Here is a 72,089-nt window from a genome sequence, read left to right as displayed (position 1 = left end):
TGAAAGCGTATTTCATATTATGAGGATAAATGATCAAATTCATCTCTAATATACACGTTAGAGAGTCATTTATAGCTGCAATCCTGTTTACCGCTCATATTCCTGGAACTCGATAATTCACTAGGCGATTGCTTTAACCGTGCAGAATACATCCATAAATAATTAATCGCCATTAATATTCCATCGACTTTTGAAAATCCCTGATGTGATCTATTTCACGTGATGAGAATACGTGTAAAGTGAGGTTATTGCTTGATTATCTTTAGTCGAATAAATCGAGTGATTCAAATTATAATGCGGAAGAAAGTCAAAACTATGTATATTATTTTTTTCAATTTTTATGTATCATTTGACGGAAGGAAATTTCGTAAGTAAGGTTCACCTTCTTTAATGTCAATGATTTTGACATATGTTATTAAGCTCCAAATTCTAAGCAATCTTCTATATATATATATATATATATGTAGTATCTTAATGGGTCTTAGAGGAAAGGACAAGTAATGATGTTTTGATTTAATAAATAATGTTCGAAGCAACGAAATGATTACGATGCTGTCGTACGTCTTATTCTCATAGACGGCTTCCGACTTCCCGATTCACACTCTTCCGCTTCTACACTCGCTCGCTCTCGCTTCTCAAGTCACACTCTGCACACCTTTTGCATCCGTCTTCTCCGGCTTCTCAACTAACACTGCCTTTAGCGTCTCTTTGTCTTTTCCCGTCCTATCGGACACGTGTCCCGAAACGCCCGTGGCCAGAGTCACGCAGGCCCTTTCCACGAAACTATCCACTTAAAAAGAACCGACGACACATTGATGTACCCGACGATGCCGCGGCTCTCGCGGCATTGTTTATGGTTCGGCAGATATCTTAGGCCTTTTGTCCACGATACTACATATATAACATACGTATAATAGCCAAAGTTCAACTGCCAAGTATACGCAAAGCTTTTATTTTCAATTTATGCGACACCACTATGTTTCATGAATTTATTTGCTAACGGTATTGAAACAAATAACAAGCAGAGGACGAACTATCCGTGAACTGTTTTGCCAACGAATACGCTTCCAATATTTTCTGTTTGAGAAAACACACTTGTTGCTGTTGCAACTCCAAATATTTTTACAGCCGACGTTTTTGCCATGAATCATCGGCTAACATATAAAATAGAGAAAAGCCATAGTTGATTGTAATGGAAATTTAGAAAACCTGAAACTCGATATAGAAGGGAAAAATAAAGGAAAGGAAGGGAGAGATAATTGGAAGCTTGGGGCCAGGTTTAATTCACTGAAACCGGGCTGCTTGTGTCATCACGAAACAGAATTGCCAGTACGTCATTTCTGTGCTCCCGTCCTCGTAAAAACGGTTTCACTCGTTAAGAAAAAACGAATAGGCGGTGAAGAGAGAAAAAAGCAGACAGAGAGCGCTTTTAAAAAGCTGACGAAGCGTGCGTTGCCACAACGAGACACACGGTGCTATTTGTCGTTTTAAATTGCGCCGCAACTTGTTTTTCAGATCTTTGCTAGAGACACGTGAAAACACGTTGGAAGTATATTTCTTGTTTTTGTGGAATTTAGCTGGAAAATAAAAAATAACGTAAAACATGTACTTACGACTTACAGAGTAATTGAATGTATACACTATAATAACCAGCGATTTAAGGCTTTAAAAGATCGAAAAAAAAGAAAAGAAAAGAAGAAAGATAATATGTTGTGGCAGTCTAACTCGATCTAAGGAAATAGAGAGGGAGGGGGTTGGGGGGGGGGCAAAGCTTGTTAATCTGGAAAGAATACAAGCATCAATTTCAAGCACTTATAGAGAATCAAGCGGGCTTGTTAAGGTCGTAAGTTGGACAATTATCCCGTGTTAGGTTCAATCAGCTTAGTCCTACACAAAATTGATCGAATCATGTGAAAACAAATGTATTCTGATTTTTGTCGCAGATATTTCTGGTCTACGCACTCCAGTGCCCACAAAGCAGTTATTGAAACAGCTGATTTTCGCCTATTCTAGAGCGACAACATCCCCTGATCTTTTACAACCATGAAGGACCTGTACTCGAAAATACTTGCAATTCTCATCTGCTTGCAGGTTATTTTCGTCACTTTCTTCCCGTCAGGGGCTGGTAAGTTGATACTGATTAATTATACCATCGAAATTCTATATAATGGCTACAAAAAATATTTGCATCATTACCCTCATTTCCTAACGAAGCGCGTTTTTTTACCAAGTTTTATATTTCATTTCATAGTATCAAATCTCTGTAGTTACACGAAAGTATTAAATGATAGGAAACTTGATATACACGAATTTAATTAATTAATAAGTTAGTCGATATACAGCCATTATTATTTCATGTGAAATATTACAACGTCAAAAACTTAACGTTCTTGTACGTACAGTATTAATCACAAATTGTAAGAATGTTTACTGATAAGCAAAATAGATAATATGGAAAACGCAGACCTATGGAAAGAGAATTCCTGACATTAGACAGGAATACGCGATTGCACGAAATATTTTATGGTATGTCTGACATGGAGAATATATGCGGCGAAGTACGAAAAATTCATCCTGAGATATGTATACGACCTACGCGGTACGGGACGTGTTATAAATGGTTTTCGCCACTCAGCCGTATTTGAATTTGTGAACACGATCGAACAAATGACGCGACAATTATTAATTGCCGTCTCTGCCTTAGTAACGATTCGCGTTGGAACGAGGTCGAATCGTTCCGATTCCACGCGCGATTAACAAATAATTACAGTGGACATCAATTACTTGGATGACCTTCGTCATTTCAGCTTAAAACGATTAATTTGATCAAACCAACCAATTATTTCAATTAATACAATCTGCACTTTAAATTCGCACGTCTTGTGTATACACACCGGGCCAGAGAAAAGTTTTCATTCGTTCGAGTAGAACCTTCGTAGTCCTTGAGGACGCGTGTCGCTTCTCGTGCACCTAAAGTTTCGCTCAAATTAACCGATTTATTTGAATTCGAGCGAGTGAAAACCTCTTTGTCACCGTGAGTTTGTTACTTAATTGATACTCTTAGATGCCCTTTGCTTTCAATCTCTTACATCCATTCTTAATTAGTCAAGTCGTTTGACTTTTGACAAGTATTTTGAAACCATTTTACTAACACGAACCTACTTTTTTACTTGAGATTATCCGCTATTTTTATTCAAATGTATATGTACGTATATACACTTTTGAATTTTAAACGAACCTTCTATTATACCTATATCCTTTAAGTGCCGTTTTAAGTTTCAAGAGACTTTAACTCGGATAGCTCGACTTGGAGTTCTAACGTATACTGTAAAGCACACTTGCGAAGTAAAACAGCAAACACGATATAAAAACTTTTTGCCCATGTAAGAAATCGAATAACCTATTTCAACGGTGCTTTAATCTCATCGATGAAGCATCGATGCAACGAAGGAGCATCGTGATAGCCGCAATGCGGATCCGTTGAACAAAAATTTCCTGGTACGGTCGTTTTCGTAATGTTATTAACCGTTTTAGTGTCGGATGTTTCAAGACTCCGTATCGGTTTGTGCTGTGCAGCGCGATAGCGCTTCGTTTATTTATTTGCGAGTAGTACCGATCGACGCGATCGCGCTGCCCTTTTTCATCCTGTTTTTTTCATCGAAATATACCGTTCGACGTGCTCGCGCTTCATTTCATCGGTTATACTGGAAGCGTTACAACAAACACTCAAAAGTTTGCGAAATATTTATGCTCTGCGTTTCGTTTGTGTGATAACATTCTATAATGCAGGATTTGGTTTTCCGATTCAAGAGGTAATTTTTTATATTGGTTTTTTTTTTTATTTGGTTTATGATTATTTGAAAAACGAGTAATTACGAGAGGAAACTCTGATATGACTCGCGACGAGCACGCTTGAGCGCGTTGCGAATTAATGATCGTGACCATACATCGTGGCACAATTTACCACGGTACGCGAATAGAGTGATCACGCTGCGTGGCGTTAAAACGGTTAGCGTAACTGCGCGTACGATTGTCGAGTGACAAAGATATTGACGCTGGTAATCGTTTTCAGTGCATTTAGGAGGAAACTGTACTGATTTCGAAGGACGATCTGTCTTACATGGACAGATGTATGTGCCGGGACCTTGGATTTGCATACACTGCATATGTTACAATTCGAAGTCAACATCTTGCGGGCGTCTCCGCTGTTCAATTCCTGCGGTAAGTATATGCTCATTCTAAGAGCAACCAGCTTAACACAACCATGAGAAACTAAAGTACACCGTTAACGCTTGCATGCTGGTCGTTAAAACACATGCTGCGCGAATAGGGTACACAGCGATTCATTTAACTCGCCTTGAATTAGTTTTAGAAAGACAAACATGGACAGGGATAATTTTTGTCACGAATCGTTTAATTTATTCGTTCATTAGAACGAATTAATTTACACCTGCTGAGATCGCGATTGACGCGACAAATTCGAAATCTTGTTCCATATAAATATTTTTAAACAAGCACGTCGTAAGCTTTGTATATTTTTTAATCGCAACGAAACTGTTCAGAGAAATGCTGAAATTATTAATTATAAAAGGAGATTTCTACGCATCGTTGTAAAAGTGTCAGGGAAAATATTCGTGAAACAGTTACGTTGTTACAAGTTCTACAAGAAGAAATATCGAAAATCACGTTCCACTTATTCAGTTGCACGTGTAAAAGGTATCTTGCGTTCGCGCAAAAAATCTCTGAAGGATACATGCTTTATAATAATTGGAGTGTCGAAGTTGTTACACGGATCGGCGTACACGTACCTTTTAATGAAACTAGGTTACTCATTCGTTATTCGTTCCTAATTTTCAGCTTCACGATTTTTACGCAATAAAATTTTATACACCTGTTCGGTTTATAAATGATTCAATTCAAATTTAACAGAATTAAAGTTGAAATAATCATTTGTACTTCATTAAAAGGTTCTTTCAGCATCTCGTTTCAATATTTTTATTGGTAATATTTTGTTGATCGTTATATTTAAATGGAGTTTTTCAAAGGAGAGACATTTTAAGGTAGGAAATGGACATACATTTATAATAAGAATTCAGAAGAAAGAATATTTCATACAGAAAGAAATATTCCGTATGTATAAATAACTACGCTATGAATTTTATATGTATCGGATATTCCTTCTGGTTAATGTATCTGATGTTTTTTCACGCGAGATAGCGTATATTTGCATCTATATGTCTCTTCGTTTCTCAGTAGTAAAACTTAGCATTCATGCGGCTGATAAGTAGTTACGCACTGACAACGAGAAACATAAAATGAGTAAGAAGCATGAGACATTCTATAGGAAAAATAAACTTGTTTTTATCTTTCATTGCATATTCGTCAGAATATTGTTAATAAATATTTAAGTTAAGATTTCAGTTGAAATAAATACATAGGATTAGACATTTATTTATATATATATCTATGAACGCATTTGACATAAAATTTTGATAACGACTAAAATTATATATTCTGATATTAAATTAATTTAGTGAGAATAAAAAACTAATTTTTTTAAACAAGATTTTGTATAAAGTTATATTTATTAGGAAAAGTTCGTTCATCCCTTTATAATATGATAGGATTAGACTCATAGCTGTGTAAATCATTTCATGGAATAGTATATGTGTGCGTGTGTGTTCTAAGTTTTTACTATAAAAATGCTAAATGTACTAGGAGACGTTTTTAAAAATTCATACATTTTTCTTCATCAAACATATCAATCGTTATATTGAAAAGTTAATTATCTATTATTTGTTTCGAGCTGCACATTGATTGAGACATTCCTGTTGGTTATAATTGCGAATTTAACGCAACGAAGTTGTTTGAATCCCTTGCGAGCATGTAAATATATCGTCGAATTAATAGGTCAATTACTTGAGGTTGGAATTGAAAGAAAGAGAAAGGTGGAGGAGAAGTCTTGCGTTTGAATGCGGGACACTTTTAAAGCCCACAGTTCGCTGAAATTGCCAGAGAATTCAATTAAATGGCAAATTAAACCATTGAACTGAATCTGTTTCCAATCGCGAGCTTAGAAGTTCTATCCTTTGAATTTTTATATCAGTCAACTTTCTTTTTGTACGTACGGTAACGAATACAATTCATGAATTAATGAAGTATGTAATTGGATGAAAGTTCTTCTTCCTGGATTCAGTTTAGACTAAGAAAAATTATATAATAACGAAATTATCAACTTAAAATTGATAGAGTGTATAGTTTTTTTTCTTTTTTTTTTTTTTTGCGTGAGGAGGGGAAAATGCTGTTACGCATACCCAGTGATCCGCATCACTGGGTTATGTGGGACTCGGGCGGATGTTGTTGCCATACCCACTAAAAACCCCTCCTCCTTTTTCCTTTGCTTTGAGGACAGACAACCCCGGTAAAACCTGTCGGCAGTCATCAGGGTTGTCCTTTCATGCCCCGTTGTATCTTCTTCGTCGGGCAGCTATTCTGTATATTCAGTATTGCTCTCGTCATCTTCTCAGCTAGTTCAGAATACTGGGCTGATCTCCTTCTGTGGTTCTTTGTTGTCTTGTATCTCTGCCTTCACTGCTCCGCGTAGTTGTTGTTGCTCTCGTTCTCCTCCTTGCCTCCTTCAAGGCCTTCGCTGTCACCCTCCTGTGAGACATGACGGTCTTGCGAAATTGCCTGAATTTATCCCAGCTCTCGTTCTTGGCGGTCACCGTGGCGATCAGATTGTCCACGTCTATCTTCTCGCCAAGAGCGTTCTCCAGCTCAATCCTTCTGTCCGTTCACCTCGGGCACGTGAAGAGGGCGTGCTCTGCATCGTCGTTAGGGTCTCCACAGTCGAGACAGTTGCTGTCGCTGCTCTTGCCAATCCTCTTTCTATAGACACCGAAACTCCTGTAGAGGTGGCCGTGTGTGCGTTATATATTTATTGGACGTGCGTGATAGCTGTGGTAGTTGGGCCTGGTCCGCTGTAATTGTCACTGGGGGCTGTAGATGTCGCTGCCGTCGTCCGACACTAGTTAGTGTCGAGTGCCGCCACACTCCCATGCCCGGTTAACAGCTGCATGCTGTGATGATCGATGTCCATCTTCTTTTTGGTAAATAGCAGCGCACTCGGTATTAATTTCCTTGCGCCTCCAGTTCCCCCTTCAGCTCGTTGCCGTCATCCGCGCCGATCTTGGTCTTATGGATCTTGTTCCACTCGTAAGTCTCTCCGAGCATCTTTATCTTTATGTAGATCGGGAGATTTCCGGTCAACACGCAAAGTGCCGCGTGGGAGACGGTACGATATGCCGTCGTTGTTATGCACAGGGCCGTTCGTTGTACCCGTTTCAGCTTCTTCCTGTTCTTATCGGTATTCGCTAAGCTAATTCTTCTTTCTGAACCCATACTGCCTCCGATGGAACGGGTCCGTTCCGATGCATCTCTCGATGATCTTCTTAAAGCATTTTTCCCAGATCTTGCTCATGGCTGGGAGTATGCTTATCGGTCGGTACGCGTTAGGGAGACTGGGATCCTTTCCCGGCTTCCTTAGCAGTATTACTCTGGCCGTCTTCCAGCAGTCTGGTTCCAGCTTGCTTCCAGCTCCTGCTTCCAGCAGTCCAGGAGTCTTCCATCGACTCCTGCAGCCTTCTTGGTGTTCATTCTTCCGGCGGCATCGACGACATCGCCTTCGCCGATGACGACGCTGAAGCTGATGTCTCCTTCTTCTTCGGTCTCTGCCTCTTCGCGGCCCTCGTAATGGGAGGGTCCGTGTCCCATGGTGAATAGCCTCTGTAGGACTGCTTCCACCATGTCGATCGGCATGTCGTTGGTTGGTTTCTTGCTTTTGCATCTCTTCATGACTGTGCGATAGGGTTTGCCTTCTTGCTTTCCTGTATGGATGGAAACGCGTTCGAAAAGTAGAACGGAGTAATTAGCGATGCACGATCCCAGGCTGGTGAATATTTTTCCATCGGGAAAAGTCAGGTCGAGCGATACAAGATTTATATGCTCGTTATTTCAACGTCTGTTACGCGATAGAAAATGAACATAAATGAATAATAAATGTATTACAGCCATAAAGATTGCTTGATGTACGCCACCGTTTTTCCCCTATTTCTCCGATACAATTTTCCTTTTTTTTTCTTTGCCAAACACTTTACTAATCGGTACGTATTCGAATTATCCTCAATTATTCTCGGTTGTTTCCGTTTCCTTTGGATTTACATAAGTACTCGTTTGATGTACGTGCAGAGTGAGATAATAACTATTAACAGCTATAAAATAAGAAGCGAAAATACGTTGAAACTCGACTTCTAGATTCGCGAGACTTTGCAGAGCTTCGAAACTCTCGTGTTTCAAACCTAATAAAAAGTTGTAGAGGGAGAATTACATTGCGAGATCTGTTAAGGAAAATCGTATCGTTGTAATAGGATTATTTCAGCGAGGGAAATTCCGTGTTGCGTGTAACGCGTTGCAAAGCCATGAGCTTTCTTTCGGGTTAATATACATAATCGCCTTATCGAACTTTCCATCTAAATCGTTGCGCTCACACGTGAATTTTGCATTTCAATCTTCTTACTTGCAGTCCAGTCCAGTTTAGTGTGACTAAGCTAAATGTTTCAGCCCTTCCAGGTAGAATATGTTTTATAGAGAGACGTACAACTCTATGAAGGGGAGATCAATAAATTGGGTTATCTTTAAATCACTGACAATTATTTCATCGACACGATTTCACCGACAGCGAATCCACCGGCAATGTCTATCAAAGTTTATGTACCGATACACCGAGTGAAATCACCCACAATCATTTCACCAATATTCTCCTTTGTCGATAATTATCATGTTTGCCACTACATGTTATCGTTGATTATATGTCTTTATTTACACATTCGTTTACGCGCATAACGAGATAAACGAAGAAACGAAAATGATATGTTGTCATGATGTATTGTTAAATTACTAATTAACACGAGTTATATATCTACCTACATGAAAGCTTCTAAATATCAATTATAATTCATGAAAGCACACAAGCTATTTTGCTATACACAAATGGAATTATAAGGAAATGTTACGTGCTAATGATTTAACGAAATTTATTCTTCTGTACATTTGACATTTCTGTATTATTACTTGTGTACTTTCTGCTCTTGTTTACGTCATCGGAAGTAAAATTACGTTAAGCGAATCAGCTAATCTATTTGAGCGATTCAATGGCTCGGTCTTCTCTTATGCGACTACCAAGTAGAAGATAAGTTCTTGGTTATATAACATTTTATAACATCCAAATTAACTTTTTTTTTCTTTTTCGTTTTCTTTTTCTTTCTCTTTTTCTTTTTTTTCCTTTTTCTTTTTCTTTTTCTTCCTTTCTCTTTTTCTTTTTTTTTCCTTTTTCTTTTTCTTTTTTTCTTTACGTGGGGGAAATCCGCTCGGACACGAAACCACTTCTTAAGTGGCGTGGTAGTGAACATCGAAATTAACTGGGGCACTAATTAGCTGAATTACATTGGTAATTTTCTATAATTTATTACTCGAATATGGTAATTTTTTCTTAAAAAGTTTGCTTTTTCTACAATTATTTTACTACAAAACCCATCAAAAACATGATGTATGTATATATACCCTCAAATATTATCGGTTTATTCTCAAGCTATAGTTCAATTTCGGAAATTGCCAATTAAAATCATAGAAAAAAAAAAAAAAAAACACAGAAAGTTCGTTAAAATATGCGATTTTCCAATCAAGATATAGAATTTATTCGAGTAATATAGATTACAGTAGCGATGGTGACGGCAACGATGAATGGACTGATTCTTCGTGCGAAAATAAATTGGAAGCGCAGAACGATGCATTGTTTCAGGGAATATCGATTTTCAAGCATGGTTTTAAAGTACGTGTGCGCGTGACTAGGTTTGTTAATTAATGCCGCTCCCAGGTTTTCAATATATAAATGTGACACCTACATATCTTTAAGCTTAAAACAATTGGACTAACAATTTCATTAAATTTAAATGAATATTTATCTTTTTAAACGCAACAATATTTTTAATGACAACTTCACGTGTAAATCAAGTGCATACATATTCGATCGTTCTTGAAAACCTGATTCTCTGCGAAGAGAAAAAATCCTTGAATAAAGATTTGATCTACGTTTTATATGCTACGTTTTACATCCACCTCTTTTCAGATATACCTCTCTATTTAAAATCATAGATCGTCACACTCTATAGGTATTTCCTTGAAAAGGTTAAAGTCGTTCTGTATAAAAGCTAATTCAAAGGGGAAGGAAATTCTGCGAAAAATTCTTTCAGATTTCCCTATGTTTGAGCTCGAATCAAAGCAATCCTGTATAATAGGATAGGATGATAGGATGATTCTGTATTATTCCTTGTGTACTTTCTGTTCCTGTTATTTACAATAGGATGATTATGCGTTTAACTTCTCATAGAATCTCTCTGATTCCGTATGATATCGTCAGTGTTTTTGAAATATGTTATTGATGTCGTAACGTCAACCGTTTCCAGTGCAAATTCAATTTCGAATCGCAATTTCCATGTTTGCGTGGCAAAAGCGTAAAATCGATAACGCACGCAAACATGTCTTCTTTGCTAATGGCGTACTATAAATATAAATATTTGAATAAATATTGCGAATTTCATATTGCTAAAAGATTTATACTATTTGTTCGTAAATAATCGTCGGATCTATATTTAAGTGGAAACTGCTGCATTAGATCTCTTTTCTTACTTAAAATTATTTGGATTGGTAACTTGGATGTAACATGTAATTTATTCTTCTTTTATAAATAGTGTACAGAAGATACCAATTCAGAGAAATGGAAGGAAAGTCTAAAAGCAAAGAAAATCTACAGGAAGATGAAACGTTCGAGCCTTGCCAGGCTATATAAGATGCTAAGTAATCTTCCTAGTCCTGCAGTTCTTTCTATTTCGATCAATAATTATTGGTATATGTTAGGAATGCAATTAGAATTTTTGTCCTCAAGCAAAGTATAATTTCAATTTTGTATGTAAACCAAAATATTAAATATCAAATAACCATCAAATAAAATTATATTGTATGGACTACTGTTTCTTTAAATATTTGAATATTTGGTAAATATTGTTTATTTAAATATTTTAAATTGCATGGAAAAAAAATGATGCAAATAAATCATAGGGCATTTTAACTAAAGAGACCAATATCTATTTAACTGTGATTAAATCGTCACCGTTTAACGCTCTATCTCTTTTATTAACTGTGCCTTGTTAAACTACAGAAGATTACAGAGGATGCGTTTTTTTGATAAACAAACGTTCTGACAAATACGGCAGCAAAATCAGATATATAGATTCTTACAACAGCAGTTATATTCTATGAATTCCGTTTTTCAGAAGCTTTATTTGTGAAACGACAATTCGCCAGAGTACGGATTCACTGTAGTTATAGCTGTAGGATCTCTATCTAGTTGACAGATCTGCTTTACGTAAAGAATTCCTGTCTCTTGTTCTACCTTATCGCGATTCTTTCCTCACCTTATACGCTTTGTCGAGGAAAGTAATATCGCTACATATCTCGGCTCCGGTTACAATAATTAGTTTCCGCCTAAACTGTTAGAACCACGTAGCACGCACTCTACTCTCGTTTTTTAAACATTCAGGCCATCTGATCGCATGCGACGAGTTTTATGTTAATCCCGACCAATTACAATATCTTTCTCTCGTTTACAAGGGACGACGAGACTGGCAGTTGCGTGCTTTCCAAAGCAAAAGCCGCGATATCTGCATGATAACCTAACGTCAACCGATTTTGTTGTACTATTCTTAAGTGGACTTCGTTTGTACCACTTTCGTAACAAAAATAGAATATCTAGAACACAGCATTCCGTTATGCGATATTGTCAATTTCTAACATCTGAAACATCAGAGATAATTTTTTCCCTACAGTTGTAAATTTGTGTGAAAAATTACGAACGTAAAGGTGTTTGGCGCATGTACAGTTCCCCCCTCCCCCTCCCCCCTCCAACCTTCATTTGCGTAGACATGCTAGAAAGATCCACTTTTCGACGGTGAAACCGTTAGTATTAGTATTAGTGTTATAATATATTTGACTAATGGTTCTCAAATACTAGTTTTGCTAAAGCAATGGTGGAATTGGAGCAATTCCTTCTTCTTTCATTCTTTGAATAACCTGAATTTTCAAATAGTCTAGTGACGATTGATCCGTACAATTAATCGATTTCTTTTTATTACAGAAGTGCAAGAAGTTCCGCTTTGAACGCAGATGTTGCAACATCGAATGCCTAAACCCCACAGAAGATCCGATCGAATTTAATGTCACTACCGTCGATGACTCACCCAGAAATGGTTCACTTCAGAACCATAGTCCCATATCTGGAAGCGTCAATCACTATGTGTCACATAGTCATATGTGGACGCTGAGCTTATTGATGGTAATTGTAATATTTTAATTTTTTTTATTCTATATTTTGAAATACTTTGAAATTACTTACTTGCGAATTACTTTGAAAAGTAATTCGCAACGTAATATAAAATAATACTACTGATTTGTGTCTCTTTCAGAATTTTTTCTTAATCTCTTGTTTTTTTCCAGTGCAATCCCTTTTATCGGAAGTTACTTGATTGCTTTATTTCCTATTAGGTGGTGACCTGCTGCTTTCTTGGGGTTTAGGCGACTGATTGCTTCTATGATCTCTGCACAAGTGAAGGGTTCAATAGGAGGGGACATTTATGTTACTATCACGGGGGAATGATCAGAGGAGAGATCAGCCGAGGAATCCAGCTATGAATCTATTGCCCAGGGTGTCCAGGAAGTTGTCAAAGTTGTTAATTGTTATCTGTGTTAGCGTAGTGAATAAACACATTGATGTTCGGTGTTTCAATTATCAGAATTATAATCGATGTTAAATGTATAGAGTGTGAAAAAATTATTTGTTATAGCTGTGGAAGATGGAGATCTGTTAGAGAAAATGGATCATGAAATTGATCTTGAGTATAATTTTCAGACAAAATTTTTTATTGCATCATAAAGTACTCATCACGAGAAACGAAAGTTTCAGAAAACCCATTTTTTTTTTCTTTTTTTTTTTTTTGGTTCTATGTATCCAAGGTCGAGAATAAACTATGTGCACGTTTCTTGTATTCGTTTCTTGTATTTTTATGAGGAATTCAGTCTTTTTACGCCACAAGAGTCTCAACGTTTTCGTTTTCACGCCTACGTTACGCTCGTTAAACACGTTCCAACAAGACCATGAATAAGGGTAACAGCTTTAATGTTTTCACATGTGTTAATTTATTATTTTAGACCTTAAATATTTTATTTATAAAATCTTTATTTAAACAAGTTACCATTGTCGCTACAATAAATCAATGAATGAAATCAGTTTAAATTTAAAATATCATTTCATAATTTCTCGTCACTTGTATCTAAAAACAACAAAAAAACGGTGTACCCACATCGTGCGTAGACGGGAAATTAAAACAGTGGAGCTTAATTGAAACACTGATCATATTCCGCGATTGTAAAACAATAATAGAAAATCGTGTTTCTTTCGAAGGGTATGAAATTGTCAGGAGATTATGCCATAAATGAAATTGGAAACTGGCTGGTCAAAGGTATTAAACTCAATTAAACTGAACTGTGTTATATTGTACAAAGGCTAGAGAACTGCTACCAAATATCTGCTAGTTTAAAGGTGTCCCTTATAAATTATAATTATATTTCAAATTCAATCTCCTAATAATAAGTAAATTAATATTTTACCTAAAATCTGTGATATAGATAACAAAAATAAATTCTTTACATTATTCGTTAGTTTGCAATATAATTAGAATATTCTTTATTTTTATTTTCTGGTGTCTTTGTTATTCTTAAAAGATAAACTGCTTATTTACAAATTTAACACTGCATATGCTATTAATAAATCATTTTATATTTAATTTTGCAACCTTCAGTCATTGTTAAAACTTGTTGACAATACTGTCGGTTAATAGAAATTTCTAAAATCCCCTTGTTTCTATTCGATTAAAGGGTATATTGCAGAAACTATGTTAGCTACAGTGTTAGCTACAAATCACCTGTGTCACTCCGTTAAACTTATACACAATAGTATTGTTTCTTGTTTTCATTTAAAATAAAATATGTTATTGTAGGAATGAAGCAGAATGTTCAAATAATTGAAACAACTTTTTGTCCTATAACTAGTGCCTTTCATTTTAAAAATTAAAAAATTTTTAATCAACGATATTTGGAAGTTTCGATCTAAAATGACCAGGAATTGAAACAGAAAATATTTTGATGCCAATAAATACATATTCTTCACACATAAAACAAATATGAAAACAAAAATCGATGTATATGAATGAATTTTGAAATGGGGAGGAATTATATGATTATACCCATTCTCTGTTGCGTTTAATTGTTTCAATTGATGTCTCATGAGAATTTTCATCGAATTTTTTAGAGATCCTGGCTGTAAGGTCTTTTTAAAATTATAAGAACAGATTCAAACTATAACATTTGAAAACTTGTGCTTACAAAACTTACTTGTTTCTCATAATTATTTAAATGAATCTATTCGGCATTTTGAGTGACCGTCCCTTTATGGCTCGGACGGCACCTCTCCTTCCTTTGGGAAATTCCGAATTATCTGTCCTCCCCGAGCTGCAAACCTGATGACTTAGACAGTAGGGAAAAACATCAGGGAAAACCTCTGGCTAGAAAAGTACGATAGACGAACAAAATTTAACGGCTGATGGGGAGTATCAACAACATACAAGGACAATCATCAACAAAGTGTCGTACCGTGCGGGTGAAATACTGGAGTTTCAATAAGATCTTATAACCATCGAGTTCAGAACATCAAACTTTGTTTGCATAAAGCAAGTGTAAACAAAGTGTCAAATTACACTAACACTCGATCTATTAAATCCGTTCCACCTTGAGCGTTAATTCATTCGAGGTTCGTGGTATCGATCGATCGGTCGGACGTGCCCGCTGGCTCTTTAGTTGATGATTTGTAACAGAATCCTTGCATTAACACAGATTCTCAGAACACACAACTTCACCCAGCAGATATCGATTACAGTCAGTTGTCACTAACAATGCTTTTATCAACAATTTCTTTACCTGTTGATCCTCTGGAAGTTTTAACTATATTATATTCTCTAGGAACAGTAAGATTTTAATGATATAACTTTACTAATGAGATCTTAATGTCATAAACGGTATCGAAACTTCTTAATTAATGTCGTTATCGAAGAAGAGACTCGTAATCTTCTCAAACGAAGAGCACTTGATGTTTACAAGTAGAACTCGATATCTTAGTTTCTTAAAATGTGTTTCTGTGTTTACTTTCTAAATGTAAACTTTATTCAAAACGAGCCGTTCATTCGTTACAGGCCGTTAATAAAATTGCACTTTGCACAAAGGAATTGCCGTTAATAATTTAAGATTCTCTGCTCGTCGTACAGGGTATATATCGTAATTATTCACGACGATCGTAACGTTTAAGTCCAATTCGAGCTTAAAATCCCACGTGAGCTATACTACCACAATAGCCTGAATTTCTATTTGTTCGTTTACTGCCTGTTCGTACTCGGAGCATCCGTTGTAAATTACAGCAAAATCTTCTAATGTGTTCCAGAATATGTCTTCATGGAATTTTAATAATTTATTAAATCTATAGATAACAAATGTAAAACTTACTAATTTATAATTAATATAAAATAAGAGAGCACGAAACTTCCTATTTTATGGACATATTAAATATTTGTAAAAAATTCTGTATCATTAGTATCACTTTAATTACTTTAAAGGATATAATCCCATAAAGCCGTGACCCCTGACAGAATCGATGTTCACGCGTGACAAATTGGCGTCGTATGAAAGTTCCGGTATGAACGTTACTAGAGCTGATACCAGCTAGGGGCACAGGTATATGTTCTGGGTTCATTATATATTTATAAAGGGCTGCCGACTCAACGAGTGGTCCGGGTAAATTTAAATTGTAAATAGACAGAGATTTCAAGTAAAAGCCTGGATAAGAGCGGATATGGTATGAGAGTCTGTGGTGGAAAGAGGAACAGGCTGCTTTTATTTGTAAAGTTTGAATTTCCTCGATATCGAAGGTGTTTAAGCCGCAAGTGTGTTTCATGTTAATCGTTCGTGTTAATTCATTCGAGACCGAGATTTTATTGTAATACGATTCCTGGGTGTCAGTACGATCTGAATGTTTTGTTAGAATGATACTGTGCTTTTCTCTCTCTGGAATATTCTTTTCATATTTTAATTTTAAGTCGATGACAATCTTAAATTTTATGCCTCATGTTTTTAAAATATAAAATTATATACTATGTTATACTATAATATATTATGTACAGTTATATATATTATGCCTACTGATTGATATGAATTTCTTTCGGTCTCGAATGCGTTAAAACGGAGCGCAAAGAAGTCGAAATTACTTATTGTAATTGGTAAAACATCGTGAAAGGCAGACAGATACAAGAAAGAAGTTAAACTATAAATTATATTTGCGACATTGTTATGTTTTTGCTTTCTTTAAGCCTTTCATCAAGACAGCCGATCTATAAATATTAATCGACCAATTTCTCTAAGCTTGTAACTTCAAATTAATGTTTATATATATAAAGAGTTACGTATTAATCTATCTAAATATTTAAAAAGATGTTTAATGTTATAAATGATGGATATTAAAGATGTTCAAAAGAACGTAGTCTTCGCGTGTTCTTTATCATATCCCTGATCAAAGACATTCCAATATTATTACAATATCCAATTACATATTGATACACAAGATATACAGATTATTATTTATAACATTTTGGTTTTCTTAATTGAGTTATTCATTTAGTACAAATGATAAGTAATTAGTAATAAGTCATAAAAAAAAAAAAAAAAAAAAAAAAACGGTATTGTAGTAGAAATATTATAAGAAAACATTTTCTGTTTCAGTGTAGAGTTACTCCTTTTTATAGACAGTGTCGTACAAATCCGTACGTCTTTGAGAAAATGTAGGTATCTGAGCCCTTACTTCCTCAACAACTTTCAAATCTGAGAGAAAAGAAAAACATACGAAGTAATAAGTAATGCTTGCTAATAAATTCAGCAAATACAGAGGGAGCTGGCAAAATCGATGAACCAACGAGACTAAAAGTTAATTACATCATGGATTTCTCGCTTTTAATGTTAAGCTGGAAATTACCGATATCGGTGACCACCATATTTTCCTGAGTTTCCAAATCATAAAGGATTTTCCCCCAGGGATTTGTCAACTGTGTATGTCCCCATGCGACATAACTTGCTGAAGGAACACGAGCCGGTGATATACAGGCGACGTATAATTGATTGTCATTCGCTCTGGAACGCTGAAGTAATGACCAGTGCAGTGGTCCAGTGGTCATATTGAATGCCGCCGGCTATATCAGCATTTGGCAACCTAACACAGAGAAACGGGAAATACGAGACCACTGAATTTTAGTTAACTTTGTAGCTGCACAGTCCATATTCCATAATTTATGAATATGCGAGAACAGTCCTCTTGTCGTGCTTCTAATTCTTTTATTTATTTCATTTTCAGCGAATATACTGGTTTTTTAAATTAAGCTCCTTTTTATACAGAGTTACAGATTATATTGATTATATTTTATATAGAATATATTTAAGAAAGATAGTTACTTTCATGCTAGTTAAGTATTGTTCGATTAAGCTACTGTACCTTTGTTCCGATAAATGCGTGCCATTTCCTCGAATCTGATATCATAGCAAATGCCAATACCTATTTTGCAGCCCTTCACATCAAACATTGTTAGGGAATTACCAGGACTGAGTGAATCACTCTCTCGGAAAGTAATCTTGTTGGGAATGTCGATGTCGAATAGATGTACCTAATAACATAAAAATATAGTTGCTAACTCTATTGCTGTAACTTTTGTAATTTAACATCAATGTTACGAACTTCTAAACTTTAATTGTTTTTTATTTAATAACTGACAGCGTTTTTATCACTTTCTTTTATTAAAAAGTTTTATCATTTAATAATATTTGAGAAGGAATATTTTTTAAGAAAAAATAAGTTTTTTCCTATGTGAAAAATTTATATTACAAAACAAATATATTGTACAAAAATTTATATATTATATTACGACAAAAATGTATGTTTCTCGTATCAAAACGTATTTTATAAACCTATAACATATTTTTTAAATTATAGAATTGGTTATAGTACACGTATGTACATATGCATATTCCTAAATTATTCCTAGATAGAGTCACTTTCTCCACCCCAATATTTTCAATTTCAAAGCCACATGGAGGTATATTATTTACCTTCCGGTGTTTTGCTATCAAAGTTCCATCGGGACCCCAAATAGTACAGGTATTGTACAATTTATCGCCCTCTATTTCAGGTATCGTACCACCAACTACATAAATGCTGTTTTCCTTAGCTGCCTTCGATAAAGCAACGCTCGTTTCACCGTTTCATCAGGAATACTCTCGGCGTATTTTGGAAACTATTCTGCATTGCAATATTTCAATTAATGAAAAATAACTGTCCTTTGTTCCAACCATAAATTAGGTTGAAATGTTTGTCAATTTTTTATTTTTTAAATTATTAAAATAACTAAATTTTATATTTAGATTTACTTAAATATATAATTACTTAGATAATAGTACATATAATAAATTGTTTCTACAGGTTCAAGATGAAAAATGAATATTTAGAAATGTTTAATTACAATCATGCTATTTGGGTCAGTACCAGTGACTTGTTACTTAACGACTTTGCTAGTACTTTTTGAAACATAAAGTTAGATTTTAACTAACTTTAATTTTTAACTATTATAGGTGGAATTATAAATACAAAATAATTGATAATACTAGTTTATAAGTACCTAATTATTAGTATCTTAAAAAATATATTTATACAAAAATCACGATAATCATAAAAATGGGGAAATTCTATATTCTCGAGTCAATTCACAATCTTTATGGAAGTATGAACGTTAAGGTAATTTGTCTACTTTTACTTTTTTCTATATAGTTGTTATACATATAATAAATTATTAGAAAAAGAAACAAATTATTACGTATTCCATATGGTGAATTAAAGCATTCAGGAAGAGCGATAATATCAGCATTATGCTCTTTCGCGCTTGAAATGTAGGAAACTGCCCGCTCTACATTTTTGCTTTTTACTTCATTTACTTGAAGTTGTACCAACGCCAAGCGAAATGCTAAAATGTTGGAAAAGTTAAATACACTCGGTTATATATTTCCCATACTTTTTATTTATAAATACTTTATACATAGTGAATACTTACTCGACATCGTTCGCACTACTTGTTTAACGATGTTCGTAAGTATCATAATGTTCTTTGAGGTTATGTATGGTATTACTCGATATCAACATTACGTAAGCAATACGCGGGGATTTTTAATAATTATTGATAAAGTTTAGGACATTAACTTTGATGTAATTGTAAACATTATTACATATTATAATTAAATGTAATTTTCAGTTAAGGGTAAGAAAAGAAATATACTTTTGTAAAAATACACTTTATTATAAAATCTGTATAAATAAAATTGTACAATTTATCTTGAAAGTAAAATGACCGAATACGTTCCTGGAAAATATTACTGCCTACTAAATGATCGAGATCTTGATCTTTCTCGTCGTCTCGTTTTTTACTTGATCTTTCAGACGAGCAATCGTACTTCTTACGTTTCTTTGACTTCTTCAATCTTTTTAATTTATAAGAATCATTACTATTAGAGTTACTTCTTTCTCTCCGTCTCTTCTTTTCAGAATCACTATCGCTGTCATCATTAGATTCGGAGCGCCTTTTTCGTCTTTCTGATTTTTTATCCCCCACTTTATCATACTTGTTCTTATTGTGCATCGTACTTCCGATTTTCTTTCTTTTATTACTACTTTTGTTCTTCACCGTCTTCGGGGTCAGGGGACATTGATCTTTTTCTATCCATCTTTTGCTTGAGTCCCTTGGATTCCTTGTCCTTATATTCCTCATACTTTTTTGTATCTGAAATTAACCCCATAAAATACTGAAATCTAAAACCTCTACATTTATCATATTTTATATAAAGATAGAAGGGACCTTTAAAAAATTGCATGCAACAACACACTTACAGATACTCTTGAATTAGTTTTTCTACATGTCCGATTATGTCTTTATATGTATATGTCAATTCAAATTTATTTTCTTAAATGTCCCTTAATGAAAAACTAACACTTCATATTAACTTTGAACTTTTGAGTTCTTAGAATATTCTGATTTAGTCACTGGCTGTACCATAAATTCATTTACAGATATTATATTTCCACCAAGAGCTAGTTTTATTATGAGCCTTCCTGCATCATCATCGAATCCTTCTATTTGACCATAATTATTACTTTGTTCTCCAGCTATAATTTTCACAAATGTTCCTTTCTCGATTTTAACTTCTTCCTCTTCTTTTTTGAAATCTGTATTTTTCTTCTGCAATGCTACTTTGTCTGCTCCAAGACCCATACCTTTTGGTCGTAATTCTGGTATGACAGCTGCTACTAATCTGTAATAGTTAGAATAAACGATTGTGAAATAAAAAATGATGTTCTCTGTTTACTTTCCAATAAGTGATGTATTAAATACATATAATTAATTTAATCCAGAGTAAAATTCATACTTTTCATTTCAACCAATTCCCTTTCCTGGTTGCCATCCCATTCCCCTTAACATTGCTACACCAAAAGCATCAATAGGAATTTTTTCATAATCTTCTAACGTAGACTGAAAAATACAAAACGATATTTATAATATGCAAATGTAATACATCTGTGCATTGCACATCAATATGTTGATAACGTACCTGTTCTTTGCCTCTTAATGATTCATCTTCTACTAAAGGTAAAGTTAAATCATTTGTTTTAGTTTCATATTTATTCTTTGACTTAAGTTCCCCAATGATTTCTTTAGTCGCTTGCTCTTCTAAAGTAACAACTTTATTTTCACTATCTTCAACTGGCTCTTTCTTTATTGATATTATTGGCGATGTTTTTCCATTAGATAGCTTTGATTTTGCCTCGTTAACACTAGCGTCTCCTACCTTTTCCTTATCTGCCTTCGGAAGGAAAATGTCTGCATCTATTTTATTAAGAATTCTATCATGCCAGGTTTTTGAACCTAGTAATGGAATAATTAGAGGTTCATCTTTTTTTTCTTCCTCATTGAAATAAAAAAATTGTTTTCAAATATATATATTCCGCTATTGGTGATTTTTATAGGTTAGGTTGAGGTTATATGTTTCTTGATTATAAATTTTACTTTTTGAACTCACCCTATTACTTTAATACCTTTCTCATCAAGGCATTCAATGTAATCAACTTTCTTTTTTTCTTGTGGAATAGCATTTTTTAACACAGGTTTCTTAATAGATTTCGCAAAACCGAAGGAAATCTTCTTTCCTTCTTCTGCCATTTATTTGTTATTTTAACACTGACTTATAGATCAATACACATGTATATACTAGACATAAAGATTGATGTCACTTGAATCTACGTACATGAATCTGATATCTTATTATACTTTATTAATCTACTCAAAATTACTTGCACATTACTAAAATTTCATTCCGACAATGTATCAAGCGTCTGAATAAGTGACATTAAAGTAAACATATATCAAAGAGGAAATAAGAAGAACTGACGCCTATGGTTTTCTATGTTACAGAGCTAGTGCTGCATCATACGGCCAAATGCCGAAGGTGGCTTATGCTAGTATATACCTGCCTATACGTTTCAATGAGAAAATCGATATTATGTGTTCATGTGAAAATTCACATTTCCCTAGGAGCTGTATTTTGATAGATTTAAGCTTCTAATGGAGCATTTTAAACGTATAGAGTATACTATGAAGTAGATAGTAGTGCGGATCATTTTATATTCATAGAAAGTTTGAATGTATAGAAATGTACAAAATGCTCATGATATGCAAAAATATGCAAAATATTCAAAGTAAACCAATCATCAAAAAGTTTAGAAGGTGAAACAAATTTCTTTAATAACACCTAGATTAATTTTTATTTGTTAACAATCCCATATATAACCATAGCTTTCGCCCGGCGCATATACGCGCCCATACATGCGTTAATAAGATAAGAGGAAATAAAAGACAGATTATCGATAAAATACATTAACACATATGTAATACGTGGATATATTACCACTCAGATTACACATATTATATATTATAAGGGAATATGTATACCACGTATATATGTAGAACGAACATTTCAAACTTGTTTATAGCCCGTGCGAACACATAAATGCACGCACACGAACAATTTTTCGAACGATAATTATATTAATAATTTATAACCATTTATATTTTTATATTTTTATATTTTTATATTTTTATATTTTTATATTTTTATATGATAAGCATTTATATTTTTTAAAATATGTTCTTATGGCATACATATTTATTCCACGCTTCATATCTATCCACATCCGTAACTGTAGGTGACATTGTTTTTTAACAATTTTGCTATTATTTCATAATTCTTTAATTCATATTTCAAAGTCGTAACAGATGTTTCTTTTTTTTTTTTTTTTTTTTCAAGTTTTTCCCATATTGGACTTATTTCGAGCAGCCATGCTTGCTTACAAAGCAATTTTATATCCACGCAAGAATATTTTTCAGTAGATTTTATTATGTGGTTTACAACATCCATATTCTCTAATAACTGGTTGCTAAGGTATAATTTGAACATACCAAGTCGAGTAACTTCATTTGGTAATGATACGTATATTTTCTTTTCAAGGCATCTGCGTAAAGCTGCATCAATGTCCCTAATAATATATTTACAATAAATATTATTGTTCTGTTATATTAATAATAACAAAGGAATATTCCGCACAACACAATAATTAAGATTAAGATAATGAATAATTATGATATTAAGATATTTTCTACTTAGAAAACATTGAAATAGCGTGATATACATAGCAAGGGCAATTAGTTGCAGCCAAAAGAACTACATTAGAATTTTCGTTAGATACTAATCCATCCAATCTAGAAAGAAGTTCTGATCTGAATCTCTTTGCAGGTTCAGACAATGTACAGTTTACTCCTTTATTTGTGCCTATCCAGTCAATCTCGTCGATAAAAATAATTGTAGGCGAAAAATTATAGGCAAGTTCAAATAAAACCTGTTCAGTTTAACAAATGTATTAATGTAACTATTCTATTTATATATGATTATTATTATATATGATATATTCCAGAATCTCTTCTTCATAGACAAAGGAAATCAACTTACACGGATATACTTCTCGGAATCACCTCTCCATTTGCTCACCAATGAGCTGGCCGTTATGTTAAAAAAGGTGCATTGACATTCCAGGGAGAAAATGGGCCTTTAAAAAAGATAAGGTACTTGAGGAGATACACAATGGCCTCCTTAATAGCAGATTTACATTCCTCTAGGCCTACGATGTTGTCCCAATATACATTTAATTTTGTCAGTATGATTTCCTACGACAATACAAAGATGAAATGGCGCATAATCTCCGTATTAATTTCCGTAAGTGTTATGTAATTCGTTATTTAAAGCTTTACTGAAATCAGTATTTACAATACGTATATTAATCGAAAATAACTTACGCATGAAATGTCTTCAATAATCTTCCATAATTCCAGATTGTCTATATAAAGCTTCTGAGCCTATTTTGATATCTTTGATTGCGTGGATTGTTCCATTAAGATGTTAAATAGCTCTCCTCTTCTGATGAAGATTCATCGCTTTCATTGGCGAAAATTGATGTCACTGTCATTGCGAGATTAATATCATCCGTAGCATCACCCCTCATCTTCTGTTGTGCATTCCTCCCTTTCACAGACCCAGATACAGACTCACTTCTCGTTTGTTTGCTAACAGATTTGACACGTTTTACTACTTCTTCAAAGATTGAATGATATTGTAATCGATACGTTGAATACGTTGAGAACGTTGAATAGTGTTAAATAATTTAAATTCTTACACTTTGTTCGCATTTGTCATTTCCCTCGTCTTTATTTCCTTTTCAGTTATTTTCTTGCACAATATAGGATATTTTTGGAATTTCATCTTGTAATAATTTTCATATTCTGTAAGAATAATTTCCAAATCGACGTTGTCGCAGACTCGATATTTCCGAGGTAGACGAGCTTCCCGGATTAATACATCGCTAATGTCTACATATCTAAAAAATATAATTTTTAATTCATTGAACAAATTTTATGCTATGAGTACACACTATACGATAATCATCAATTAACTGTTTTATTTCTAGGTAAGACAGACAAAAAGAATGTACTGTCTATTTATTATTATATAAATCCTCGGCGATAATTTTTTGCCTTCTGCCTTTTAATTTCTAATTTTTAAAGTTTGAATTTAAATATATTTTCATTTATAACTAGTTAATCTACGTTATCGATTGAGTTACTCTATAACTACTGAGTTACCGATGTCGATTTTCAAATTTTGGTTCCTTCCCCTCTTTCCGCACTAATTTCTATTTCGATTGGTCGCCGATATTATTCGAAAAAATTGCAACTAAGAAGATATCTAAATATATACACATAATATAAATATATAAACATAATTTTGTTATCTACTATCTTGATACGTGCAAAGATAAATCTTAATGATATATAATACAGCGTAAATGGTTATAAATAATTAATTATTGACAATAATTATAAGAATTATCGAAAGAAAAAATCATAGATACTATGTGCGAGTGTAAAATATCACAAAAAATGAACAACAATTGTGAAAAACGCAATATGGCAAATCAATGACAAAACACACTCATGACTGTCATGGAAGTTCCAAAGTCTTTTCGCAAATTATGAGATATCTTATTTGTGGTACCTTGCAGCGATAAATCACCGTTCATTGTAATAGTTTTAAATGTGATAATGATATCCTTGTATTGACTATCGTTTTTCGATAGTTACGAGAATTTTCGTTTATTACTTTGAGACAATCCGTCACTTCCTTTCTCTTATAAAGTTTCCCTTCAACTCCGTTGAAAACTGAGCATCAAACAGGAGACGAACGATTTGTTGTCATGGCAATGTTAGTTCACACGTAAGCAGGGTGCGAATATAATGATGGAATAGTCGAATCCTGTCTACTGTATAGTAAGATGGATGCGACATGGAAATAGAAAGAGAAGGCTGTATATAAGCATTTTCTGTCCTTGTTTAATCAGGCATGCACACTAGTGGACACTGACGGCGCTCGTTTACCGTTGTTACACATTTCCGGTACAAGTACGCGGGCATTAGAGAAGGACGGAACGGTCTCTCTCTTTACCCCTATATCGCGTTTTTAGTTCGCTCACGCGCTCTGTACTTATATCTATTACATTTCCACCATAAGCAGCGGCCGTGCAGTGACTTACAAAAGTTTCGAACTCGCGGACGTTTAATCACGTTCCCTACTCCGAAGGGGTAAGTACAAAGTTGCTCGTCTCAGTACTCTTGTTAGAAGTTTTATCATCTTTTTCATTTCGTGGCTACAAGTTTTTCCAGGAAATTCTTATCGTTTTACAAGGGCTGTGGGACACAGTGACGTCAGCTATCGATCATATACGCGAATTTGTTGTAAATTAATTAGGAGAATATCTGGAGTTGTTTATCGTTGCCAGCTGTAAAATATTAGAATTTTTCATTCATAATTGTCATATTTTCGACTCTTCCGTTGCCAAGACCATCTTGAAAGATTTTTGGTATGTTCCATCACCCTTGTTAAAAGTGTGCCCATTGGTTAGCTATATTGATTTTAAAAACCAATACGTATATCAAGTTTATTATTTAACAGAAACAAAGAAATTCGTTTTATTAACGAATTTTCGATGTTTCTTCTCAATTTCCTTTAGCATCGAACGAAGAACATTATTTGATCAAACGTTTCATCGTTCAGATTATATTTCGTTTAAAAAGATTGAAATTGATATTGAGATAAAATCAAAAAGTATCCGTTGTTCTCGAACATTCTAGTATTCCTTCGCCGCCCGGGAGAAAGACAGGTATGAAGAAAGAGGATATTTTTTTTTATTAACTTTTTAATATTGATATTTCGACAAATATTGACGTGTGCAGTGAGAAAATCGAGTGAAATTTTCAATAATATCGTTTTAATAATTTGTGAAACGAATTAGTTTGGTTTTTTCCATTTTTATTAGTTTCCGTCAGTGCTGATTGACGCGCCACTCCAGTTTCCATTTCCGTTTCTCGAAATTTCCTACGTCCTTGGTCTTTGGGACTCTTTGCCCAGGTAACTGCATTGCTTCTGGGTACGTCTCACCGTTCGGGTCTCTCGAGCTTTCGGTGTCAGTTGTTACCGTTGAAGGAAGAGAAGCTAGTGACGGATATTATCGGATAAATCGTTTATTCTGGAAAAGTTCGAGTAAGTTCGTTCTGTTTGAATAAATCAAGACATAGATCAATTTTTATCGTATCATCGTGATTCGCCATGTCGTACGTTTGGTTTCGGGATACCATATGTTTTTAATTTGGTACTTTTAATTTGACATTTTACGCCTATAATCGTGACAGGAAGATACTTTCAGTGAATTATAAATATTTTAAATTATAAATTATAAATATTTGTTATAAATTACAATCATACTACGGGGAAAAGTGAAACATATGTTTTCTTGTGGAACGATTCATGTGATAGTAAATTATTCGAAGCATAATAATGCAATTATTTCTGTGTTATTGCTTTATCGAAGCATAATAAAGCATTAAACATCTATACGGTAACATTTACGGACGAATATTGGGGTAATATTATCGCGTCGCTTTAATCTGGCATTTAATGCTTTGATTGCGGTCTTTGAAATGGCATCACAGATGCTGGTATAATATCACACGAAAAAGGAAGGACCACCAAGTGCACCAGTGCGTTGCAGCCATCGGGGGTGGCTTTGACGCCGGTGCCGAGGAGAGGCGCAGAACGTGTTCGATCGACCCGCGAACGCAGCCCGTGCTCGTACTGCGACAGAGTTCGTTTCAGTTAGTCTCAGTCGCTGTTTGCCCGTCGACAGCGTATAGTCGCGCCGGCCAACGATTATTTTTTTCTTTTTTTGTTTCTCGATAATTCTCTCGCAACGTTCTATACGTACACGTTCTATACGTACACCATCAGTTTATCGCGTGATCATTGTTCCCGCTTCCCCTACCTTTTGTCACGTCCTTCAAAGAAGATTTCCCTTCAGTTTTTTGTTGTTTGGGGAAAATTCATCGCTCGGACACATGGATTTATCGACACGACGGTTTATCGAGGCATCAGCGTGATGTACTTTTCAAGTTTCATATTTTCTCTATGATACTTTCTAAGGAGAATTTAGAATTCGAAAGATATCAATTTCCAGGAAATATAGGTCTTTATGAGACCATCGATAGGTTTGAATTTAATTAACTCTCTTATAATTGGTATTTCAATTTTTTAATTCCTTAAATTTAGCTTTCTTTAGACGATATAACGCGGGCATTTTATGATATATCCAATATATTCGTATATATTTTACTTTATACATTCGATAAATTTCCTTGGTTGGCCGGCCTGCAACCCACATACGGCACTTAATAAAAATTTGTTTCGTTAGAGGTCGGTGTTTGTTCATCTTCGTCATAAAAATGTCATGACGTCATATCATATCACAAGGGTTCTTCTGAAAGCTAGATATTCGATAACAAGATTAATGGTCTTCGGTAGCTTGCAATGTCAAGCTTTGAACTGGCGGGATCGCCTTGCTGTCAAATCGCCATTCAGCAGCGACCATATTCTTTAACTACGTTCAAGACGTATATCACGCTACAGGAACCATCAAAGGAGGATAATTGCAAGTTAGTTGCCCCTTAGAAACGAGACAGTTGGTTGTTACTTGTTATCCGTAGTTGGTAGTTGTTCTCCTTAGTCGCCACATATTATAAAGACGACATTCATAGTCACCAGTTGCCTTCGCTAATAGTTTCTTGTTGTCTGTAGTTAGTTCTCGTCATCGCTATGTATTCCATCAACCACGTAAAATTTAACATATAGGATTTTATTCTTTTTTATTCTTTCTGTAGGAAGATTCTTTAAGTAATATGAATTTAAGTAACTATTTTATGATACAATAAAGTGGAAAAACGATTATTTTACGTAACGTAATGTTTTAAAGAACATTGAATTTAAAGGATTCAGATAGATATCTTAAACGTAATTAAACCCTCCATATCGTAACAAATTAAAAGAAATTGCGCAAGAAAGTACAAATACATTTAATGCATAAAACATATATTTAAAATCCAAATGTAGGCGTTGACGCGTGCGTGCTACATGTTCGAAACGTTCGTTACATCCGCGATAAAATTTGTAACGACGAAGAAGCTTAACATATGGTGTGCTTCAAGACGACAGTAAAAAGTGTTGGCGGATTTTTCGAAATTTCTTCCATTCTTAATAAAAATATATTGTATAAATATAGTAAGATTTTTCAAATTTAAATAGTTATAATGATTTGAAACTTTACAATCGTACGGTTCTGTTTTATCCTTTGAATATACCTGTCATTTTCATATCTCCTTTTAACTAAACTAAATATTTGGAAATCCTATAATTTGTACACTTCTATTTGTGAATAAGATCGATGAAATTAACGCGTAACTATGCTTTCAATAATGGCTTCGATGTATTGCTCACCATTATGGCGGATTAACGTCTCTAAGTGATCGACCTTAATCACTAAATGGCAGCCGCGATTCAGTGGTAGAGCCTTACACATGACGGACATTGCAAGCGCTTGTAAGACGTCTATCGTGAAACGTTTCCAATAGCATCGATTACGACGACGGTGAAATCCGAATAGAAATATATATCGCGTATCGCTTCAGTCTGACATGTCTTAAAATAGAATCACAATTTTTCGTTCTTAAATAAAAAAAAAAAAAAAAAATAAGAAAAAAGAAAAAAAAGTCTATAAAAATTATATGCAAATAAAATAGATAAATGGATAAATGGTTGTACAAATTTATAAAACAGATATTACAAATATACGTAAATAAATTATATATTTATAAGTTGTTTGTTTAAATATCTGTTTGTTTAAATAAATAAAAGGGATATTTACGACTTACAATGAACGTAGTCCTGTTTTTAGTTTTAAACAAAGCAAAAACGGATAACAACTTTTTAAAATGTAAAACTCAACGCAACAGTGGTTTGTTTTAATTAATCAATAACGTTCAAAGTTAATTAATTTAGAGTGGTTTGTACATTTTGTATGCTCGCCGTATTTTAACGTTTGATGTGTAACGTTTGATGTAGTACTTGATGCCCGAAAAATCGAAAAATAATTAAATTTGATCGTTTCGTCGAATTTACAAGTGTGTATATTCGTGTGAAATCCTATGTGCTTGTGTATGCTGATGTGAAAGGCGGTAATATATTTTTCTTTTTTCGATTATTGTTGTCAACTTTTGTGTGGAATAAATCAATTCCGTGAATAGAAGTGCAATCAATACAGCTTACTATGAAATGATAGCACAACAACAGTACATATCGCCATTGACGTCAGCTTCACAAAATTTCTCGAGTATCGAGGTCGTCCATTTGGGTTATGAATTTATTTCCAAAATGCCACAAGCACGAATATCTTATGGAAATCCACTGTATTTCCACTGTAATTTTTAATAATCAGATTCCATATTGTATGCTACGATTCGAGGAAAATCCGCAGCTAATTATTATCTTTGCTGCCTTTAAATACCATAAATAGTCGTCCGTAAATTTTAAAAGATTTTCTGTGCCATACTTATATTGTGTATTTTAGTCTTAAGGTGCGGGTCGTGTTCAATTAATCGAAAGTGATGAAACTGTAATGGGTCACGATAGTCAAATATTAAAAATGGTCTCGTTGGCTACATTTAAAATCTTTACGAGATATATATGCATAGTACGTTGCTACTAGCAACGGGTAGCGATGAGAAATAGAGAACAGTACCTTCCTTATCTCGTCGTGATTATGTACATACCAGTAATGCACAGTACTCGTACTGAATATCTTACAACATCTACATAGATTTTCAGATTTGTTTCGAATATTACCAGCATAACCATGATAGTAGAATTCTGTTACAGTATTAATTCTATAGTGCCGTTATGCATAATACAGCCCTAAAATGTTTCTACAAATATACGAATATTTTCGTCAGCTACTATATTCCAACCATGGCTTATTATGAAAGGAAATATATAACGAAATTACTTGTTTTTTTAGACTAAATTAGTTTAATTTGAATAATTTTAGTAATTGTGTAGGATCGAACAACAACTTATCATTAGCTTCACTCGAGACTTGATTGCACGTAGCAACGTAATTGCGTTGGAACTGAGGGTAGAAAACAATGTCAACCGTTAGACGCGTCTGTCTGGCGAATGTGTAACGCGTGAATAATAGATGGCGGCAATCACGTGAACCCTACTTATAGCTGTTTCGGCTTATATCGTAGCATTCAACCTAGGGTAAAACGATAGGGATCATTAGAAGTTGAAAGGCCGGCTGATCAGCCTCATTTTGTTCCATTTTTTAATCAAGCGATGAATCGACAAATTGTACAGATTTCGATGGTTATCACAGTTCTCTGGGAATTTTCAAGCGCGGTTCGTCGAATTTAGTCGGATTGGCTACAGACTCTTTTACGAGCAGCTTGAAACTCGATCTAGTTTCGAGAAAATGAAAAATTCGTTTTATCTCTTTGCTTCCCTGTTCCTTCCTTCCTCTTTTTTTTTGCTTTTTACATTGCGTTAAGACCGGCTAAATAATATTGATTGCCATGGACGTTGGCTGGTTCAAAATCACTGACATCGACGATAACAAAAGTAAGTTTGATGATCATTTATCTGAGCCGGTGTTATTCGACTTGAGCTCTGCACATTTGTTAATATTATTCTAGTAGGGATGAGATACTACAAATTTTAAATAACTTCGATTAAAATTATATTATAAAAATTATATTACATTAACGTTTAGAAGTCAATAAAGTGGAAAGAATTACGCGAGATAATGTAAATATAAATTACATTACAAGGAAACAATACGGCTAGGTAATTTGAAACATTCTGGCTAAAATTGCATTCTTTCAAAGTTAGGACGTACAGTATTTACAAAGCAGATTAAGTATCAAATGGGGTACTTAAGAAAATTCATGTTATCATTCTTTAGTAAACATTTTCAGGTTATAGCCTTCTGCAAAAGCTGCTTTTCGTTACGTTAACGTATTCATTATTAATATTAATCATATTGTTCTTATCTCCTAGGGGCATAACAATCCATTTTTATATTGTGTTAAAGCTAAATTTCTATTATATTTTCGCAAAATTTTCTTTCGTTTTATAGAGAAATGATAGATACACAGCATTTTTTGTTTTATGTTATTTTATATTAAATTGGAGAAAGGTGGATCGCACATAATTGAATAAAATAATATAATGCAAAAAATATCGTACATCTATCATTTCTTTATAAACCGAAAGAAACTTTTGGAACAACCTAATATTTCTCTCCAACGACACTTCTACGATGTTAAAATATTTGATAAAAATATTTGATAAAAATATTAAGAAATTCTAATATTGATTTAAACGTATCGATTTATTTACTTTTCGCTGCCAGAAATTGTTAATTATGATTTCCACTTGAAAGCGTATTTCATATTATGAGGATAAATGATCAAATTCATCTCTAATATACACGTTAGAGAGTCATTTATAGCTGCAATCCTGTTTACCGCTCATATTCCTGGAACTCGATAATTCACTAGGCGATTGCTTTAACCGTGCAGAATACATCCATAAATAATTAATCGCCATTAATATTCCATCGACTTTTGAAAATCCCTGATGTGATCTATTTCACGTGATGAGAATACGTGTAAAGTGAGGTTATTGCTTGATTATCTTTAGTCGAATAAATCGAGTGATTCAAATTATAATGCGGAAGAAAGTCAAAACTATGTATATTATTTTTTTCAATTTTTATGTATCATTTGACGGAAGGAAATTTCGTAAGTAAGGTTCACCTTCTTTAATGTCAATGATTTTGACATATGTTATTAAGCTCCAAATTCTAAGCAATCTTCTATATATATATATATATATATATATGTAGTATCTTAATGGGTCTTAGAGGAAAGGACAAGTAATGATGTTTTGATTTAATAAATAATGTTCGAAGCAACGAAATGATTACGATGCTGTCGTACGTCTTATTCTCATAGACGGCTTCCGACTTCCCGATTCACACTCTTCCGCTTCTACACTCGCTCGCTCTCGCTTCTCAAGTCACACTCTGCACACCTTTTGCATCCGTCTTCTCCGGCTTCTCAACTAACACTGCCTTTAGCGTCTCTTTGTCTTTTCCCGTCCTATCGGACACGTGTCCCGAAACGCCCGTGGCCAGAGTCACGCAGGCCCTTTCCACGAAACTATCCACTTAAAAAGAACCGACGACACATTGATGTACCCGACGATGCCGCGGCTCTCGCGGCATTGTTTATGGTTCGGCAGATATCTTAGGCCTTTTGTCCACGATACTACATATATAACATACGTATAATAGCCAAAGTTCAACTGCCAAGTATACGCAAAGCTTTTATTTTCAATTTATGCGACACCACTATGTTTCATGAATTTATTTGCTAACGGTATTGAAACAAATAACAAGCAGAGGACGAACTATCCGTGAACTGTTTTGCCAACGAGTACGCTTCCAATATTTTCTGTTTGAGAAAACACACTTGTTGCTGTTGCAACTCCAAATATTTTTACAGCCGACGTTTTTGCCATGAATCATCGGCTAACATATAAAATAGAGAAAAGCCATAGTTGATTGTAATGGAAATTTAGAAAACCTGAAACTCGATATAGAAGGGAAAAATAAAGGAAAGGAAGGGAGAGATAATTGGAAGCTTGGGGCCAGGTTTAATTCACTGAAACCGGGCTGCTTGTGTCATCACGAAACAGAATTGCCAGTACGTCATTTCTGTGCTCCCGTCCTCGTAAAAACGGTTTCACTCGTTAAGAAAAAACGAATAGGCGGTGAAGAGAGAAAAAAGCAGACAGAGAGCGCTTTTAAAAAGCTGACGAAGCGTGCGTTGCCACAACGAGACACACGGTGCTATTTGTCGTTTTAAATTGCGCCGCAACTTGTTTTTCAGATCTTTGCTAGAGACACGTGAAAACACGTTGGAAGTATATTTCTTGTTTTTGTGGAATTTAGCTGGAAAATAAAAAATAACGTAAAACATGTACTTACGACTTACAGAGTAATTGAATGTATACACTATAATAACCAGCGATTTAAGGCTTTAAAAGATCGAAAAAAAAGAAAAGAAAAGAAGAAAGATAATATTTTGTGGCAGTCTAACTCGATCTAAGGAAATAGAGAGGGAGGGGGTTGGGGGGGGGGCAAAGCTTGTTAATCTGGAAAGAATACAAGCATCAATTTCAAGCACTTATAGAGAATCAAGCGGGCTTGTTAAGGTCGTAAGTTGGACAATTATCCCGTGTTAGGTTCAATCAGCTTAGTCCTACACAAAATTGATCGAATCATGTGAAAACAAATGTATTCTGATTTTTGTCGCAGATATTTCTGGTCTACGCACTCCAGTGCCCACAAAGCAGTTATTGAAACAGCTGATTTTCGCCTATTCTAGAGCGACAACATCCCCTGATCTTTTACAACCATGAAGGACCTGTACTCGAAAATACTTGCAATTCTCATCTGCTTGCAGGTTATTTTCGTCACTTTCTTCCCGTCAGGGGCTGGTAAGTTGATACTGATTAATTATACCATCGAAATTCTATATAATGGCTACAAAAAATATTTGCATCATTACCCTCATTTCCTAACGAAGCGCGTTTTTTTACCAAGTTTTATATTTCATTTCATAGTATCAAATCTCTGTAGTTACACGAAAGTATTAAATGATAGGAAACTTGATATACACGAATTTAATTAATTAATAAGTTAGTCGATATACAGCCATTATTATTTCATGTGAAATATTACAACGTCAAAAACTTAACGTTCTTGTACGTACAGTATTAATCACAAATTGTAAGAATGTTTACTGATAAGCAAAATAGATAATATGGAAAACGCAGACCTATGGAAAGAGAATTCCTGACATTAGACAGGAATACGCGATTGCACGAAATATTTTATGGTATGTCTGACATGGAGAATATATGCGGCGAAGTACGAAAAATTCATCCTGAGATATGTATACGACCTACGCGGTACGGGACGTGTTATAAATGGTTTTCGCCACTCAGCCGTATTTGAATTTGTGAACACGATCGAACAAATGACGCGACAATTATTAATTGCCGTCTCTGCCTTAGTAACGATTCGCGTTGGAACGAGGTCGAATCGTTCCGATTCCACGCGCGATTAACAAATAATTACAGTGGACATCAATTACTTGGATGACCTTCGTCATTTCAGCTTAAAACGATTAATTTGATCAAACCAACCAATTATTTCAATTAATACAATCTGCACTTTAAATTCGCACGTCTTGTGTATACACACCGGGCCAGAGAAAAGTTTTCATTCGTTCGAGTAGAACCTTCGTAGTCCTTGAGGACGCGTGTCGCTTCTCGTGCACCTAAAGTTTCGCTCAAATTAACCGATTTATTTGAATTCGAGCGAGTGAAAACCTCTTTGTCACCGTGAGTTTGTTACTTAATTGATACTCTTAGATGCCCTTTGCTTTCAATCTCTTACATCCATTCTTAATTAGTCAAGTCGTTTGACTTTTGACAAGTATTTTGAAACCATTTTACTAACACGAACCTACTTTTTTACTTGAGATTATCCGCTATTTTTATTCAAATGTATATGTACGTATATACACTTTTGAATTTTAAACGAACCTTCTATTATACCTATATCCTTTAAGTGCCGTTTTAAGTTTCAAGAGACTTTAACTCGGATAGCTCGACTTGGAGTTCTAACGTATACTGTAAAGCACACTTGCGAAGTAAAACAGCAAACACGATATAAAAACTTTTTGCCCATGTAAGAAATCGAATAACCTATTTCAACGGTGCTTTAATCTCATCGATGAAGCATCGATGCAACGAAGGAGCATCGTGATAGCCGCAATGCGGATCCGTTGAACAAAAATTTCCTGGTACGGTCGTTTTCGTAATGTTATTAACCGTTTTAGTGTCGGATGTTTCAAGACTCCGTATCGGTTTGTGCTGTGCAGCGCGATAGCGCTTCGTTTATTTATTTGCGAGTAGTACCGATCGACGCGATCGCGCTGCCCTTTTTCATCCTGTTTTTTTCATCGAAATATACCGTTCGACGTGCTCGCGCTTCATTTCATCGGTTATACTGGAAGCGTTACAACAAACACTCAAAAGTTTGCGAAATATTTATGCTCTGCGTTTCGTTTGTGTGATAACATTCTATAATGCAGGATTTGGTTTTCCGATTCAAGAGGTAATTTTTTATATTGGTTTTTTTTTTTATTTGGTTTATGATTATTTGAAAAACGAGTAATTACGAGAGGAAACTCTGATATGACTCGCGACGAGCACGCTTGAGCGCGTTGCGAATTAATGATCGTGACCATACATCGTGGCACAATTTACCACGGTACGCGAATAGAGTGATCACGCTGCGTGGCGTTAAAACGGTTAGCGTAACTGCGCGTACGATTGTCGAGTGACAAAGATATTGACGCTGGTAATCGTTTTCAGTGCATTTAGGAGGAAACTGTACTGATTTCGAAGGACGATCTGTCTTACATGGACAGATGTATGTGCCGGGACCTTGGATTTGCATACACTGCATATGTTACAATTCGAAGTCAACATCTTGCGGGCGTCTCCGCTGTTCAATTCCTGCGGTAAGTATATGCTCATTCTAAGAGCAACCAGCTTAACACAACCATGAGAAACTAAAGTACACCGTTAACGCTTGCATGCTGGTCGTTAAAACACATGCTGCGCGAATAGGGTACACAGCGATTCATTTAACTCGCCTTGAATTAGTTTTAGAAAGACAAACATGGACAGGGATAATTTTTGTCACGAATCGTTTAATTTATTCGTTCATTAGAACGAATTAATTTACACCTGCTGAGATCGCGATTGACGCGACAAATTCGAAATCTTGTTCCATATAAATATTTTTAAACAAGCACGTCGTAAGCTTTGTATATTTTTTAATCGCAACGAAACTGTTCAGAGAAATGCTGAAATTATTAATTATAAAAGGAGATTTCTACGCATCGTTGTAAAAGTGTCAGGGAAAATATTCGTGAAACAGTTACGTTGTTACAAGTTCTACAAGAAGAAATATCGAAAATCACGTTCCACTTATTCAGTTGCACGTGTAAAAGGTATCTTGCGTTCGCGCAAAAAATCTCTGAAGGATACATGCTTTATAATAATTGGAGTGTCGAAGTTGTTACACGGATCGGCGTACACGTACCTTTTAATGAAACTAGGTTACTCATTCGTTATTCGTTCCTAATTTTCAGCTTCACGATTTTTACGCAATAAAATTTTATACACCTGTTCGGTTTATAAATGATTCAATTCAAATTTAACAGAATTAAAGTTGAAATAATCATTTGTACTTCATTAAAAGGTTCTTTCAGCATCTCGTTTCAATATTTTTATTGGTAATATTTTGTTGATCGTTATATTTAAATGGAGTTTTTCAAAGGAGAGACATTTTAAGGTAGGAAATGGACATACATTTATAATAAGAATTCAGAAGAAAGAATATTTCATACAGAAAGAAATATTCCGTATGTATAAATAACTACGCTATGAATTTTATATGTATCGGATATTCCTTCTGGTTAATGTATCTGATGTTTTTTCACGCGAGATAGCGTATATTTGCATCTATATGTCTCTTCGTTTCTCAGTAGTAAAACTTAGCATTCATGCGGCTGATAAGTAGTTACGCACTGACAACGAGAAACATAAAATGAGTAAGAAGCATAAGACATTCTATAGGAAAAATAAACTTGTTTTTATCTTTCATTGCATATTCGTCAGAATATTGTTAATAAATATTTAAGTTAAGATTTCAGTTGAAATAAATACATAGGATTAGACATTTATTTATATATATATCTATGAACGCATTTGACATAAAATTTTGATAACGACTAAAATTATATATTCTGATATTAAATTAATTTAGTGAGAATAAAAAACTAATTTTTTTAAACAAGATTTTGTATAAAGTTATATTTATTAGGAAAAGTTCGTTCATCCCTTTATAATATGATAGGATTAGACTCATAGCTGTGTAAATCATTTCATGGAATAGTATATGTGTGCGTGTGTGTTCTAAGTTTTTACTATAAAAATGCTAAATGTACTAGGAGACGTTTTTAAAAATTCATACATTTTTCTTCATCAAACATATCAATCGTTATATTGAAAAGTTAATTATCTATTATTTGTTTCGAGCTGCACATTGATTGAGACATTCCTGTTGGTTATAATTGCGAATTTAACGCAACGAAGTTGTTTGAATCCCTTGCGAGCATGTAAATATATCGTCGAATTAATAGGTCAATTACTTGAGGTTGGAATTGAAAGAAAGAGAAAGGTGGAGGAGAAGTCTTGCGTTTGAATGCGGGACACTTTTAAAGCCCACAGTTCGCTGAAATTGCCAGAGAATTCAATTAAATGGCAAATTAAACCATTGAACTGAATCTGTTTCCAATCGCGAGCTTAGAAGTTCTATCCTTTGAATTTTTATATCAGTCAACTTTCTTTTTGTACGTACGGTAACGAATACAATTCATGAATTAATGAAGTATGTAATTGGATGAAAGTTCTTCTTCCTGGATTCAGTTTAGACTAAGAAAAATTATATAATAACGAAATTATCAACTTAAAATTGATAGAGTGTATAGTTTTTTTTCTTTTTTTTTTTTTTTGCGTGAGGAGGGGAAAATGCTGTTACGCATACCCAGTGATCCGCATCACTGGGTTATGTGGGACTCGGGCGGATGTTGTTGCCATACCCACTAAAAACCCCTCCTCCTTTTTCCTTTGCTTTGAGGACAGACAACCCCGGTAAAACCTGTCGGCAGTCATCAGGGTTGTCCTTTCATGCCCCGTTGTATCTTCTTCGTCGGGCAGCTATTCTGTATATTCAGTATTGCTCTCGTCATCTTCTCAGCTAGTTCAGAATACTGGGCTGATCTCCTTCTGTGGTTCTTTGTTGTCTTGTATCTCTGCCTTCACTGCTCCGCGTAGTTGTTGTTGCTCTCGTTCTCCTCCTTGCCTCCTTCAAGGCCTTCGCTGTCACCCTCCTGTGAGACATGACGGTCTTGCGAAATTGCCTGAATTTATCCCAGCTCTCGTTCTTGGCGGTCACCGTGGCGATCAGATTGTCCACGTCTATCTTCTCGCCAAGAGCGTTCTCCAGCTCAATCCTTCTGTCCGTTCACCTCGGGCACGTGAAGAGGGCGTGCTCTGCATCGTCGTTAGGGTCTCCACAGTCGAGACAGTTGCTGTCGCTGCTCTTGCCAATCCTCTTTCTATAGACACCGAAACTCCTGTAGAGGTGGCCGTGTGTGCGTTATATATTTATTGGACGTGCGTGATAGCTGTGGTAGTTGGGCCTGGTCCGCTGTAATTGTCACTGGGGGCTGTAGATGTCGCTGCCGTCGTCCGACACTAGTTAGTGTCGAGTGCCGCCACACTCCCATGCCCGGTTAACAGCTGCATGCTGTGATGATCGATGTCCATCTTCTTTTTGGTAAATAGCAGCGCACTCGGTATTAATTTCCTTGCGCCTCCAGTTCCCCCTTCAGCTCGTTGCCGTCATCCGCGCCGATCTTGGTCTTATGGATCTTGTTCCACTCGTAAGTCTCTCCGAGCATCTTTATCTTTATGTAGATCGGGAGATTTCCGGTCAACACGCAAAGTGCCGCGTGGGAGACGGTACGATATGCCGTCGTTGTTATGCACAGGGCCGTTCGTTGTACCCGTTTCAGCTTCTTCCTGTTCTTATCGGTATTCGCTAAGCTAATTCTTCTTTCTGAACCCATACTGCCTCCGATGGAACGGGTCCGTTCCGATGCATCTCTCGATGATCTTCTTAAAGCATTTTTCCCAGATCTTGCTCATGGCTGGGAGTATGCTTATCGGTCGGTACGCGTTAGGGAGACTGGGATCCTTTCCCGGCTTCCTTAGCAGTATTACTCTGGCCGTCTTCCAGCAGTCTGGTTCCAGCTTGCTTCCAGCTCCTGCTTCCAGCAGTCCAGGAGTCTTCCATCGACTCCTGCAGCCTTCTTGGTGTTCATTCTTCCGGCGGCATCGACGACATCGCCTTCGCCGATGACGACGCTGAAGCTGATGTCTCCTTCTTCTTCGGTCTCTGCCTCTTCGCGGCCCTCGTAATGGGAGGGTCCGTGTCCCATGGTGAATAGCCTCTGTAGGACTGCTTCCACCATGTCGATCGGCATGTCGTTGGTTGGTTTCTTGCTTTTGCATCTCTTCATGACTGTGCGATAGGGTTTGCCTTCTTGCTTTCCTGTATGGATGGAAACGCGTTCGAAAAGTAGAACGGAGTAATTAGCGATGCACGATCCCAGGCTGGTGAATATTTTTCCATCGGGAAAAGTCAGGTCGAGCGATACAAGATTTATATGCTCGTTATTTCAACGTCTGTTACGCGATAGAAAATGAACATAAATGAATAATAAATGTATTACAGCCATAAAGATTGCTTGATGTACGCCACCGTTTTTCCCCTATTTCTCCGATACAATTTTCCTTTTTTTTTCTTTGCCAAACACTTTACTAATCGGTACGTATTCGAATTATCCTCAATTATTCTCGGTTGTTTCCGTTTCCTTTGGATTTACATAAGTACTCGTTTGATGTACGTGCAGAGTGAGATAATAACTATTAACAGCTATAAAATAAGAAGCGAAAATACGTTGAAACTCGACTTCTAGATTCGCGAGACTTTGCAGAGCTTCGAAACTCTCGTGTTTCAAACCTAATAAAAAGTTGTAGAGGGAGAATTACATTGCGAGATCTGTTAAGGAAAATCGTATCGTTGTAATAGGATTATTTCAGCGAGGGAAATTCCGTGTTGCGTGTAACGCGTTGCAAAGCCATGAGCTTTCTTTCGGGTTAATATACATAATCGCCTTATCGAACTTTCCATCTAAATCGTTGCGCTCACACGTGAATTTTGCATTTCAATCTTCTTACTTGCAGTCCAGTCCAGTTTAGTGTGACTAAGCTAAATGTTTCAGCCCTTCCAGGTAGAATATGTTTTATAGAGAGACGTACAACTCTATGAAGGGGAGATCAATAAATTGGGTTATCTTTAAATCACTGACAATTATTTCATCGACACGATTTCACCGACAGCGAATCCACCGGCAATGTCTATCAAAGTTTATGTACCGATACACCGAGTGAAATCACCCACAATCATTTCACCAATATTCTCCTTTGTCGATAATTATCATGTTTGCCACTACATGTTATCGTTGATTATATGTCTTTATTTACACATTCGTTTACGCGCATAACGAGATAAACGAAGAAACGAAAATGATATGTTGTCATGATGTATTGTTAAATTACTAATTAACACGAGTTATATATCTACCTACATGAAAGCTTCTAAATATCAATTATAATTCATGAAAGCACACAAGCTATTTTGCTATACACAAATGGAATTATAAGGAAATGTTACGTGCTAATGATTTAACGAAATTTATTCTTCTGTACATTTGACATTTCTGTATTATTACTTGTGTACTTTCTGCTCTTGTTTACGTCATCGGAAGTAAAATTACGTTAAGCGAATCAGCTAATCTATTTGAGCGATTCAATGGCTCGGTCTTCTCTTATGCGACTACCAAGTAGAAGATAAGTTCTTGGTTATATAACATTTTATAACATCCAAATTAACTTTTTTTTCTTTTTCGTTTTCTTTTTCTTTCTCTTTTTCTTTTTTTTCCTTTTTCTTTTTCTTTTTCTTCCTTTCTCTTTTTCTTTTTTTTTCCTTTTTCTTTTTCTTTTTTTCTTTACGTGGGGGAAATCCGCTCGGACACGAAACCACTTCTTAAGTGGCGTGGTAGTGAACATCGAAATTAACTGGGGCACTAATTAGCTGAATTACATTGGTAATTTTCTATAATTTATTACTCGAATATGGTAATTTTTTCTTAAAAAGTTTGCTTTTTCTACAATTATTTTACTACAAAACCCATCAAAAACATGATGTATGTATATATACCCTCAAATATTATCGGTTTATTCTCAAGCTATAGTTCAATTTCGGAAATTGCCAATTAAAATCATAGAAAAAAAAAAAAAAAAAACACAGAAAGTTCGTTAAAATATGCGATTTTCCAATCAAGATATAGAATTTATTCGAGTAATATAGATTACAGTAGCGATGGTGACGGCAACGATGAATGGACTGATTCTTCGTGCGAAAATAAATTGGAAGCGCAGAACGATGCATTGTTTCAGGGAATATCGATTTTCAAGCATGGTTTTAAAGTACGTGTGCGCGTGACTAGGTTTGTTAATTAATGCCGCTCCCAGGTTTTCAATATATAAATGTGACACCTACATATCTTTAAGCTTAAAACAATTGGACTAACAATTTCATTAAATTTAAATGAATATTTATCTTTTTAAACGCAACAATATTTTTAATGACAACTTCACGTGTAAATCAAGTGCATACATATTCGATCGTTCTTGAAAACCTGATTCTCTGCGAAGAGAAAAAATCCTTGAATAAAGATTTGATCTACGTTTTATATGCTACGTTTTACATCCACCTCTTTTCAGATATACCTCTCTATTTAAAATCATAGATCGTCACACTCTATAGGTATTTCCTTGAAAAGGTTAAAGTCGTTCTGTATAAAAGCTAATTCAAAGGGGAAGGAAATTCTGCGAAAAATTCTTTCAGATTTCCCTATGTTTGAGCTCGAATCAAAGCAATCCTGTATAATAGGATAGGATGATAGGATGATTCTGTATTATTCCTTGTGTACTTTCTGTTCCTGTTATTTACAATAGGATGATTATGCGTTTAACTTCTCATAGAATCTCTCTGATTCCGTATGATATCGTCAGTGTTTTTGAAATATGTTATTGATGTCGTAACGTCAACCGTTTCCAGTGCAAATTCAATTTCGAATCGCAATTTCCATGTTTGCGTGGCAAAAGCGTAAAATCGATAACGCACGCAAACATGTCTTCTTTGCTAATGGCGTACTATAAATATAAATATTTGAATAAATATTGCGAATTTCATATTGCTAAAAGATTTATACTATTTGTTCGTAAATAATCGTCGGATCTATATTTAAGTGGAAACTGCTGCATTAGATCTCTTTTCTTACTTAAAATTATTTGGATTGGTAACTTGGATGTAACATGTAATTTATTCTTCTTTTATAAATAGTGTACAGAAGATACCAATTCAGAGAAATGGAAGGAAAGTCTAAAAGCAAAGAAAATCTACAGGAAGATAAAACGTTCGAGCCTTGCCAGGCTATATAAGATGCTAAGTAATCTTCCTAGTCCTGCAGTTCTTTCTATTTCGATCAATAATTATTGGTATATGTTAGGAATGCAATTAGAATTTTTGTCCTCAAGCAAAGTATAATTTCAATTTTGTATGTAAACCAAAATATTAAATATCAAATAACCATCAAATAAAATTATATTGTATGGACTACTGTTTCTTTAAATATTTGAATATTTGGTAAATATTGTTTATTTAAATATTTTAAATTGCATGGAAAAAAAATGATGCAAATAAATCATAGGGCATTTTAACTAAAGAGACCAATATCTATTTAACTGTGATTAAATCGTCACCGTTTAACGCTCTATCTCTTTTATTAACTGTGCCTTGTTAAACTACAGAAGATTACAGAGGATGCGTTTTTTTGATAAACAAACGTTCTGACAAATACGGCAGCAAAATCAGATATATAGATTCTTACAACAGCAGTTATATTCTATGAATTCCGTTTTTCAGAAGCTTTATTTGTGAAACGACAATTCGCCAGAGTACGGATTCACTGTAGTTATAGCTGTAGGATCTCTATCTAGTTGACAGATCTGCTTTACGTAAAGAATTCCTGTCTCTTGTTCTACCTTATCGCGATTCTTTCCTCACCTTATACGCTTTGTCGAGGAAAGTAATATCGCTACATATCTCGGCTCCGGTTACAATAATTAGTTTCCGCCTAAACTGTTAGAACCACGTAGCACGCACTCTACTCTCGTTTTTTAAACATTCAGGCCATCTGATCGCATGCGACGAGTTTTATGTTAATCCCGACCAATTACAATATCTTTCTCTCGTTTACAAGGGACGACGAGACTGGCAGTTGCGTGCTTTCCAAAGCAAAAGCCGCGATATCTGCATGATAACCTAACGTCAACCGATTTTGTTGTACTATTCTTAAGTGGACTTCGTTTGTACCACTTTCGTAACAAAAATAGAATATCTAGAACACAGCATTCCGTTATGCGATATTGTCAATTTCTAACATCTGAAACATCAGAGATAATTTTTTCCCTACAGTTGTAAATTTGTGTGAAAAATTACGAACGTAAAGGTGTTTGGCGCATGTACAGTTCCCCCCTCCCCCTCCCCCCTCCAACCTTCATTTGCGTAGACATGCTAGAAAGATCCACTTTTCGACGGTGAAACCGTTAGTATTAGTATTAGTGTTATAATATATTTGACTAATGGTTCTCAAATACTAGTTTTGCTAAAGCAATGGTGGAATTGGAGCAATTCCTTCTTCTTTCATTCTTTGAATAACCTGAATTTTCAAATAGTCTAGTGACGATTGATCCGTACAATTAATCGATTTCTTTTTATTACAGAAGTGCAAGAAGTTCCGCTTTGAACGCAGATGTTGCAACATCGAATGCCTAAACCCCACAGAAGATCCGATCGAATTTAATGTCACTACCGTCGATGACTCACCCAGAAATGGTTCACTTCAGAACCATAGTCCCATATCTGGAAGCGTCAATCACTATGTGTCACATAGTCATATGTGGACGCTGAGCTTATTGATGGTAATTGTAATATTTTAATTTTTTTTATTCTATATTTTGAAATACTTTGAAATTACTTACTTGCGAATTACTTTGAAAAGTAATTCGCAACGTAATATAAAATAATACTACTGATTTGTGTCTCTTTCAGAATTTTTTCTTAATCTCTTGTTTTTTTCCAGTGCAATCCCTTTTATCGGAAGTTACTTGATTGCTTTATTTCCTATTAGGTGGTGACCTGCTGCTTTCTTGGGGTTTAGGCGACTGATTGCTTCTATGATCTCTGCACAAGTGAAGGGTTCAATAGGAGGGGACATTTATGTTACTATCACGGGGGAATGATCAGAGGAGAGATCAGCCGAGGAATCCAGCTATGAATCTATTGCCCAGGGTGTCCAGGAAGTTGTCAAAGTTGTTAATTGTTATCTGTGTTAGCGTAGTGAATAAACACATTGATGTTCGGTGTTTCAATTATCAGAATTATAATCGATGTTAAATGTATAGAGTGTGAAAAAATTATTTGTTATAGCTGTGGAAGATGGAGATCTGTTAGAGAAAATGGATCATGAAATTGATCTTGAGTATAATTTTCAGACAAAATTTTTTATTGCATCATAAAGTACTCATCACGAGAAACGAAAGTTTCAGAAAACCCATTTTTTTTTTCTTTTTTTTTTTTTTGGTTCTATGTATCCAAGGTCGAGAATAAACTATGTGCACGTTTCTTGTATTCGTTTCTTGTATTTTTATGAGGAATTCAGTCTTTTTACGCCACAAGAGTCTCAACGTTTTCGTTTTCACGCCTACGTTACGCTCGTTAAACACGTTCCAACAAGACCATGAATAAGGGTAACAGCTTTAATGTTTTCACATGTGTTAATTTATTATTTTAGACCTTAAATATTTTATTTATAAAATCTTTATTTAAACAAGTTACCATTGTCGCTACAATAAATCAATGAATGAAATCAGTTTAAATTTAAAATATCATTTCATAATTTCTCGTCACTTGTATCTAAAAACAACAAAAAAACGGTGTACCCACATCGTGCGTAGACGGGAAATTAAAACAGTGGAGCTTAATTGAAACACTGATCATATTCCGCGATTGTAAAACAATAATAGAAAATCGTGTTTCTTTCGAAGGGTATGAAATTGTCAGGAGATTATGCCATAAATGAAATTGGAAACTGGCTGGTCAAAGGTATTAAACTCAATTAAACTGAACTGTGTTATATTGTACAAAGGCTAGAGAACTGCTACCAAATATCTGCTAGTTTAAAGGTGTCCCTTATAAATTATAATTATATTTCAAATTCAATCTCCTAATAATAAGTAAATTAATATTTTACCTAAAATCTGTGATATAGATAACAAAAATAAATTCTTTACATTATTCGTTAGTTTGCAATATAATTAGAATATTCTTTATTTTTATTTTCTGGTGTCTTTGTTATTCTTAAAAGATAAACTGCTTATTTACAAATTTAACACTGCATATGCTATTAATAAATCATTTTATATTTAATTTTGCAACCTTCAGTCATTGTTAAAACTTGTTGACAATACTGTCGGTTAATAGAAATTTCTAAAATCCCCTTGTTTCTATTCGATTAAAGGGTATATTGCAGAAACTATGTTAGCTACAGTGTTAGCTACAAATCACCTGTGTCACTCCGTTAAACTTATACACAATAGTATTGTTTCTTGTTTTCATTTAAAATAAAATATGTTATTGTAGGAATGAAGCAGAATGTTCAAATAATTGAAACAACTTTTTGTCCTATAACTAGTGCCTTTCATTTTAAAAATTAAAAAATTTTTAATCAACGATATTTGGAAGTTTCGATCTAAAATGACCAGGAATTGAAACAGAAAATATTTTGATGCCAATAAATACATATTCTTCACACATAAAACAAATATGAAAACAAAAATCGATGTATATGAATGAATTTTGAAATGGGGAGGAATTATATGATTATACCCATTCTCTGTTGCGTTTAATTGTTTCAATTGATGTCTCATGAGAATTTTCATCGAATTTTTTAGAGATCCTGGCTGTAAGGTCTTTTTAAAATTATAAGAACAGATTCAAACTATAACATTTGAAAACTTGTGCTTACAAAACTTACTTGTTTCTCATAATTATTTAAATGAATCTATTCGGCATTTTGAGTGACCGTCCCTTTATGGCTCGGACGGCACCTCTCCTTCCTTTGGGAAATTCCGAATTATCTGTCCTCCCCGAGCTGCAAACCTGATGACTTAGACAGTAGGGAAAAACATCAGGGAAAACCTCTGGCTAGAAAAGTACGATAGACGAACAAAATTTAACGGCTGATGGGGAGTATCAACAACATACAAGGACAATCATCAACAAAGTGTCGTACCGTGCGGGTGAAATACTGGAGTTTCAATAAGATCTTATAACCATCGAGTTCAGAACATCAAACTTTGTTTGCATAAAGCAAGTGTAAACAAAGTGTCAAATTACACTAACACTCGATCTATTAAATCCGTTCCACCTTGAGCGTTAATTCATTCGAGGTTCGTGGTATCGATCGATCGGTCGGACGTGCCCGCTGGCTCTTTAGTTGATGATTTGTAACAGAATCCTTGCATTAACACAGATTCTCAGAACACACAACTTCACCCAGCAGATATCGATTACAGTCAGTTGTCACTAACAATGCTTTTATCAACAATTTCTTTACCTGTTGATCCTCTGGAAGTTTTAACTATATTATATTCTCTAGGAACAGTAAGATTTTAATGATATAACTTTACTAATGAGATCTTAATGTCATAAACGGTATCGAAACTTCTTAATTAATGTCGTTATCGAAGAAGAGACTCGTAATCTTCTCAAACGAAGAGCACTTGATGTTTACAAGTAGAACTCGATATCTTAGTTTCTTAAAATGTGTTTCTGTGTTTACTTTCTAAATGTAAACTTTATTCAAAACGAGCCGTTCATTCGTTACAGGCCGTTAATAAAATTGCACTTTGCACAAAGGAATTGCCGTTAATAATTTAAGATTCTCTGCTCGTCGTACAGGGTATATATCGTAATTATTCACGACGATCGTAACGTTTAAGTCCAATTCGAGCTTAAAATCCCACGTGAGCTATACTACCACAATAGCCTGAATTTCTATTTGTTCGTTTACTGCCTGTTCGTACTCGGAGCATCCGTTGTAAATTACAGCAAAATCTTCTAATGTGTTCCAGAATATGTCTTCATGGAATTTTAATAATTTATTAAATCTATAGATAACAAATGTAAAACTTACTAATTTATAATTAATATAAAATAAGAGAGCACGAAACTTCCTATTTTATGGACATATTAAATATTTGTAAAAAATTCTGTATCATTAGTATCACTTTAATTACTTTAAAGGATATAATCCCATAAAGCCGTGACCCCTGACAGAATCGATGTTCACGCGTGACAAATTGGCGTCGTATGAAAGTTCCGGTATGAACGTTACTAGAGCTGATACCAGCTAGGGGCACAGGTATATGTTCTGGGTTCATTATATATTTATAAAGGGCTGCCGACTCAACGAGTGGTCCGGGTAAATTTAAATTGTAAATAGACAGAGATTTCAAGTAAAAGCCTGGATAAGAGCGGATATGGTATGAGAGTCTGTGGTGGAAAGAGGAACAGGCTGCTTTTATTTGTAAAGTTTGAATTTCCTCGATATCGAAGGTGTTTAAGCCGCAAGTGTGTTTCATGTTAATCGTTCGTGTTAATTCATTCGAGACCGAGATTTTATTGTAATACGATTCCTGGGTGTCAGTACGATCTGAATGTTTTGTTAGAATGATACTGTGCTTTTCTCTCTCTGGAATATTCTTTTCATATTTTAATTTTAAGTCGATGACAATCTTAAATTTTATGCCTCATGTTTTTAAAATATAAAATTATATACTATGTTATACTATAATATATTATGTACAGTTATATATATTATGCCTACTGATTGATATGAATTTCTTTCGGTCTCGAATGCGTTAAAACGGAGCGCAAAGAAGTCGAAATTACTTATTGTAATTGGTAAAACATCGTGAAAGGCAGACAGATACAAGAAAGAAGTTAAACTATAAATTATATTTGCGACATTGTTATGTTTTTGCTTTCTTTAAGCCTTTCATCAAGACAGCCGATCTATAAATATTAATCGACCAATTTCTCTAAGCTTGTAACTTCAAATTAATGTTTATATATATAAAGAGTTACGTATTAATCTATCTAAATATTTAAAAAGATGTTTAATGTTATAAATGATGGATATTAAAGATGTTCAAAAGAACGTAGTCTTCGCGTGTTCTTTATCATATCCCTGATCAAAGACATTCCAATATTATTACAATATCCAATTACATATTGATACACAAGATATACAGATTATTATTTATAACATTTTGGTTTTCTTAATTGAGTTATTCATTTAGTACAAATGATAAGTAATTAGTAATAAGTCATAAAAAAAAAAAAAAAAAAAACGGTATTGTAGTAGAAATATTATAAGAAAACATTTTCTGTTTCAGTGTAGAGTTACTCCTTTTTATAGACAGTGTCGTACAAATCCGTACGTCTTTGAGAAAATGTAGGTATCTGAGCCCTTACTTCCTCAACAACTTTCAAATCTGAGAGAAAAGAAAAACATACGAAGTAATAAGTAATGCTTGCTAATAAATTCAACAAATACAGAGGGAGCCGGCAAAATCGATGAACCAACGAGACTAAAAGTTAATTACATCATGGATTTCTCGCTTTTAATGTTAAGCTGGAAATTACCGATATCGGTGACCACCATATTTTCCTGAGTTTCCAAATCATAAAGGATTTTCCCCCAGGGATTTGTCAACTGTGTATGTCCCCATGCGACATAACTTGCTGAAGGAACACGAGCCGGTGATATACAGGCGACGTATAATTGATTGTCATTCGCTCTGGAACGCTGAAGTAATGACCAGTGCAGTGGTCCAGTGGTCATATTGAATGCCGCCGGATATATCAGCATTTGGCAACCTAACACAGAGAAATGGGAAATACGAGACCACTGAATTTTAGTTAACTTTGTAGCTGCACAGTCCATATTCCATAATTTATGAATATGCGAGAACAGTCCTCTTGTCGTGCTTCTAATTCTTTTATTTATTTCATTTTCAGCGAATATACTGGTTTTTTAAATTAAGCTCCTTTTTATACAGAGTTACAGATTATATTGATTATATTTTATATAGAATATATTTAAGAAAGATAGTTACTTTCATGCTAGTTAAGTATTGTTCGATTAAGCTACTGTACCTTTGTTCCGATAAATGCGTGCCATTTCCTCGAATCTGATATCATAGCAAATGCCAATACCTATTTTGCAGCCCTTCACATCAAACATTGTTAGGGAATTACCAGGACTGAGTGAATCACTCTCTCGGAAAGTAATCTTGTTGGGAATGTCGATGTCGAATAGATGTACCTAATAACATAAAAATATAGTTGCTAACTCTATTGCTGTAACTTTTGTAATTTAACATCAATGTTACGAACTTCTAAACTTTAATTGTTTTTTATTTAATAACTGACAGCGTTTTTATCACTTTCTTTTATTAAAAAGTTTTATCATTTAATAATATTTGAGAAGGAATATTTTTTAAGAAAAAATAAGTTTTTTCCTATGTGAAAAATTTATATTACAAAACAAATATATTGTACAAAAATTTATATATTATATTACGACAAAAATGTATGTTTCTCGTATCAAAACGTATTTTATAAACCTATAACATATTTTTTAAATTATAGAATTGGTTATAGTACACGTATGTACATATGCATATTCCTAAATTATTCCTAGATAGAGTCACTTTCTCCACCCCAATATTTTCAATTTCAAAGCCACATGGAGGTATATTATTTACCTTCCGGTGTTTTGCTATCAAAGTTCCATCGGGACCCCAAATAGTACAGGTATTGTACAATTTATCGCCCTCTATTTCAGGTATCGTACCACCAACTACATAAATGCTGTTTTCCTTAGCTGCCTTCGATAAAGCAACGCTCGTTTCACCGTTTCATCAGGAATACTCTCGGCGTATTTTGGAAACTATTCTGCATTGCAATATTTCAATTAATGAAAAATAACTGTCCTTTGTTCCAACCATAAATTAGGTTGAAATGTTTGTCAATTTTTTATTTTTTAAATTATTAAAATAACTAAATTTTATATTTAGATTTACTTAAATATATAATTACTTAGATAATAGTACATATAATAAATTGTTTCTACAGGTTCAAGATGAAAAATGAATATTTAGAAATGTTTAATTACAATCATGCTATTTGGGTCAGTACCAGTGACTTGTTACTTAACGACTTTGCTAGTACTTTTTGAAACATAAAGTTAGATTTTAACTAACTTTAATTTTTAACTATTATAGGTGGAATTATAAATACAAAATAATTGATAATACTAGTTTATAAGTACCTAATTATTAGTATCTTAAAAAATATATTTATACAAAAATCACGATAATCATAAAAATGGGGAAATTCTATATTCTCGAGTCAATTCACAATCTTTATGGAAGTATGAACGTTAAGGTAATTTGTCTACTTTTACTTTTTTCTATATAGTTGTTATACATATAATAAATTATTAGAAAAAGAAACAAATTATTACGTATTCCATATGGTGAATTAAAGCATTCAGGAAGAGCGATAATATCAGCATTATGCTCTTTCGCGCTTGAAATGTAGGAAACTGCCCGCTCTACATTTTTGCTTTTTACTTCATTTACTTGAAGTTGTACCAACGCCAAGCGAAATGCTAAAATGTTGGAAAAGTTAAATACACTCGGTTATATATTTCCCATACTTTTTATTTATAAATACTTTATACATAGTGAATACTTACTCGACATCGTTCGCACTACTTGTTTAACGATGTTCGTAAGTATCATAATGTTCTTTGAGGTTATGTATGGTATTACTCGATATCAACATTACGTAAGCAATACGCGGGGATTTTTAATAATTATTGATAAAGTTTAGGACATTAACTTTGATGTAATTGTAAACATTATTACATATTATAATTAAATGTAATTTTCAGTTAAGGGTAAGAAAAGAAATATACTTTTGTAAAAATACACTTTATTATAAAATCTGTATAAATAAAATTGTACAATTTATCTTGAAAGTAAAATGACCGAATACGTTCCTGGAAAATATTACTGCCTACTAAATGATCGAGATCTTGATCTTTCTCGTCGTCTCGTTTTTTACTTGATCTTTCAGACGAGCAATCGTACTTCTTACGTTTCTTTGACTTCTTCAATCTTTTTAATTTATAAGAATCATTACTATTAGAGTTACTTCTTTCTCTCCGTCTCTTCTTTTCAGAATCACTATCGCTGTCATCATTAGATTCGGAGCGCCTTTTTCGTCTTTCTGATTTTTTATCCCCCACTTTATCATACTTGTTCTTATTGTGCATCGTACTTCCGATTTTCTTTCTTTTATTACTACTTTTGTTCTTCACCGTCTTCGGGGTCAGGGGACATTGATCTTTTTCTATCCATCTTTTGCTTGAGTCCCTTGGATTCCTTGTCCTTATATTCCTCATACTTTTTTGTATCTGAAATTAACCCCATAAAATACTGAAATCTAAAACCTCTACATTTATCATATTTTATATAAAGATAGAAGGGACCTTTAAAAAATTGCATGCAACAACACACTTACAGATACTCTTGAATTAGTTTTTCTACATGTCCGATTATGTCTTTATATGTATATGTCAATTCAAATTTATTTTCTTAAATGTCCCTTAATGAAAAACTAACACTTCATATTAACTTTGAACTTTTGAGTTCTTAGAATATTCTGATTTAGTCACTGGCTGTACCATAAATTCATTTACAGATATTATATTTCCACCAAGAGCTAGTTTTATTATGAGCCTTCCTGCATCATCATCGAATCCTTCTATTTGACCATAATTATTACTTTGTTCTCCAGCTATAATTTTCACAAATGTTCCTTTCTCGATTTTAACTTCTTCCTCTTCTTTTTTGAAATCTGTATTTTTCTTCTGCAATGCTACTTTGTCTGCTCCAAGACCCATACCTTTTGGTCGTAATTCTGGTATGACAGCTGCTACTAATCTGTAATAGTTAGAATAAACGATTGTGAAATAAAAAATGATGTTCTCTGTTTACTTTCCAATAAGTGATGTATTAAATACATATAATTAATTTAATCCAGAGTAAAATTCATACTTTTCATTTCAACCAATTCCCTTTCCTGGTTGCCATCCCATTCCCCTTAACATTGCTACACCAAAAGCATCAATAGGAATTTTTTCATAATCTTCTAACGTAGACTGAAAAATACAAAACGATATTTATAATATGCAAATGTAATACATCTGTGCATTGCACATCAATATGTTGATAACGTACCTGTTCTTTGCCTCTTAATGATTCATCTTCTACTAAAGGTAAAGTTAAATCATTTGTTTTAGTTTCATATTTATTCTTTGACTTAAGTTCCCCAATGATTTCTTTAGTCGCTTGCTCTTCTAAAGTAACAACTTTATTTTCACTATCTTCAACTGGCTCTTTCTTTATTGATATTATTGGCGATGTTTTTCCATTAGATAGCTTTGATTTTGCCTCGTTAACACTAGCGTCTCCTACCTTTTCCTTATCTGCCTTCGGAAGGAAAATGTCTGCATCTATTTTATTAAGAATTCTATCATGCCAGGTTTTTGAACCTAGTAATGGAATAATTAGAGGTTCATCTTTTTTTTCTTCCTCATTGAAATAAAAAAATTGTTTTCAAATATATATATTCCGCTATTGGTGATTTTTATAGGTTAGGTTGAGGTTATATGTTTCTTGATTATAAATTTTACTTTTTGAACTCACCCTATTACTTTAATACCTTTCTCATCAAGGCATTCAATGTAATCAACTTTCTTTTTTTCTTGTGGAATAGCATTTTTTAACACAGGTTTCTTAATAGATTTCGCAAAACCGAAGGAAATCTTCTTTCCTTCTTCTGCCATTTATTTGTTATTTTAACACTGACTTATAGATCAATACACATGTATATACTAGACATAAAGATTGATGTCACTTGAATCTACGTACATGAATCTGATATCTTATTATACTTTATTAATCTACTCAAAATTACTTGCACATTACTAAAATTTCATTCCGACAATGTATCAAGCGTCTGAATAAGTGACATTAAAGTAAACATATATCAAAGAGGAAATAAGAAGAACTGACGCCTATGGTTTTCTATGTTACAGAGCTAGTGCTGCATCATACGGCCAAATGCCGAAGGTGGCTTATGCTAGTATATACCTGCCTATACGTTTCAATGAGAAAATCGATATTATGTGTTCATGTGAAAATTCACATTTCCCTAGGAGCTGTATTTTGATAGATTTAAGCTTCTAATGGAGCATTTTAAACGTATAGAGTATACTATGAAGTAGATAGTAGTGCGGATCATTTTATATTCATAGAAAGTTTGAATGTATAGAAATGTACAAAATGCTCATGATATGCAAAAATATGCAAAATATTCAAAGTAAACCAATCATCAAAAAGTTTAGAAGGTGAAACAAATTTCTTTAATAACACCTAGATTAATTTTTATTTGTTAACAATCCCATATATAACCATAGCTTTCGCCCGGCGCATATACGCGCCCATACATGCGTTAATAAGATAAGAGGAAATAAAAGACAGATTATCGATAAAATACACTAACACATATGTAATACGTGGAGATATTACCACTCAGATTACACATATTATATATTATAAGGGAAGATGTATACCACGTATACATATATGTAGAACGAACATTTCAAACTTGTTTATAACGCGTGCGCACACATACATGCACGCACACGAACAATTTTTCGAACGATAATTATATTAATGATATATATTATGATAACCATTTATATTTTTTAAAATATGTTCTTATGGCATACATATTTATTCCACGCTTCATATCTATCCACATCCGTAACTGTAGGTGACATTGTTTTTTAACAATTTTGCTATTATTTCATAATTCTTTAATTCATATTTCAAAGTCGTAACAGATGTTTCTTTTTTTTCAAGTTTTTCCCACATTGGACTTATTTCTAGCAGCCATGCTTGCTTACAAAGCAATTTTATATCCGCGCAAGAATATTTTTCAGTAGATTTTATTATGTGGTTTACAATATCCATATTCTCTAATAACTGGTTGCTAAGGTATAATTTGAACATATCGAGTCGAGTAACTTCATTTGGTAATGATACGTATATTTTCTTTTCGAGGCATCTGCGTAAAGCTGCATCAATGTCCCTAATAATATATTTACAATAAATATTATTGTTCTGTTATATTAATAATAACGAAGGAATATTCCGAACAACACAATAATTAAGATTAAGATAATGAATAATTATGATATTAAGATATTTTCTACTTAGAAAACATTGAAATAGCGTGATATACATAGCAAGGGCAATTAGTTGCAGCCAAAAGAACTACATTAGAATTTTCGTTAGATACTAATCCATCCAATCTAGAAAGAAGTTCTGATCTGAATCTCTTTGCAGGTTCAGACAATGTACAGTTTACTCCTTTATTTGTGCCTATCCAGTCAATCTCGTCGATAAAAATAATTGTAGGCGAATAATTATAGGCAAGTTCAAATAAAACCTGCTCAGTTTAACAAATGTATTTATTATTTATTAACTTTTTTTTTCTTTTTCTTTTTTTCCCTTTTTCTTTTTCTTTTTTTTGCTTTCTCTTTTTCTTTTTTTTCCCTTTTTCTTTTTCTTTTTTTTCCTTTTTCTTTTTCTTTTTTTTTACGTGGGGAAAATTCGCTCGGACACGAAGCCACTTCTTAAGTGGCGTAGTAGTGAACATCCAAATTAACTGTTTTTTTCTTTTTCTTTTTTTTCCTTTCTCTTTTTCTATTTTTTTCCATTTTCTTTTTCTCTTTTCCCTTTCTCTTTTTCTTTTTCTTTTTTTTTTTTTTACGTGGGGAAAACTCGCTGGGACACGAAGCCACTTCTTAAGTGGCGTGGTAGTGGACATCCAAATTAACAGTTTTTTTTCTTTTTCTTTTTCTTTTTTTCCTTTCTCTTTTTCTTTTTTTTTCTTTTTCTTTTTCTTGTTTTTTTTACGTGGGGGAAATCCGCTCGAACACGAAGCCACTTCTTAAGTGGCGTGGTAGTGAACATCCAAATTAACTTTTTTTTTCTTTTTCTTTTTCTTTTTCTTTTTCTTTTTTTCTTTCTCTTTTTCTTTTTTTCCTTTTTCTTTTTCTCTTTTTCCTATCTCTTTTTCTTTTTTTTCCTTTTTCTTTTTCTTTTTTTTTTACGTGCAGGAAATCCGCTCGGACACGAAGCCACTTCATAAGTGGCGTGGTAGTGAACATCCAAATTAACTGGGGCACTAATTAGCTGAAGCTTCTAGTCAAACCTGGTATCAGTCTTTGTACGCAAAGGCATTCATTACAATCGTTTAAAGTTTGAAGAAACACCGTTACAAATTCGTGATATAAGAGTAAGCGATTCAAAACTCGGATTCATTTGTTGGAACGACGCCGTGGGCAAAAGTACATAATGGTAAATTTTCTTCCAAGACCAATTGATAGCGCTGACGTAATTAAAATGTGACGATATTGCCAGCGACGTTTCTCCAAATAGACGACTAACTTATTTACGAATTGCCGACACACAATTGCCGCTGGTAATACGGTTAGTAATCACTTTATTGAATTTTCTCTTGACGTGACATCGTCGAGTTCCTAGAGAGATTCTTCTCCCTTGCAAAACTATGTTTCTGCAACGCATGTATTTGTTGAATTACCGTTCGTGAACAAGTCCTTCTCTTTATTACATGTAATAGATTCTTCTTTTGAAGTTTTAAATTACATTGGTAATTTTCTATAATTTATTACTCGAATATGGTAATTTTTTCTTAAAAAGTTTGCTTTTTCTACAATTATTTTACTACAAAACCCATCAAAAACATGATGTATGTATATATACCCTCAAATATTATCGGTTTATTCTCAAGCTATAGTTCAATTTCGGAAATTGCCAATTAAAATCATAGAAAAAAAAAAAAAACACAGAAAGTTCGTTAAAATATGCGATTTTCCAATCAAGATATAGAATTTATTCGAGTAATATAGATTACAGTAGCGATGGTGACGGCAACGATGAATGGACTGATTCTTCGTGCGAAAATAAATTGGAAGCGCAGAACGATGCATTGTTTCAGGGAATATCGATTTTCAAGCATGGTTTTAAAGTACGTGTGCGCGTGACTAGGTTTGTTAATTAATGCCGCTCCCAGGTTTTCAATATATAAATGTGACACCTACATATCTTTAAGCTTAAAACAATTGGACTAACAATTTCATTAAATTTAAATGAATATTTATCTTTTTAAACGCAACAATATTTTTAATGACAACTTCACGTGTAAATCAAGTGCATACATATTCGATCGATCTTGAAATCCTGATTCTCTGCGAAGAGAAAAATCGTTTGAGGTGGCCGTGTTGTGAGTTATACTTGTAGTAGTTAGTAGGCCTGTTCCGCTGTAATTGTCACTGGGGGCTGTAGATGTCGCTGCCGGGGTACTGCTGATTTTTCGGCTTGTCGAGTGCCGCCACACCTTGAATAAAGATTTGATCTACGTTTTATATGCAACGTTTTACATCCACCTCTTTTCAGATACACCTCTCTATTTAAAATCATAGATCGTCACACTCTATAGGTATTTCCTTGAAAAGGTTAAAGTCGTTCTGTATAAAAGCTAATTCAAAGGGGAAGGAAATTCTGCGAAAAATTCTTTCAGATTTCCCTATGTTTGAGCTCGAATCAAAGCAATCCTGTATAATAGGATAGGATGATAGGATGATTCTGTATTATTCCTTGTGTACTTTCTGTTCCTATTATTTACAATAGGATGATTATGCGTTTAACTTCTCATAGAATCTCTCTGATTCCGTATGATATCGTCAGTGTTTTTGAAATATGTTATTGATGTCGTAACGTCAACCGTTTCCAGTGCAAATTCAATTTCGAATCGCAATTTCCATGTTTGCGTGGCAAAAGCGTAAAATCGATAACGCACGCAAACATGTCTTCTTTGCTAATGGCGTACTATAAATATAAATATTTGAATAAATATTGCGAATTTCATATTGCTAAAAGATTTATACTATTTGTTCGTAAATAATCGTCGGATCTATATTTAAGTGGAAACTGCTGCATTAGATCTCTTTTCTTACTTAAAATTATTTGGATTGGTAACTTGGATGTAACATGTAATTTATTCTTCTTTTATAAATAGTGTACAGAAGATACCAATTCAGAGAAATGGAAGGAAAGTCTAAAAGCAAAGAAAATCTACAGGAAGATAAAACGTTCGAGCCTTGCCAGGCTATATATGATGCTAAGTAATTTCATTTTGACAATGGTCCAACATCTTAGATTTAATCAAAGCCGCTGGAATACGCCAAATATTTCATATCTGACTTAAACATGTACTGCGACGAGCGAAAAAAGTAAACACATAAAAGACTAATTTTTCAAGTGATCGGTAAAGATTAGGTAACAGTAACTACAAGTTATTATTAACGAAATGTAATAGTTAATTTTCATTAGCATTAATAATGTACAAAACATTTTACAAAAATGGACATCTCAAACCATGTTTACAGTTTTGCACATTAATTATACTCGTCGAATCAAGGTTTCAACATAGGTATTTCGTCCACTAGTACTACTTCACGTTTATTATATCCAATAGAATTAACTACTATTTAGGTAAATTATTTTGTGGAATGGTCAAATAATGCTATTTTCTCATTATACCTTCGACATTCGCTTTCTACATAAAATCAACGGGCTGTGTTTACACTTTTGCTTGTCACGGCGTATCAAGGAAGATTGAAATGTAAAGTAATTCGCACAAAAAAGTAGATATTAGTATTGATGTTATTGTATTCCATATTTGACCTTAAAATATGAATAAAATCAGTCTAAGTATTAATGAAATTTCAAACATTTTTTCTAAAACAACGGAACTTTCCTTTCTAATGAGCACTATATGATGCAATAGAAAAACAATTTGACACTGAAAATTGTGGTCAAGATCAATTTTGCGCTACACTTATTTAACCAATTTTCATCAAATCGAAGGTGTAGAATGGCTTGAAAAAAATACCGCGATAAATACTTTTTTGACACTTTGTACAAAGGTGTATATCAATGTGTATATCGATACACATACTCTGTATGTGCATATCCGTGGTATATATATCCGTTTTTCGAAGCAAAATGTCATCTACCTGTTCAAAAGAGCAAAGCAAAAACACTACATAGAGGGTTTGTTACTGTTAACACTCTCTATTTCCGTGCGTAAAGTATCCAACCAGATATCCAGGAACAGCTTTCAGGGAACGAGATTGAATATTTGATCGAATATATTTAATATGGCAATGTTACGTATAACAATATACGTATGGAATTTTAAAAGTCACGAGGGTTGCAGCGGACTCAATTTTAATGTACATTAAACATTTTGCTCATTGATGACCTTACCTTAATTTTTTTCTCCTTCCTCACTTTCTTCTCCTATGCGAGTGACACAGCAAGATTGATAGTAACAAGCGATTTCATTAAAACACAATCTCCTTTTCCATTTGATAAACACGATACGAGACGAGGGAATGATTTAGGAACACGACTTTCGAGCGGTTTCAACAACTATTAAGTTTCATTTATAGCAACGAACACTGCCAAAGACGTAATCGATAAGATTCGCGTAGGTGCCGTAGATGACGTAGATGAAAAAACGTAGATCAAACGTAAATGACGAAATTATACATTAATTTATTTTAACGCGTTAAAATTACGCTAATGACAGTTGCTCCATTCAATTTGTTCACATATTTGAGCCTTATATGGAACAAAGTGAACGGAGCATCTGCAAGCGTGTTAACTGGACAACGACGAATTTTCACATCTACTCCACGAAGCTTCACATATATCAATGACCACTGCCGTAGTCATGGTCAAACATAGATGACGAAGTTATGTATTGATTCACTTTAACACGTTCAGATTACGCTAGTGACACTTGCGCAGTACTATTTGTTCATATATTTAAGCCCTATATGCAACAAAGTGAACGTAGCATCAGCAAGCGTGTTAATTGGACAACCACGAATTTTCACATATATTGCACGAAGATTCGTATATAACAATGATCACTGCCATAATCATGGTCAAACGTAGATGACGAGATTATGCATTAATTCACTTTAAAAATTACGCTAGTGACAGTTGCGCTGTTCTATTTGTTCATATATTTAAGCCCTATATGCAACAAAGTGAACGTAGCATCTGCAAGCGTGTTAGTTGGACAACGACGAATTTCGTTTCGCAAACACCGACACGTGATACATTTTGAAGTTACGTGGACGCGAGAGTAATTCGTTCCCTTAAATTGCTCAATTTCCATTTCTTTCGCCATGTATATTCGAGTATTGCATTTGAATTGCAGAGCAGTGGGAAGTAACGGCGCACGTCGTTGATATATCGACAGGAACATGAATTCTTTTTTCATAGGATGAATACTTTTTTCATCGAATTATTAAACCGAATCAAGTTTTCAAATCCAATCATTTAATTTCATCGTTTTACATCGAACGTTTCAATCTTTTTTCTTTTAAATACCTTACCTATATTTCATCTCGTTGAATATTCAATATTTTTAATGCTACTACCACTTATTGGTAATTTCAAATATGTAATTATCGTTCTGAAGTTAGAAATTCGAAATAACATTCGTCAGTATATGATTCTACGTTTTATATAGAGTAATAAAAATGATACAATGAGTTTCGGTAAATAACCAATAAAAATTTTTGTTCCTTTTTCTTTTTCTTTTCTTTTTTTTTTTGGTTTTATGTATCCAAGGTCGAGAATAAACTATGTGCACGTTTCTTGTATTCGTTTCTTGTATTTTTATGAGGAATTCAGTCTTTTTACGCCACAAGAGTCTCAACGTTTTCGTTTTCACGCCTACGTTACGCTCGTTAAACACGTTCCAACAAGACCATGAATAAGGGTAACAGCTTTAATGTTTTCACATGTGTTAATTTATTATTTTAGACCTTAAATATTTTATTTATAAAATCTTTATTTAAACAAGTTACCATTGTCGCTACAATAAATCAATGAATGAAATCAGTTTAAATTTAAAATATCATTTCATAATTTCTCGTCACTTGTATCTAAAAACAACAAAAAAACGGTGTACCCACATCGTGCGTAGACGGGAAATTAAAACAGTGGAGCTTAATTGAAACACTGATCATATTCCGCGATTGTAAAACAATAATAGAAAATCGTGTTTCTTTTGAAGGGTATGAAATTGTCAGGAGATTATGCCATAAATGAAATTGGAAACTGGCTGGTCAAAGGTATTAAACTCAATTAAACTGAACTGTGTTATATTGTACAAAGGCTAGAGAACTGCTACCAAATATCTGCTAGTTTAAAGGTGTCCCTTATAAATTATAATTATATTTCAAATTCAATCTCCTAGTAATAAGTAAATTAATATTTTACCTAAAATCTGTGATATAGATAACAAAAATAAATTCTTTACATTATTCGTTAGTTTACAATATAATTAGAATATTATCTTTATTTTCTGGTGTCTTTGTTATCCTTAAAAGATAAACTGCTTATTTACAAATTTAACACTGCATATGCTATTAATAAATCATTTTATATTTAATTTTGCAACCTTCAGTCATTGTTAAAACTTGTTGACAATACTGTCGGTTAATAGAAATTTCTAAAATCCCCTTGTTTCTACTCGATTAAAGGGTATATTGCAGAAACTATGTTAGCTACAGTGTTAGTTACAAATCACCTGTGTCACTCCATTAAACTTATACACAATAGTATTGATTCTTGTTTTAATTTAAAATAAAATATGTTATTGTAGGAATGAAGCAGAATGTTCAAATAATTGAAACAACTTTTTGTCCTATAATTAGTGCCTTTCATTTTAAAAATTAAAAAATTTTTAATCAACGATATTTGGAAGTTTCGATCTAAAATGATCAGGAATTGAAACAGAAATACTTTTATGCCAATAAATACGTATTCTTCACATATAAAACAAATATGAAAACAAAAATCGATGTATATGAATGAATTTTGAAATGGGGAGGAATTATATGATTATACCCATTCTCTGTTGCGTTTAATTGCTTCAATTGATGTTTCATGAGAATTTTCATCGAATTTTTTAGAGATTTTTTTTTTATTAGAATATTTACAATCAGTTCTCGTTGAGAATTTTCAGTAATTAATTTAATTTGGCGTGATACAATGACATGGACCATAATAGTTTTATATTGTTGGTTCTAGTAGAAACTAAGGATTTAAACTAGAGGGTATTTTCTTTTTAGTCTGCGGATCTGGTCCGTCGTGTCCAGTAGTTGGGTGACTAGTGGGTTGTGGTGGTTGTTGACTCTTGTGTTATATCTGCTTCTGGACTTGTGTATTTCATCTTTGACTGTAGGTATCTTGAGGTCACGGTGGATTGTTTCGTTGGTAACATACCAGGGTGCATTTGATAGGGATCTTAGCGTTTTCGATTGGAAGCGTTGGAGTATTTCAATGTTGGAGTTACTTGCTGTTCCCCATAGTTGGATTCCGTAGGTCCAGACAGGTTTTATTACGGCCTTGTAGAGGGTTATTTTGTTCTGTATGTTTAGTTTGGAGCGTCGGCCCGTGAGCCAATAGAATTTTCTTAGTTTTTCCTTTAGTTGCTTTGTTTTTTCCGAGATATGTTTTTTCCAAGTTAGCCTCCTGTCCAGGGTCATGCCCAGGTATCTTACGGAGTCCTTGCTTGGGATTATTGTGTTGTTAATGGTGACCTGGCGGCAGGTTTGTTTTCGGAGCGTGAAGGTTACATGAGAGGATTTTTTTTCGTTTATTTTGAAACCCCATTTTTGGAACCACTTTTCCATGGTGTCGATACTTCGCTGGAGAGTGGATGAGGCAATTGCCGGGTCTGCGTGGGTAGCTAATGGTGCTGTGTCGTCGGCAAATGTTGCTATTGTTACGTCGTTTGATATAGGTAAGTCGGCAGTGTAGATGGAGAACAGTAGGGGTCCGAGGACACTACCTTGGGGTATGCCGGATTCTATTGGGAATGTTGCGGAAGTGGCGCCTAGACATTTAACTATGAATTGTCTGTTGGTTAGGTAGGATTTTAAGATGGAGTAGTATGGATGGGGTAGGATCTTTTTGAGCTTGTAGAGTAGCCCTTGATGCCATACTTTGTCGAATGCCTGTTGGATGTCTAGGAATACCGCTGAGCAGTATTTTTTCTTTTCAAGGATTTGGCTGATCATGTGGGTTATGCGCTGGATTTGCTCTACTGTTGAGTGTTGTTTTCGGAAGCCGAATTGGTGATCTGGGAGTGTTTTCAATTCTTCTAGGAGTGGAAGGAGACGATTCGTGAGCATCCTCTGGAATAATTTAGACAGGGTAGGTAAAAGACTGATTGGGCGATAGGAGCTGGTTTCATATATTGGTTTACCGGGTTTAGGGATGAGGGTGATCAGTGAGATTTTCCACGCCTGAGGAAAGTGTTGAAGGCGGAGGATAGCGTTAAAGATTGATGCGATGAGTGCAATCCCTTTTATGGGAAGTTCCTTGATTGCTTTATTGCCTATTAGGTCGTAACCTGCTGCTTTCTTGGGGTTTAGGCGACTGATTGCTTGTATGATCTCTGAAGAAGTGAAGGGTTCAATAGGAGGGGACATTTGGAAGGGAGTGTGCAGATATTCGGTAACGTCCGCTGCAGCTATGGAGGAATGGGGTTGGAATACTTCAGTCAAGTGTTTGGCAAATAGGTTGGCTTTTTCTATAGGGCTACGCGCCCATCCACCCTGCGGACGGCGGATTGGAGGTATTATTTGTGGGAGGCGCGTGAGTTTCCTGGAGGCTTTCCATAGTGAGTAGTTGGAGTCGGCTGTGGGGGACAAGCTGACGAGATATTTGTGAAAACGGTCATTATTGTAGTTTTTTATAGTTTTGGATAGTTTTCTAGTTGCGTTGTTTAGTTTGCGTTTGTCCTCCGGTGTTCTATGGGTCTGCCATATGCTTCTTAGTCTACGTTTTTCTGCTATTTTTTTTAATATGTACTGGGGGTATTCGTGGTTGCTGATGGGCGTTTTTGCCGGTGTGGAGAAGCGGATAGCGTTTGTTATGCTCGTGTTTAGGTATTCCGTGGCTGCTTCGATGTCTTCATTGGTTTTTAGTGAAGTTGAGGCTGAAGTTGTGTGTGTAAAGACTTCTCTAAAGAGCTGCCAGTTGGTGTGTTGGTTATGTATGGAGCCATTACGTGTATTCTCGATGATAGTTGAACTGACTGTTACTATCACGGGGGAATGATCAGAGGAGAGATCAACCGAGGAATTGATTTGGACGTGTCTTGACGAGATATTTTTAGTTATGAGGAAATCAAGGAGATCGGGTATTTTGTTTGTGTCGGTGGGCCAGTTTGTGGGTTCGTATGTGGTAAGGTAGTTGAGCTTGTTGGTTATTATGCTGTTGAGGAGGTTTTTGCCTCTTACTGTAACCAGTCTGCTGCCCCATTGGGTGTGTTTGGCGTTGTAGTCTCCTCCAGCTATGAATCTATTGCCCAGGGTGTCCAGGATGTCGTCAAAGTCTTCTTTGGCGATGGAGTGTCTGGGAGGGCAGTATACTGCTGAAGTGGTGATTGTACCATGACAGTCTTCAAGACCATGCTTGGAGGTAGTCTTTCTGGAATGGTGGAAGTTCGTAGTGCTTAATGTTTGATTTGATTATGATTCCGGTGCCGCCGTGGGCCTTTCCGCTAGTGTGTTGGGTATGGTAGAACTTGTATCCGTTTATGTTCAGGTAGTTTTTGTCGGTGAAGTGGGTTTCAGATATGAGCATTATGTCGATTTGCTGGTGTTTTAGGAAGAGTTCTAGTTCAAGTTTGCGTTGCGCTAGACCGTTGGCATTCCACAGAGCTATGCGTCTTGGTTTTATTTTGCGTCGGGGCGTATTAATTTATCCATAATGAGTGTTAGTAGCGATAGCAAATTGTTTATTTGCTCTGATTGTTTCTCTATTAGCTTTTCAAGCCTAGAGACGTTGTCTGTATCAGGTGAGTTTGGGGCACTATTTTGAGGAGGATCCCTATGGCTATTTGGTATATTTTGAGTGCCTTGTACCGCTTGGGCATAGGAGGTTGAGGGAGTGGTGAATTTGGTAGGGCTGGGTGTTTGATTGGTTGGGGGGATTGGGGTAAAGATGAATTTCGGTGCGCTGGGTGTTTGGTAGGTTACCTCTTTTGTTCTAAGTTTGGGGTACTTGTTTGAGTACAGTGTTTTGTAGGCTGAGCAGCCTTTGTAGTTGGCAGGATGGTCACCTTGACAGTGGATGCACTTCGCTGGGGTTTCCGGTGATTTACTGCACTGGTCGGTGGGGTGTGTACCTGCACATTTGACGCAGCGGAAGGTATGGTTGCAGTATTTCTGCGTGTGCCCGTATCTTTGGCACCTTTTGCATTGCACTATCTCCTTTTTGATTTGCGGTGGTTCGAATTTTACTATAGCGTTCATTAGGCGACTGATGTTGTAGATTCCTTATTGTTGGGTTTCTGTTTTAAACCGATAAAAAATAGGGATAACGGGTTTTTCGAGACTTTATGCCTTATGTTGCTGACATTGATGACTTCGTGGCCGAGTTTCGATAGTTCTATTTTTAGCTCGTCGATGTCTGCAGAGTGGTGGATGTTTCGTAGCACCACCCGGAAAGGTCTTTCTTCTTTGAGTTGATAGGTGTGGAAATTGGCGTTCAGGGCCCTAAGTATCTTGGTAAGCCTCCTGTAGGCTTCTGGGTTCGTCGGCAGGATTTTGACTCGATTGTTGGTTATCTTCAGGTTGTAGTCCTCCTTGGAGATATCTCTCTCTAAGGACTTGATCATAGTCTGGGTGTCAATGACATCATTAACAAATATTGGTGGGGGAGGGGGGCTTCTCCGTGCGTGGTGGTTTGTTGGCGGGCCTGCGATTTCCATGGCGTCGTTTGAGGATTCCAATATTGCGAACCTATTATGAGTGTTAATTTGTGTTGTTGGCTGTTCGTTCGAGTTTGGTTCAATTTTGCGTTTTTTCGCCTTATTGGCGTCGTTGGCACGGTGGGATCTGCTGCACTTCTGCCACGGGGGGGGGGGGTAGTAGCGCGGGGTAGTTGTGAGTTTGCACAGGCGAGCCTGGTCGTGTTTGCTGGGCCATCATTGAGCTAGCTATTTCAATATGAATAACTAGTCGTGAGGCTATGAGGCAAGGTTCGGGTTGGGGTTAGGCGCGTAGGCTTTTCTTCTGCCTGGCGGATAGGAAACACTTGGGAGGGTAAGAGCACGCTGTGTTCACTTTCGACGGTTGGGTGACACGTGTTACTTTCGAACTTCACTGGGCACTAGAGACACGTCTGCACGCTTCGACACTCAACAGCGAACTGTTCCAGAGCGAATGACAATCAATTATACGTCGCCTGTATATCACCGGCTCGTGTTCCTTCAGCAAGTTATGTCGCATGGGGACATACACAGTTGACAAATCCCTGGGGGAAAATCCTTTATGATTTGGAAACTCAGGAAAATATGGTGGTCACCGATATCGGTAATTTCCAGCTTAACATTAAAAGCGAGAAATCCATGATGTAATTAACTTTTAGTCTCGTTGGTTCATCGATTTTGCCAGCTCCCTCTGTATTTGCTGAATTTATTAGCAAGCATTACTTATTACTTCGTATGTTTTTACATTTTCTCAAAGACGTACGGATTTGTACGACACTGTCTATAAAAAGGAGTAACTCTACACTGAAACAGAATATGTTTTCTTATAATATTTCTACTACAATACCGTTTTTTTATGAATTATTACTAATTACTTATCATTTGTACTAAATGAATAACTCAATTAAGAAAACCAAAATGTTATAAATAATAATCTGTATATCTTGTGTATCAATATGTAATTGGATATTGTAATAATATTGGAATGTCTTTGATCAGGGATATGATAAAGAACACGCGAAGACTACATTCTTTTGAACATCTTTAATATCCATCATTTATAACATTAAACATCTTTTTAAATATTTAGATAGATTAATACGTAACTCTTTATATATATAAACATTAATTTGAAGTTACAAGCTTAGAGAAATTGGTCGATTAATATTTATAGATCGGCTGTCTCGATGAAAGGCTTAAAGAAAGCAAAAACATAACAATGTCGCAAATATAATTTATAGTTTAACTTCTTTCTTGTATCTGTCTGCCTTTCACGATGTTTTACCAATTACAATAAGTAATTTCGACTTCTTTGCGCTCCGTTTTAACGCATTCGAGACCGAAAGAAATTCATATCAATCAGTAGGCATAATATAGAATTATATATATATATATGTCGGAGATGAAAGAACACCGGAACCTTCCCTTCGGAACTTTGGGAATACCCCCAGTACTGTAATTTAGATTTCACCATAGCCGAATTAAGAAACTGTTGTCATTCGATCCGACTGTACTTATTTGAGATTTATGATAGTGAGCTCGGGCTCGAGGCGACAACCAGTCGCCGAACGTAATCGCGGTCAAGGGATGAACGTTTTGTCTAACAAAGGCATGAAGTAACTCTATAGCTCTCCTTAAAAGAAATACTTGGGACGGGGCACGATGGTAAGCATTTCAACGATTTCTGTCCCGTGCCTCGCCACACGCAGACTCTATTCTTTGAGTAAGATGATTACCAGATGTCGACGCGTCTCCACAGTACATGTTCAGCTAGCCCGAGGATATCTATAAATAAATATAAATTCGCTATAAATCTTAAGATTTGTTTAACTAAAGTCCTTCAAACCGACAAACAGTCCTCGTTCCAACTACGAGAAAATAGGAGAAATCTATTTTTCTCACGAACGACGCTTCCTCTTCTCGAACTCTCTCTTAAGGGCGGCTAGCACCCTTCCCTAACCACCAACATGGAAATTGACCAATTAACAGTAACGCCAATTTCCCTCACTTTCCGAACGAAGGCTTTTTTCCACGAATCCGATGATTTCGTGCCCTTAGGCACACCCATCATAGTTTTCCTCGATAGCGTTACCGTGAACAGTTTGCTGGTGAGTGCCGAGGCGTGCAAACGTGTGTCCAGTGTCCTGCGAAGTCCACAAAACAGCACGTGACCATCCAGTTGCTGCTGAGTGCCGAGACGTGTGTCCAGTGCCCTGTGAAGTTCACAAAACTCCACGTGACGCCCATCTGTCGAAAGCAAATCCAACAAACCTAGCTAAGGGTTAACAGCCTCTCGACTAGTTCTTCCACACTGAATTAACTAGCTCGATGATGGCTCTATCATTCCAAACAGGCTCTCCGGAGCTAAATTATAACTCCGCCGTTTTTCCTCCCCCGTGGCAAGGGGGCAACACATCTATCCTGGTAAACGACCATCACTCGAAAAAACGCAAGCTGGAACCAACCAAGACAAATGTGAATAAGAGTCAAACTAAACCACCAGCCAGCCAGGTGACCACCTTCAATAGATTCTCAATACTGGAGTCTACGGAAGACTCCATGAATACAACCGAAAAGGTAAATAATCTCCATACTCAAAAAATTCCCCCTCCTCCACCAATATTCATTGACGACGTAATCGACATACAGTCAATGACAAGGACCATTGAAAAAGACATCAGCAAAGAGGACTACAAGTTAAAAATTAACAACAACCACGTGAAAATTCTGCCGACCCACCCAGACGCCTGTAGAAAGTTAACTAAGTTGCTAAAAACGTTAAACGCTAAATTCCACACATATCAGCTCAAACAAGAAAGACCTTTTCGTGTGGTGCTACGCAACATCCACCACTCAGTCGACCTAGATGAACTAAAGTACGAACTTCAAAATCTTGGCCATGAGGTAACAAACATAAGCAACATTAAACATAGAATCTCAAAAAACCCACTATTACTATTCTTCATAGATTTAAAACAAAAAGGGAACAACAAAGAAATCTACAACGTCAACCGGCTGATAAACTCCATAGTTAAGTTCGAACCACCTCTTGTAGAGAAAGAAATAGTACAATGTAAAAGGTGCCAAAGGTACGACCACACGCAGAAATACTGCAACCATAACTTCCGGTGCGTAAAATGTGCAGGTAATCACCCCACTAACCAATACACTAAATCCCCCGAAACCCCCGCTAAGTGCATCCACTGTCAAGGAGAGCATCCTACGAACTACAAAGGATGCTCAGCATATAAAACACTACATAATATTAAGTATCCAAAACTGAGACCCAAGGACATAACCATACAAGAACCTAGACCCCAAAAACTCACCTCACCATCAGTATCCTACGCGCAGGCAACACAAGGAAACGTAAACAACTCGAAAACCCACAGTGTACACACAGAAAATAGAATTCCCACCCCACAAAACACAGACAACTTCACCAGACTCGAAAAACTTATCGAGAAGCAAACAGAGCAAATTAACAACTTGCTGTCACTACTCACACTCTTCATGGACAAATTCATACGCACAGAAGCAAAATAAAACCAATGCGAATAGCTTTGCGGAACGCCAACGGTCTAGCTCAGCACAAATTTGAACTAGAACTATTCTTAAAACAACAGCAAATCGATGTGATGCTCATATCCGAAACCCATTTCACCGATAAAAACTACCTGAACATAAACGGATACAAGTTCTACCATACCCAACACCCCAGCGGAAAGGCCCACGGCGGCACCGGAATCATAATCAAATCAAACATTAAGCACTACGAACTTCCACCATTCCAGAAAGACTACCTCCAAGCAACAAACGTAGCAATAGAAGACTGTCATGGTACAATCACCACTTCAGCTGTATACTGCCCTCCCAGACACTCCATCGCCAAAGAAGACTTTGACGACATCCTGGACACCCTGGGCAATAGATTCATAGCTGGAGGAGACTACAACGCCAAACACACCCAATGGGGCAGCAGACTGGTTACAGTAAGAGGCAAAAACCTCCTCAACAGCATAATAACCAACAAGCTCAACTACCTTACCACATACGAACCCACAAACTGGCCCACCGACACAAACAAAATACACGATCTCCTTGATTTCCTCATAACTAAAAATATCTCGTCAAGACACGTCCAAATCAATTCCTCGGTTGATCTCTCCTCTGATCATTCCCCCGTGATAGTAACAGTCAGTTCAACTATCATCGAGAATACACGTAATGGCTCCATACATAACCAACACACCAACTGGCAGCTCATTAGAGAAGTCTTTACACACACAACTTCAGCCTCAACTTCACTAAAAACCAATGAAGAAATCGAAGCAGCCACGGAATACCTAAACACGAGCATAACAAACGCTATCCGCTTCTCCACACCGGCAAAAACGTCCATCAGCAATCACGAATACCCCCAGTACATATTAAAAAAAATAGCAGAAAAACGTAGACTAAGAAGCATATGGCAGACCCATAGAACACCGGAGGACAAACGCAAACTAAACAACGCAACTAGAAAACTATCCTAAACTATAAAAAACTACAATAATGACCGTTTTCACAAATATCTCGCCAGCTTGTCCCCCACAGCCGACTCCAACTACTCACTATGGAAGGCCTCCAGGAAACTCACGCGCCTCCCACAAATAATACCTCCAATCCGCCGTCCGCAGGGTGGATGGGCGCGTAGCCCTATAGAAAAAGCCAACCTATTTGCCAAACACTTGACTGAAGTATTCCAACTCCATTCCTCCATAGCTGCAGCGGACGTTACCGAATATCTGCACACTCCCTTCCAAATGTCCCCTCCTATTGAACCCTTCACTTCTTCAGAGATCATAGAAGCAATCAGTCGCCTAAACCCCAAGAAAGCAGCAGGTCACGACCTAATAGGAAATAAAGCAATCAAGGAACTTCCGATAAAAGGGATTGCACTCATCGCATCAATCTTTAACGCTATCCTCCGCCTTCAACACTTTCCCTAGGCTTGGAAAATCCCACTGATCACCCTCATCCCTAAACCCGGTAAACCAATATATGAAACCAGCTCCTATCGCCCAATCAGTCTTTTACCTACCCTGTCTAAACTATTCGAGAGGATGCTCACGAATCGTCTCCTTCCACTCCTAGAAGAATTGAAAACACTCCCAGACCACCAATTCGGCTTCCGAAAACAACACTCAACAGTAGAGCAAATCCACCGCATAACCCACATGATCAGCCAAACCCTTGAAAAGAAAAAATACTGCTCAGCGGTATTCCTAGACATCCAACAGGCATTCGACAAAGTATGGCATAAAGGGCTACTCTACAAGCTCAAAAAGATCCTACCTCATCCATACTACTCCATCTTAAAATCCTACCTAACCAACAGACAATTCATAGTTAAATGTCTAGGCGCCACTTCCGCAACATTCCCAATAGAATCCGGCATACCCCAAGGTAGTGTCCTCGGACCCCTACTGTTTTCCATCTACACTGCCGACTTACCTATAGCAAACGAGGTAACAATAGCAACATTTGCCGACGACATAGCACTATTAGCTACCCACGCAGACCCGGCAATTGCCTCATCCACTCTCCAGCGAAGTATCGACACCATGGAAAAGTGGTTCCAAAAATGGGGTTTCAAAATAAACGAAAAAAAATCCTCTCATGTAACCTTCACGCTCCGAAAACAAACCTGCCCCCAGGTCACCATTAACAACACAATAATCCCAAGCAAGGACTCCGTAAGATACATGGGCATGACCCTGGACAGGAGGCTAACTTGGAAAAAACATATCTCAGAAAAAACAAAGCAACTAAAGGAAAAATTAAGAAAATTCTATTGGTTCACGGGCCGACGCTCCAAACTAAACATACAGAACAAAATAATCCTCTACAAGGCCGTAATAAAACCTGTCTGGACCTATGGAATCCAACTATGGGGAACAGCAAGTAATTCCAACATTGAAATACTCCAACGCTTCCAATCGAAAACGCTAAGATCCCTATCAAATGCACCCTGGTATGTTACCAACGAAACAATCCACTGTGACATCAAGATACCTACAGTCAAAGATGAAATACACAAGTCCAGAAGCAGATATAACACAAGAGTCAACAACCACCACAACCCACTAGTCACCCAACTACTGGACACGACGGACCGATCTACATTTATCATATTTTATATAAAATTAGAAGGGACTTTTAAAAAATTGCATGCAACAACACACTTACAGGTACTCTTGAATTAGTTTTTCTACATGTCCGATTATGTCTTTATATGTATATGTCAATTCAAATTTATTTTCTTAAATGTCCCTTAATGAAAAACTAACACTTCATATTAACTTTGAACTTTTGAGTTCTTAGAATATTCTGATTTAGTCACTGGCTGTACCATAAATTCATTTACAGATATTATATTTCCACCAAGAGCTAGTTTTATTATGAGCCTTCCTGCATCATCATCGAATCCTTCTATTTGACCATAATTATTACTTTGTTCTCCAGCTATAATTTTCACAAATGTTCCTTTCTCGATTTTAACTTCTTCCTCTTCTTTTTTGAAATCTGTATTTTTCTTCTGCAATGCTACTTTGTCTGCTCCAAGACCCATACCTTTTGGTCGTAATTCTGGTATGACAGCTGCTACTAATCTGTAATAGTTAGAATAAACGATTGT

At 35.2% G+C, this 72,089-nt stretch overlaps 4 long non-coding RNA genes and 1 pseudogene across 4 annotated transcripts; 2 read left to right on the top strand and 3 right to left on the bottom strand.

Annotated features, from left to right (window-relative positions):
* The first annotated feature begins 23,473 nt into the window (after nucleotides 1-23,473).
* LOC126927470 (uncharacterized) lies at nucleotides 23,474-24,081 on the top strand. The gene is made up of 2 exons (XR_007715513.1): nucleotides 23,474-23,622; nucleotides 23,739-24,081. It is a non-coding gene; the product is annotated as an uncharacterized LOC126927470 (long non-coding RNA).
* A 16,914-nt stretch (nucleotides 24,082-40,995) lies between these two features.
* On the bottom strand, nucleotides 40,996-56,174 carry LOC126927460 (uncharacterized). Its single transcript, XR_007715502.1, has 2 exons — nucleotides 55,629-56,174; nucleotides 40,996-41,272 (listed from the first exon to the last, which is right to left on the bottom strand). It is a non-coding gene; the product is annotated as an uncharacterized LOC126927460 (long non-coding RNA).
* On the bottom strand, nucleotides 48,307-51,969 carry LOC126927453 (omega-amidase NIT2-like; annotated as a pseudogene).
* On the top strand, nucleotides 54,999-56,420 carry LOC126927480 (uncharacterized). The gene is made up of 2 exons (XR_007715523.1): nucleotides 54,999-55,182; nucleotides 55,355-56,420. It is a non-coding gene; the product is annotated as an uncharacterized LOC126927480 (long non-coding RNA).
* Nucleotides 56,421-56,568: 148 nt separating this feature from the next.
* On the bottom strand, nucleotides 56,569-59,546 carry LOC126927464 (uncharacterized). The gene is made up of 3 exons (XR_007715506.1): nucleotides 59,292-59,546; nucleotides 58,870-59,063; nucleotides 56,569-56,935 (listed from the first exon to the last, which is right to left on the bottom strand). It is a non-coding gene; the product is annotated as an uncharacterized LOC126927464 (long non-coding RNA).
* Nucleotides 59,547-72,089: the final 12,543 nt, after the last annotated feature.

The sequence above is a fragment of the Bombus affinis genome, unplaced genomic scaffold (assembly GCF_024516045.1).
Source record: "Bombus affinis isolate iyBomAffi1 unplaced genomic scaffold, iyBomAffi1.2 ctg00000119.1, whole genome shotgun sequence".
Lineage (NCBI taxonomy): Eukaryota > Metazoa > Arthropoda > Insecta > Hymenoptera > Apidae > Bombus > Bombus affinis.
The sequence above is the reverse complement of the archived record's forward strand: the minus strand, read 5'-3'. Positions and strand labels throughout refer to the sequence as shown.